The sequence below is a fragment of the Megalobrama amblycephala genome, linkage group LG22, assembly GCF_018812025.1.
Source record: "Megalobrama amblycephala isolate DHTTF-2021 linkage group LG22, ASM1881202v1, whole genome shotgun sequence".
NCBI classification, from domain to species: Eukaryota; Metazoa; Chordata; class Actinopteri; order Cypriniformes; family Xenocyprididae; genus Megalobrama; species Megalobrama amblycephala.
The window spans coordinates 9,366,247-9,431,014 of NC_063065.1; the positions used below are offsets into that span (position 1 = coordinate 9,366,247).

At 36.6% G+C, this 64,768-nt stretch overlaps 2 protein-coding genes and 1 pseudogene across 2 annotated transcripts; all 3 read left to right on the forward strand.

Annotated features, from left to right (window-relative positions):
• The first annotated feature begins 1,350 nt into the window (after window positions 1–1,350).
• LOC125258625 lies at window positions 1,351–5,461 on the forward strand (annotated as a pseudogene).
• Window positions 5,462–9,658: 4,197 nt separating this feature from the next.
• Window positions 9,659–26,906, forward strand: LOC125258178 (putative ferric-chelate reductase 1). Its single transcript, XM_048175065.1, has 16 exons — window positions 9,659–9,786; window positions 9,908–10,085; window positions 12,647–12,780; window positions 12,897–12,991; window positions 13,091–13,175; window positions 13,277–13,468; window positions 13,878–13,979; window positions 14,075–14,216; window positions 14,739–14,849; window positions 14,939–15,054; window positions 23,401–23,487; window positions 23,667–23,758; window positions 23,847–23,905; window positions 23,988–24,128; window positions 26,413–26,438; window positions 26,538–26,906. Exons 2-16 carry the CDS (start codon window positions 9,908–9,910, stop codon window positions 26,625–26,627), a joined length of 1,650 nt encoding a protein of 549 aa, XP_048031022.1. The 5' UTR covers window positions 9,659–9,786; the 3' UTR covers window positions 26,628–26,906.
• Window positions 26,907–27,631: 725 nt separating this feature from the next.
• Window positions 27,632–38,987, forward strand: LOC125258626. The gene is made up of 6 exons (XM_048175572.1): window positions 27,632–27,636; window positions 27,991–28,122; window positions 31,562–31,651; window positions 32,595–32,684; window positions 37,033–37,174; window positions 37,878–38,987. Exons 1-6 carry the CDS (start codon window positions 27,632–27,634, stop codon window positions 38,235–38,237), a joined length of 819 nt encoding a protein of 272 aa, XP_048031529.1. The 3' UTR covers window positions 38,238–38,987.
• The last annotated feature ends 25,781 nt before the right edge of the window (window positions 38,988–64,768 follow it).

The window sequence follows — 64,768 nt, forward strand, 5'->3', positions numbered from 1 at the left end:
TTTTGTGCACTTTATATTATTTTTAAAGAATCTTTATATAAATACTTTGCCATGAAAAAAGTAAAAAAGTTTAACCACAAACAAACCAACAAAAATATAATGTCATTATAATGTAATCATGGTGCCTATGGGTTTCATAAAAGGACAAATGACCTCGGACATCCGTTCTGTGACAATCTCAGGCAAGGTGATTGGATGATCAATTACGTGAGCACTCGCCTGATGAATAAAGGCGGAGCTCTGCGGGAGGTAGGAAAGGACTATTTTTTCTTAAAGGGTTAGTTCACCCGTCATTAATTACTCACCCTCATGTCGTTCCAAACCCGTAAGACCTTCGTTCATCTTCAGAACACAAAGCTTTCTTAAAGTTACTCTTTAAGTAATAAAGTTTGGTGTGCAATTTGGAACAGATTAACAAAAATGTAAAAAAAATTGCACTTGTGTCTAAATTAATACTTCTGATTTTTCACAGGTCAGAAAGTGGTTCAGCGCTGTATGTACATACCTCATGCATATTTCACGTTACATAGTGCCATGTTATTTTGCCATTATTGTTGCCACTACTGTAAATGTGATTTATTATACTATTTATATTTATTCCATGCTTTAAATTTCCTTAAACATGGCCTTTTTTAGGCCAAGAAACTCCCATTACATATTGTCTATATGCCACCAAGAATATGTGACTTTTTTTTTTGTATGTGTGATTTCAGTTGTTCAGTTGTACACTTTAATATGAAGTTATTAGCGAATCATTATCTGTTCCTGAAAACTTTCACATTCAAATTTCACACACAAATTTGTGTGTATGCACAGTTGTCTGATATGGTTTCAAAACCATTTGCATCAAATGAAATGGAATGAAAAGAATGTTTTGGGTTTTTTTGTCCTGGGGATGTATTATGAAAATGCGGCCAATCATTGTTGTCAGGAAACATGACGAGTATGACAGGTTACCTGATTTTTTTAGTGAATACAGCAGACGAAAGTACACAGCCCCGAGGAACACCATTGCTAAGAATGGTGTCTGAGAAGTAGCCTCAGTTCCTGATTAAGCAAAAATCATGGATCCAGAGAGCAGAGCAGCGTTAGCTTAGCCATAGGTCCACCAATTAAACAAACAAATCTCAAACTAAATTTTTGTGGGAAAAAAAAGTCAAATAAATACAACAGTTAGCTTCAACCTAAGTTAACGCTTTTTTTAAAAAAAAAACGTTTTTATAAAAAAAAGTTAAATTGTATCTGTACATCAGTAATAATTATTTTAATTGATTTGAAATGTAAACATCATACAGTGTATAAATACATTATTATGTCACTATATACATGTTATTTTTGGCCAGGTTTAAAATGCAAGTCAGTTATATCACAGAGGTCCCTACTCTCTATAAACTTTCCTCTGTGCAGATCCCTAATCTGCTGGGTCAGGGTGTCGCAGCCCATTATAACTGCCGTGATGCAGTATGGTGGTGGCTTCAGTGTATCCAGGACTACTGTAACATCGTGCCCAATGGCACAGATATTCTAACATGCCCTGTGTCACATATGTATCCCACTGATGATTCTGAGGCGCAGCCCCTGGGGACAGTGGTAAGAAGAAAGGAAACAATCTCTGATTGCTTATGATACTTGATATAGTACAATAGATCTTAAGTCAGGGATAGTGCCATATTTAATTTTTTGACAGGAATAGTCTGTGAGGGATAGAATTACAGTGTGTAACTTTTAACTGTTTAACAACATACTGATTGTTCATCTGATGAAACATCTTTCAAAGAAAATGCAGTAAAACTCCATAAATCAGATTTAAAAGTTGAGTTACATCTATGAACCTTTATACAATGCGTGCCATTGTAAGGACATGTAGGTTTATCCCTCCCAGTCTCGTTTTCATCCCCATTAAATTCAATATGGCAACTAAATATGCCCTATATGCTTTAGTAGATTGTTGATTAATCTACTAAAATTCCATATAACATCCAAAATATTAGCCACTGAAATAAAAAATAAAAAAACATTTAATTTTTATGATTTTGTTTCACAATTACCTATTACATTAGCATTGGTTAACATTTTAAGGCCTTTTTTAATGAACATTTTTATGAAAATGTGTCATTTTGCTCATATTCTAATCTAAGTGTAAGTTTCAGACTCTTAAAGGGATAGTTCAGCCAAAAATGAAAATTCTGTGATCATTTACTCCCCCTCAAGTTGTTCCAAACCTGTATAAATAATGACAACATTTTAATTTTTGGATGAACTATCCCTTTAAGATTTTAGATATTGTTTCTTAAATTATATTGCTGGTATTTGTCTTTAATATTACCTAATCTACTTAACTTCCATATAACATCCAAAATATTTGACTTTGGAATTTAATAAACATTGCATTTTTATGATACCATACTATTATGGTGCTTTTTTATAATTTTGTAGCTTAACAGCCCCAGTTTCAGAATGACATTTTTGAAAAGTGTAACCAGAATATTCTTTAAAAATGTAAAGAATATTAAAACATTATATTTTTTTTGCCATTGTTTCAGTTTGACTGAACACTGTTCTTTTTTTTGTTCATGACTTGAATCAGGATCACGACCAGCCATTATATGTGGTCATTCAAGAGGCTATGCAGCGTCATATGCAGGGAATGATCAGATCGACCGCAACATGCGAGATGAAGGTGAGTCATTTTCTATGAATGAATAGGACTCTATTTTTCCATGTCTGTCTCTACTCTAACCATACCTTGCTTTCGCTATTGCTTTGCCACATAGGCTTTAACGTGGAGGCCAAGACAGGCTTTGTTTACAGTGGAAATCACTTCAACTGTGGGACGTGGATGGATAAAATGGGAGAGAGCGACAAAGCCCATAATAGAGGTGTTCCAGCCGATACCCAAGTACCAATTACCTACAAACATACCTGTCATGCTAAACCTCTATAATAATGCTGCACTATATTTAGAACAAAAAAATGCTTTCAATGTGAAACACTGAGACTAAGTGGCTTCGAGTCTGGATAAACCAGTCTTCCATATGTCATGTGTTGATAGTGTTGTGTTTATCTTCAGGGATAGCTCTGTGGTGGAGATTGTAAGTAAGTAAGTCAGCGGTGAATGAGAGTGGAAATTTTCCATACTCCTCTGTCACAATACACAAAGATGGTACGTCCCCTATAACATTTATTTCAAAGGAGCCAGTAACTGTCACACTTAGAAAGCTCTAAAGATGAAGAAGAGTCAAAAGTTCCAGGAACAAAGTAATTTAATTATGTAATTCACACAGAATAATAAATCATGCGCACCAATGTGCCCAACACAAACAACAACAGACAATGAACTGAGAAACTAAAGGAAACTAGGTAGTGGTACAGACAAGAATAATTAATGATAAATAGCTAAACTAAAAGAACTAATCATATCAGTAACCATGGCAACTAAAGAGTGGTGGGAAAATCAAACAAAGCAACACATGTGGCTTATGACATGCTAGAAGTCCAGGATAATAAAACAGACAGAACATAAACATAATCACTCAGGATAATCACTTTTCATATATTTTAATGATCGATTATGACCATTAAAATGCGGTATGTCCAGGAGCAGAACAGTCAGTGACATATAAGGAGTGGAATCAACTGATCCAAGAGAATTTTGAAAGGTTATTCTATGTGTCAGATGACCCTGCGGACCTAAATGAGCAACATCCTGACTTGGTCCACAAAAAATGCATTTACAAAGACAGTTATGGGGCCTCTAGCCCCTGGTGTGACTACCAGCTCAGGCCTAATTTCACCATCGCCATGGTGGTGGTGAGTCTTAGCGCTTGTTAAAAAACCCCATATATATATATATATATATATATATATATATATATATATATATATATATATTTGGAGGCTGCTATATTATACACTACTTTGCTTCACCAGGCACCAGAGTTGTTTACAATGCACAGAGCCTGGAAGGCTTCAGAGATTGTTGAAAAGAAGCTGCTCGGTCCTCTGGGAATGAAAACACTGGACCCAGAGTGAGTAGAAAACAACACCTGCCGTCTTCCTATTGCCTAAGCAGCCACTTGTGTTAAGAGTGTGCTCTTCTGGCTGGCTGACTGGCCTGATAAGTGTTGCATCGGTGAAGTCATTTGCATGTACGCTCTAAAAAAAGATGGGTTAAAAACAAGCCAAGTTGTGTTGAAAATGGACAAATGCAGTGATTGGATTTGTTTTAACCCAGCGGTTGGGTTAAATGCTTGCCCACGGTGCTGGGAAGTTTTATTTAACCCAACTTTTGGTTAAAATTACTATACGGCTGGCTTAAAATGAACCCAAAATAGGTTGGAAATTATGTGCCTGATTTTAAATTATTAGAGGCAACAATAATAATCAAAAAGTAAACATTTATGAAACATATTAATGAATGTTCATTTCCAACATATTTTGGGTTCATCTTAAGTCTGTATTTGTCTAACAGTGATCTGGTGTATTGCGGCATTTATGACAATGCTTTGGATAATGACAACTACAACTGTGCGAAAGGATTCAATTATCACCAAGGACCTGTAAGTATAAATTGTCTCTGATTTGAGAGATTTCTTTTGTTTTGTTTTTTAAACTATGCACATTTCATAATTCGTTTTCAGGAATGGCTGTGGCCAGTTGGATACTTCTTACGAGCCAAACTTTATTTCGCTAAGAAAATGGGCCAAGAGAAGTACAACGAAAGCGTGTACCTGGTGAAGAATGTCCTGTCTCGACTTTATACCCATTTAGAAAGGTATTACAGATCTCGCACAAAAACAAAAATTGTACTTCTTGTATTGAATATTTGAGTCATTTGCACAGTATACAGCAGCTCATATGTTGTCTTTGCTTTAGATCACCTTGGAAGGGTTTACCTGAGCTGACCAATGAAAACGGACAGTACTGTCCATTCAGTTGTGAAACACAGGCCTGGTCTATCGCTACTGTTCTGGAGGCCCTCTATGATCTATGATTATGTCAAGGACCTTGCAGATTTCATATACTTCTTGCCACCTAACTGAGAAGTTCAGAGGACATTACCAACTCACTTTAGAGAGCTTTTTGTCATGTTTACACTCCTGTTATAACTACCAACATATTCAGGTTAGGTTTGTCTGTTAAGAAACTGATATATGGTCATTTGTGATTATTAAAATATATCCGATGCTTCCTCAAGACAAAGAATAGATTCCTTCCCTTGAAATAGAACTGGTCCTTTATTTAATTCACTATATTCATATAAACAAAATCTTAGACCTATAAAAAGCTTGTTGTTCTGCTTTCATGACACAACAAACTTCATCATAAGATGACGCACATATTTTAGACTCACTCATCCCTTGCAGAGCAGTCGCACCACAATTTTATGAGTTATTTTTAATCTCATCTTTGAACTAATATGAGCTTAAAAAAACAATCCATGCAACATTTCTCAAGATTATGTTTAGTGTCATTTTAACTCTCTATGGTACAATGTCTTTGGCACCTTGATTTTTCTTCTCTTTTCTTTCTTCCCTTTGCTATTCAGAAAAATATATAACATATTGTATGGTTAGAATTGCAAAGGCAGGCAACATTTCTGCTTCCTGGGTCGCCTTTGCAAGGAAATTATGCTGATTTAGGGTACGTTTACACAACAACGATGTACTAAAAACGGAAACGTTTTTTCTTTCTACAGATGACAACATTATAAAAACTATCCCCGTTCACACGTATCCGCGAAATGACTTAAAAAACCATGCTGTATTACGAATGCCAGACCAGAGCCGCTGAAAAAACATATTTAACGGCTCTGTGCCAGACACCCAGCCAACACAGCATGGTGGGGCCCAGATGGGTGTCACCTGGGGTGTCTAACTGGGGCCCAGACATTTTTGTCCACGGTTTCCATGGAGGCCCCACCTGGGTTAGCCCAGATGAACTGAACACTGCTCAGTGTGCACACTACAGGCTGTTAAATGTAACACAGAAACATGCTGGAGTTAATGAGATAATTAGGTGATAACGAGCAGAATCACCGAAGGACAGAGAAACAACAAGAACTACGACTTCAGCCACAGCCTTCGATGAAATCAACTGAAGATAAAAGACATTAAATCACTAAAGATCTGATTAAACATCTCCACAAACAGCATTACCAGCTTCACTTATTACTAACCAGACTGACTTTATTTCTGTTACACGCCTACAGAAGCTCTTATTGAGAATTACCAGAGGTTTAGATGTTGATAATTTGTTGAAAATAAGTTTGGTTTGATGTCACCGTGATCGAGGTCAGTGCTTACTTCAGTTAGGCAGTTTGACTCTTGACTGATTTAGTGTCAGTATTTCTCTGACTGCTGTTTGTTATGGCAAGAAAGGCAAAAGGAAATGTAGTCAGCTGTTATCAGCTGTTTGATGCTAAGAATATAATTGTCATCATGTAGTGGCTTTATTCACTGATCTAATGATTGAACTTTATATGAAATAATGTGATTAACTTTGAGCTGATCTTTCTAGAATAATAAAAGTGAAAAAAAAAAATCGGATCAAAATAATAAAACTGAAAAATGCAATGTACACTAAATACTTCAAAAATCCTGCAAGATTTCACACAGACATCAAGAACATGCTTCATGCCGCAATGCATTCTGGGTGCCTCATACAAAATTCATCCATGACTCCCAGAATGCATTGCAGCATGAAGCATGTGACCATTGTTGAGATTCATACGCTGATTCTTGATGTCTCTGTGTGTGAATGAATCTTGCAGCAGGTTTGAAGTGTTTAGTGAACAGTGTGTTTTTTTTTTTTTTTTCAAATTTTCTGATTTGAAACATTTTTATTGTTGTAATCCATGAAAATATTATTCTTAATATTATATATTCTTATCATCTAGCAGCTGACCATATTGTCTCTTGTTTTTATTGCCATAACAAACAGCAAGAGCAACCAGAAAAACACTAATACAGTCAAGAGTCAAACTGCCTAACTGAAGTAAGCGCTGACCTCGACCACGGTGACATCAAACCAAACTTATTTTCAACAAATCATCAACATCTAAACCTCTGGTAATTCTCAATAAGAGTGTATGTCAGAGATAAAGCCAGTCTGGTTAGTAATAAGTGAAGCTGGTAATGCTGTTTGTGGAGATGTTAAATCAGATCTTCAGAGATTTAATGTCTTATATCTTCAGTTGATTTCATCGAAGGCTGTGGCTGAAGTCGTAGTTCTTGTTGTTTCTCTGTCCTTTGGTGATTCTGCTCGTTATCACCTAATTATCTCATTAACTCCAGCATGTTTCTGTGTTACATTTAACAGCCTGTAGTGTGCACACTGAGCAGTGTTCAGTTCAGTTCAGTTCATCAATCACCATGCTGTGTTGGCTGGGCAAGTACAGTAGTTGACGATATCACTTTGGCTGCGTCCGAAAACTGGAAAATGCTGCCTTCTGAGGACACATTTCAAGGTAGTAAGGCATCAAGACACGTCCGAATCCAATGTTAGCTTCACTTCCTGTCTCATGAGATACCTTCCTCAGATCGATTTTTGAAGAAAGCATAGATGTATCCTTAGCTGCCTTTGATATCCCACAATCCTGTGCTTTCCATTCTGTGACAATTGAGCTAGAAAAATAAAGATGGCGTCCGAAAGTTGCGTTTGCTGCTCATTTTGTGTATAAATATACAATTTTGACCAACATATTTTAAATTTGATATCATTTCTATCGAGAAATTACTACTGTAATAATTAAATATTTGTTTAGTTCTCACCAAAGTTCGTGCTATATTGCTGTAGATCATTAAACTGTTACGCTGCCTCAGAAGTCTGTCTGAAATCAATTTCGTGAGGTATCTTCATGCACAAACGCTGCCGTGCAAGTTATAGAGTGCCTCAGGGATGACGCATTTTTGTAGGCAAAACCCGGAAGCAAGTTAGCATTTTAGGACTTCCGGTTCCAACACCGTAAAGTGTTTTTTTTTAAAATGGGTTTTTGCTAAATCGCCTGAAATAAGGTCTGTGGTTAACGAAGCCTCTAAATACTTTCACGTTTTGATCTATGACAAAACACACCAGTTATAACCCACTTGTGATTTTTTAAACTTTTACTGTGTCTTAAAATCGGCGGTTGCTAACAAATTGCTAAAAGGGACTACTTCCTTTGGCGGGGACTTTAGACGTCATCGTTAAAAACGGGAAATTTGGACAGCATTTCTCATGAAAAAGTGGATAAGTATTAATAACAACACAGATCATAATCAGCGAACATGTTTTTAAATAAAGTTGTTTTCTATACAGTTTGAGGAAGCTTGGTGGTGACGACGTTGATCCGCGACTATGGTGTACTGTAGTCCGTTTATAGCCTACTGTTAGCCTTTTATATCTGATGACTTTATAGGCTTCAAAATCTATAAATGTTGTGTTAACTTGTAAAGATTATCTTGATAGACAAAACGTGTAAGTGTCATAACCCTTTGTTAAACACAGAGCTTATTTTCTGCGATTTTCCAAAAGTCTATGGGAAAAATGCATAGGCTTTCAACCGAGGGAACCCGTGCGCCGCTAACTTCCGGGTTGGCCTACCTAGGTTTTCGGACGCAGCCTCTGTAATGAAAGATTACGCGCATGCGCAGACGTATTCTTATACAGAGCACTCGCGTCAAACGCTCATGCTTATCCACCTTATTTTTATAGTTTAGGCTACTGCACTTTAATATTCTTCTCGTTATTTCCCTATAGCGGCTAATAAAGCAGAAGTCTTGCACCTCCACAGAAATACCTCAATTCCGCGTTGACAAATAAGGTGGACTAAACCATGTAATATGCGTGTGCATGACGTCACAGTTTTCACAGATTCGCGATTTCTGTTATCCATCTGTTTCTCCCATACTTTAAAAGATCAGTTTTGTCAAATGGGCTGTTTACACAACACAGTTTTCAACTAAAAACATAAAACTTTTTGTTTTATGCGTTTTCGCAGTTCATTTACATGACAACGTGTAAACGTACCCTTAGTCTTAGGTTTTACAGAAAATTTGGAAAACGCGAACATTGCTACTACTGTATACATTATTTACACTACATTTGAATTACAGTAATGTAGTTTGTCACTGGCAATTTGTATCGATTACACTAGCATCTAGCGGTTAAACTGATGCTATTAGGACAAAAAGAGTGCATCATTCACTCCAACAGTGAGGAATAAATAATGATTCATTCAGTTTGACAATCACAGGGTAAAGTTCAAAGGTAGTTACAAAATTTCTTACAGTTAGCCTATTTAAAATAAAATATTTTTTAAATAGTTTAATAATAATGCTTTCTTTTTCTCTCTAAAGAAGGTTCATATCTCATATGCATTTGTATTGTGTAGCTTTAGGCCAGGAAATCAATCAATTGCCAGGAAATATAAAAACATTTTTATAGACAAATTTTGTTTTTGTTTACCATGTATTCTTTAAAAAGTTAGAGGTTAGGCTGCTTAGGCAGATTCTGCCTCTGGAGAACACGTTACTTGCGTATTTTGATTTCTTAAAAAAAATCTTAAGATTAATCTTTACGTATGATTAATGTCATGTGAGTTCATGAGAAACTCAGAATCTTATGATCGTCCACTGTTGGTTTACAGCATCATTACCTAATCAGGTAAATCAGCCAGGTAAAGCCCTGCCCACAATGACTACGCTATTTGTTTTGAAGAACTGTCTGGATCTCTGAGCGCGCGCATACAGGGTGTCAGCCGAAACCAAGAGGGAACAACATCCTCGCCCAACGAATTATCCAAAGGTGTTGTTTTTATCCATTTTTTTTATTTTATTTTATTTCTCTCTTTTCTTCTCTTCGCTGTCGTTGTGTATTGATATTGCGGTGATTTTATTACTTACAGTTAGTTTATAAATCTCCTCAGATGTTCCTGTATGTTCTCCTGTCATGTGTTGGGATCGTGCAGTGTTTTCCTAATGGACAGGTCAGCCAAGTATGTGGATCTTTGGTACCTAGTCACGGGTCGAGCGCTCAGTCCATCTCTTCTCCGTACACCGTTACTGCTGACAAGACCACATTTAAAGACGGAGATGAAATCACAGGTGAGGCTGTTCTTCTGCACAGGTGCTGTGAGTTTTGTAGGACATACTTAGCATTTACAAGCTTGTACAGCTGTTTAGTTTATTATGTTGAGTGTTAATGGTTTATGTTGTATACCGTGAATATGTGTTATAATTAGTATGAAATTAAGGAAGGATTATAGCATGCACGTTTAAAAAAAAAAAAAAAAAAAAAACTGAATTGGTTCCATTTGTGTTAAGCCATAGTTTTGAATGATTTTATTATTATTCCAAAACGTGTAAATGGTCATAATAAAAATTGAGAAGGTGTGTCCAAACTTTGTGGTAGTGTGTACATAATCTTTATAAAATATAAAACAATACATAGTCTACTGGTATTTATCCTAACATTTTGTAGTTATTAAACCCGAATTTCAGAGCCTTAATAAATAAATAACATACAACATTTGCAACGCTTACAATAACATTTAAATTTGTTAAATTTAGTTAACTAAATTACTTAAGATGAACTAACAATGAACCATACTTCTGCATTAAAGCTGCTGTAGGTAACCTTTGTAAAAAAATTTTTTTTTACATATTTGTTAAACCTGACATTATGTCCTGACAAGTAGAATATGAGACAGATAATCTGTGAAAAAATCAAGCTCCTCTAGCTCCTCCCAGTGGTCCTATTGCCATTTGCAGAAATACACCGCTCCCGGTAAGAAACAACCAATCAGAGCCAGGAGGAGTGTCTTAGCAGTGTCAATCAATCAAGCTCGCGTGCGCGCTGATCTCACTCCTGTCATGCACAGTGTACAGGCGTCAAATTCAAGAATACCGGTGTGCCGCAGCTTTGCTTATGGCGAAATAAAACGATGTTATATGCAAAGGACCACCCTGAAATCTACAAGAAACCATGCCATACATAATTTGTCAGTCCTGTTTTGAAATTATCTTAGTTGTGTAGTTCTTAAAAAATTAAACAAATCAAGCAGGGATACTTGTCAAGCAGAAATGTGGCTGACTCTGCATCGGTTTTTAATCCGTTCAGGACACGTAGCTCCCTCCACCTCGGAAAAGCCGCTCCGATATTTACCCTCGTTTTATTTCGGGCTCTATCTAATTCTTTCTTTTTGGCTTTTTTATCATCGTCATCTGTCTTTTTCCGTTTACCCGTCTTTATTTTATGAGCAGGTGCCACTCGAGGAATTGGCAGTTTGGATTGTTTTTCCGCCATAAGCAAAGCTGCGGCACACCGGTAATCTTGAAGCCTGTATGCGCTGGCGCTGTGTATGGGAGGGGTGAGATCAGCGCGCACGCGAGCTTGATTGATTGACACTGCTAAGACACTCCTCCTGGCTCTGATTGGTTGTTTCTTACCGGGAGCGGTGCATTTCTGCAAATGGCAATAGGACCACTGGGAGGAGCCAGAGGAGCTTGATTTTTTCACAGATTATCTGTCTCATATTCTACTGTCAGGACATAATGTCAGGTTTAACAAATATGTAAAAAAATTTTTTTTACAAAGGTTACCTACAGCAGCTTTAACAAATGAGACCATATTGTAAAGTGTTACCTATAGCCTACTACTATATTTAAAGGGATAGTTCACACAAAAATGAAAATTCTGTCATCATTTACTCACCCTCATGTCGTTCCAATCCCGTAAGACTTTCGTTCATCTTCGAAACACAAACGAAGATATTTTTATTGAAATATAAGATTTCTGTCCCTCATTGATAGCTATGCAAACTACCACTTTGATGCTTTAAACAGTTCATAAAGCGTTTGTAAAATAAATCCATATGAATTGAGCAGTTTAGTCCAAATATTCTGAAGAGACTTGATCTCTTTATATGACGAACAGATTTAATCTAAGCTTTTATTCATGTTTAAACCTTCATCAACACGCACATCGGTTATGGTAAACAGAAGCTCAAGCATGTTCACATGACATGCAAGAACCAATAAGGGTTCATTCTCGCGTGTTACGCAGCACGTTTGAGCTTCCGCAAGAACCAGTGAGGTTTGTTCTCGTGCGTTAAAGCAAGTACAGTTGAGCCTATGTTTGCTGATCAGTGTTTATATGTGAATGAAAGCCTACATTCAATCTGTCATATAAATTTGGGCTAAATCTCTCAATGCATGTATTAGTTTTATTATCTCTTTATAACCCTTTTTGAAGCATTAATGTGTCAGTTGTGTGGACTGTCAATGGAGGGACAGAAATCTTGCACATTTCATCAAAAAGATCTTCATTTGTATTCCAAAGATGGAAAAAAAGTATTAAGGAGTGTAGACTATATATTATAGATACTTATACTATACCAATAGATAATATAAATACTATACCATACCATGTTATATTGCCTAATGCATTCACAATGCATGCTATAATAATACTATACTATAGGCCTACACAATACTGTTCTATTCATTAATTAATAGTTGCCTATCAGGTTTTTACATGGATTATGTTGAATCACTATTGTCATAATCAGAAAAAAAAAATTATCATATCATAGTCATACATGCATCAGTTTTATCTATGTTAGTTCAGGGTCTTAAGCTCCACTGAACTGTTTCTTCTTTTTCAGTATCTTTAAGCTCAAAATCAGATTATTTTGAAGGATTTATGTTACAAGCAAATGAAGTTGGATCTACTGTTCCCATTGGCACTTTCAGTGTGCTGAACAGTAGTGCACAGGCCATCTACTGCAATACTGATGCTGTGAGTTGTTATACATTATGTTTTTTTTTTATTATATTACTTGCTTCCATTACTAATAATCATAAACTAGTATGGGATGACATTGATGTATTGATTATATTATACTATATATTCAGAATAGAGCAGTTTCTCATACATCAAATGCTAAAAAGTATACAATTCAAGCTAAATGGACGGCCCCGTCTGCAAAACTCGGCAACATAGAATTCAGGTATACATTTACCAATTTTCCTGTGTTCTTAATTGTATTGTTTTATCACTTGTATGATGGTATTACATAGTATGATTTTTAATGGACTTTTTTTTTCAGAGCAACATTTGTTAAAAGTTTAAAAACCTTTTGGGTTGATGTTAGGAGCTCTGCTCTTACTTATACAGGAACAACTTCTGCTACTGTAAGTTTTACTTTTTCTACACCTACATGAAATCTAAGAATATATCGATCTGTTCTCGTATGTTGTTTTATATTCAGCAGAAATTGCTCTGTTCATTTCAGGTTCCATCAAACCCTGATTGTGGGAAAACCAAAGTCTGCTTCAGTCAGCCCAGCAACTGTGACCCAACTACCAGCACAGGCTGTTACTTCATGGCAGTTCAGGCATCATCTAACCTATCAGAATTGATGATTGAAATGTCTGGGAAGGCTGATGGATATGTCGCCATTGGGTTTTCAGATGACCAGCAAATGGTACACACTCTGTCCCGCTCATGAGATTTCAGCAGGCCCAAATGGAATCTGAAGATCTTTTCTTCTTTATTTGTCTAAAAATATTTAACAAACATTCATGTAATGTGGAATGTGTAGAACTGTGATAGTGATGGGCGTTCCAAATTCTGTGCACAGATTCCGTATGGGCCTGAATGTCAGTAATTTACACTGTAAACATCCAAGTGGGTGTCTGATCTATTATATTTTTCCTGAAACATGAGATCCATCTACACCTGCTGAATCTTGGAAAACTACCTCTGTCAGCACTGACTCATTATTCTGCATTTCTCCACAAACTTCAGCAAAACCATATGTGATTTTGTTCTCCAGGAACAATGAGACAACATTGTTCATATGGTTTTAAGAAGTGTTTTGTTTGTATTTCCAGGGCAATGACGACATCTACATCTGTGGTAAGGACAGCAACGGCTTACTCCAAGTGCAACACGCATTTTCCACAGGAAGAAGTCGTCCAAATATTCTCTCACTGGTACAGATTGCTTCCAATCCCCTAGTGTGCCACCACTTCTTACTGTTGTTTGATAAAATATCATCACTCACTCACATATTCTACTTGATTTACAGGGGAATGTGACTAATATCAAGACAGTGTTGACGAATGGAAATATCAATTGTTCTTTTACTTCTCGTAATGCCATTAGCACATCAAGAGCAACGTCCACTAGCCAGTACTACCTCATGATTGCTTCTGGACCCTCCAGTGGAGGTTTGTGGTTTATTGAGCCTGATATAAATTTCTATGTTGTATAAAATCAAAGTCTTGAACAAAAACTGTCAATTGTAATGCAGTGTTATTTTAGTATAATTCTTTACTATTATAGTTTTTTTATTTGAATTCACTTTTATTTTTATATTTTCATTATTTATTTATATTATTTTTTTAATATATTTCTCTTTGGCTTGTCATTCTATACTTGCCCTCATGTTGTTTTAAACTCTTAAGGACTTTTGTTCTTCCATGAAATGCAAATCAAGATGTTTATCAGAATTCTCAGAAAGTTTCAATTAATGCAAGGTAAGATTTTTTTTTAGTGAACAACAAAAATTCATCACAGAAGGCTATCGAATGGCTTCAGAAGTCGATTTATGCTTTTATTGTTTGCACAAGAGTGGCACAAACATCTTCTTTTGTGGAAGAAAACGAGTCACTGGTTTGGATCAGCATGAGGGTCAGTAAATGATGAAAGCATCTTTGGTCCTTAAACTGAAGAATGATCTTCATTTGTAGGTAACATCGGTCAGCACACACAAGAATATGTCAGTAGCGCCAAGGCTGATTTACTGAATCCATCCCTGGTCCTCACAAGCAAAGTATTCCCAGCAATCCTTAAAGCCCACGGTGAGTACATCAAAACAAACTGCTACTGAATCCACATTAGAGCCTCACATCAGCATTACTTTGGTCCTAATGCTGCTGATCTGGTTCAGGTGCCCTGATGTTAATCGCCTGGATGACCACGGGCAGTATCGGGATGATCATAGCACGCTATTTAAAGGGAGTTGCCAAGGACCACGGTCTTGGTGGTAAAGATTTCTGGTTTATAGTAAGTCTTTGTCTGTTTTTACACTCCTCACACTGCATATAAATCTTTCGGACTGACTGTGCGCAGTCATTCTGCAAATGATCCATTTATTCAGATACTGTAGTCTGGTTTTTCTACATTGGTTGCCTTTTTAATCACCTACACAATCATCAACAATGGCAAGAGGCATAAAAGAGAGTGCAGCTATTAGTGTGTGAGAGAGGATGAAAAACTGGTATTTTTGCTTCTCGTTCACATTTTATCTATATTTCAAATCGCATGTGGATTTACATGTATGCATTTTACTTTTAAATTTTAAGTTCATGCATTCATGAAACTGATACTTCCACTTGTCATTGTGTAGTGTGTGGTGTGATCGAGTGGACGTGTGGACTAATTTGCATACACATATCCACATGCACTAAACAAAGCAAGGGTGTAGAGTCACATTCAAGCAATTTTAAGATATGAAGACATTATTTTTTACAGGGGAAAATGTATAAATATATTATTTTGATGATCAAAGATGAGTTTTAAGGGATAAAACTACTGACTGCTGTGGCACTTTGAAGGGGACCTATTATACGCCTCTTTACAAAGTCTTTATTTTGATTTTAGGGTCTACTAGAATAGGTTATAAAAAAATAATTCCTGTCTCTATGAAGCCCCTCCTTCCGAAAATGCTCTGATTGGTCAACTGCTTGCTAGCGAGTTTCGGAAATGTCACGTCCCTTACAATAACTGAGTTTCAATACACTATAACGCAACTCAACCAGGCCTCAACCTTTATATTTATTTATTTTTTGCTGTTTATAGACTATAAACAACTAAACAGGTTTAAGTCAGATATGCCACACACACACACAAAAGAAAAACTACATTAAATTAGTTGTGTAGTGCGCTGTCTAAACAAAGCCAGAGTTCTGCCCATGTGGGCCCTTTTATCTACCTCATCAGCTCATTTGTAAAGTAAATTGCGTCATGTTGACAGGAGGAGCCTTTTCATAGTTCCTAGAACTATTGGCTTAAGTACCCAGAATTTGCTGTGTTCACAACGCAGGAACTAGGAATGATTTTAGTTCTAGGAACTCCTTTTGGTGGAACTAAATTAGCTCCTGCTTCAGAGTAGGGTCTAAACCAGCATAGGATAGGATAGGAACCCAGATAGAAATCAATGATCGAAATAATGTTAAATCAATGTGTTTCCTTTAGTTGGTCAGTTTGACTCTGACTGGCTTTTTTGTGAGTTTGTGGTCTTTGTAACAGTGTTTACCAAAACACATCATTCATTGCAAAGAAAACCAGAAACAAAATAATCAGGTGTCATAGTTTTCTGCCTCACAAAACAGAGTAGTTTACTAATCTTGTTCCTGACCAAAAGTGGTATTTGTTATTAAAATATTATATTCACCAATGATACTTTCTTGCCACAGATCATATCACAGATCACCACAAGAGAAAAAGTGATCAGCTGCTTTATGATAAGAATATAATTGTCATGTAGTGGCTTAGTTCACTGATCTAATGACTGAGCTTTATATGAATAAAATGTTAAGTTTGTGTTGGCTCTCTTCTAGAAATACAATGATAAAACAGTTTTAATCAGAAAAGCTGAATGAGTTTTAAAACACATTGTACACTTTAAAACTCCTGCAAAGCTTCCTCTCACAGAGACATCTAGAATCAGCCTATGAATCTCAACAATGGTGACGTGCTTCATGCCACAATGCATTCTGGGTGTGTCATGCAAAAAAGAATGCGTTGCTGCATTAAGGATGTCACCATTCTTGAGATTCATAGGCTGATTCTTGTGAGTAAATCTCACCGTAGTTGAAGGTGTTTAGTGTACAATCTGTTTTAAAACTGTGTTTGATTTTTACATGAGTCACAATAAAACAAAGTTTGTAAGATATTGCTCATATTAAATTCATAAGGTCAGTGAATTAAGCCACTTATCATGAAGCAGCCACATCATCTGATTGTGTTTTCTCTTGCTATAACAAACTCAGTTACAAAAAGCAGAAAAACTCTAACATTACAGAGGCAAGTCAAACTACTAGGGCTGTGAATCTTTGGGTAGACAGCGATTCGATTCACGATTCATGGGTGTTCGATTCGATTCAAGAACGATTTTTGCAAATTCAGAATGATTCGATATGAGACGATTCACATTAAAATTCGATGCGTTTCGATGCTGCATTTTAATATGCATTCATAGGGTTATTGAAATGCTTCCCTCAATGTGTCTTAGTCAGGGGGAGACTAATTACACAGCGGCCTTCAGGAGGTCAGAGAGTAAGGCCGTGTGTCCACCTAAGCGTTTTTTCCAGCTGCTAGCGTACTTTTTCAATTGTTTTCAATGGGAACACCACGTTTTTTAAGCGCCAGGAGCGTAACGAGGCGCTGAGCGTCTTTTTAACGCTCAAGCACTGCGAGCTCGGCGTTTTTTACTGGTCGCCTCGAGTTGAAGAATGCTCAACATTGAGTAAAAAGCTGCGCTCATCACTGTCACTTTTTAGCCAGCCATCCAATCAGAGTGAAGGAGGGGCGGGACAAATACAACTCCGTCCAACTGTCACATTCTTGCTGTACAGCAACATCAATAAACAGAAACAAAATGGATGAGAAATTAATATTGCTGCTCTCCAAAAATACATAGCAAAGTAATTTCATATTGTGTCAACATTTTAAGTCTGAAACAAATTACCTGCAAAATCAGTTTTAAGTAACAGTGCCGCGGATATTCCGTATCATAGCAACAAAGCGTCTCAACGGAAAAAAAACGCTGCGCTGCAGAAGCGCTCTCAAGCGCTCACAGACAGGCGTTTTAAGCAGAGCGCCTAGCGTTTTCAGCTGGCTAAAAACGCTCTGGTGGACACACGGCCTAAGGGCAAAAAACAACCTTTTGTCCATTGTTAATGTTAGTTCATGTTAGTTCTTAATGTAAGGTGACCAGATTTCTGAAATGGAAACCGGGGACATTTCCTATGTGAGTGGTCAAAATACCACCAAAATCTCATTTGTTATTATCTATTAATTAAAAAACGGGGACAGTACATTTTTTTTTTTTTTTGTGGGTTTCACATTTTACATTAATAAATATTATGATTTAATTTTATTATTAGGATTTTTGGTATGGTTTTAATACAATTCACCTTTTTACAATTACAACTTTTGTCCAATGACATTTTCATTTTATGTTAACAGCTTTAGTGACATGAAAGGAGCTTTGTTGTAGTATTCTTGAGTAAAGTTCATAAAATGTAGGCTACATTATTATTTCCCACTGGAATTTGTAAAACGTTCTGTATACTTTGTCTAGGGGGGTCCGGGGGCATGCCCCCCCGGAATAAAATTTTGTACATTTTAAGGTTAAATGCATAAATCTGGTGCACTCTGGAAGCTCAAAATTAAGAGCTTCAACCCATGTACAGTGTGCACATTGAACAAAGAAACAGCATTGACTTGTAGGCCTACCTGGACATTAAAAAGGGTTCAAACATCTTTTTTTCTTTTTTTCTTTTTGTTAGGCTACTTTACACAACGTATTGGGAAATTAAAATACTAGTTTGTAGCCAATTTCTAAGATAAATCCTTGAGCTTTAATTTTGATCTCCAAATCTCCAGCTGATCACGTGAGCAAAGTGCGCACTTCTCTTTAAAACACGCAGCACAGACTGTATAGCCTACTTAATCACTGTATTTTGCTGTTTTATAAAGGCACAAAGCCATATCACGGTTTCGATTTTAGTTCGTTGGCAAAATACAACGTATAGAGACCATTTATGTTTTAATAAATTTATGTTTAATAAACGGTTCATTATGAAATGATGGCGGCGCACAGGGTCATTAATAAGAAACAATGAATGAATGTTTAGCTGACAAATGTGCTAAAGTTGTCATATCAGTTGTTATATCAAAACAACAACCGGACCGAACGAGAGTCTCGAGGCCTGCCGCTGCTCTGAGTGAGTGACAGGAGGCGTGTCTGTGTTCAACTGCAGTGTGCGTGAACGCGCTGCCGGTGTATATGGATACTGTAGAAAAGCGGTATTGAACTGTTTAACATATTTTAATAGAGAGATATGTTTAGAAATATATATATTTTAACAGCACTATTAAGAAACCTCTATGCTGTATGCTGGCCAGACTTTTTTGCAATGTATTTGCGGATTATTTTGAACGAGATATAAAACGGGGACATTTCCGGGGACAGCTCCAGTCGGGGACGGAGCACCAAAAACCGGGACTGTCCCCGGAAAACGGGGACGTCTGGTCACCCTATCTTAATGATGCTACATAACTTTATTTTAATAGCCTATAAAAATTGGCATTTGTGGAAATTTACATAAGCCAAAACTTTAGAAGGGTTTTAAAAGTATTGTTAGGCTTAGTTCATATATAGTTAACTAGTGGAGGATAGTGTTAAAGACTACACAACCTTATTAAAGTGTTCCAGGTACATTAAAGGTGCTCTAAGTGATCCTGAGCGGAGTAACTTCCTGTTGACGTTCAAAGTGTTGTCAAACAAAACAGAGGCTAGCTAGACCCTCCCTCCTCCTCCTCCTCCCCCTCCCCTCCGTGCTTCCTAAAACAGTCATGAACGCGCATTTAAAATCATTCTTGTCGGTTATTGGCTGGAGCATGTTTATTATGTTTTGTGGTCCAGGCTGCACCAGTTTGTTTTTATTGCCGTTTTCGGAGCTTGTGGTGACTACAGAGACCGTGTTTTTTTACAGTGTGTTCAGAGGACAGACACCTAGCGGATAGTGAGGAGATGTTTGCTGTATGTGACAAAAAATGTTTTGGCCTAAAAACACGTGACATCACTTAGCACCTTTAAACATAGGCTACTAATGCTTACATGGAGAGACTACCCTAGAATATCATGTACTTTCCCAACTAATCCTAATCCTAAAAAATCCGTCTTTGTTTTCTTTATACAGAGCATTTTCCTTACGATGATTCTGAAAGAAAATGCGCTGGATTTCTACAGCTGCTATAGTAACGAACGCAACTTTAACGTGCATCTGATCTATAAACCGCACGCTCTTATTTCAGTGTTGTTAATGTTGTAGTTATTTCAGCAGTTTCCTCGACTCGATTCAGTTTAACGACATTAAGTTCATAATTTCATTTATCATTTATTGGAACTGTGCGTATGAGACACTTACAATATGTGTTTGCTCCGTCCATGCAATATAAATGCGCGCCTTGAAACTGCTCAGTAATGTCAATGACCCATTTCCTTAAAACTTCAGTATTTTATCTTATAGAAAATAACGGTGACGTTTCCGCACAATGAAAGCATTTTATTTCAACAGTAGTGATCAGGCAATGACTTCAGCTTTATCAGTGGCTTGAGCGGTCTGACTCAGGACTATTGCTATTATAATAGAGAGCTGTCATCTGCTCATGTGAATAGTCAAGTCACCTTTATTTATATAACGCTTTTTACAATACAGATTGTGTCAAAGCAGCTTTACATTGATAACTGGTACATAATTTTTGCTGCACAGCAGCTCTTAATGATGTTTTATTAACAAAATTCGGGAGGAGCAAGTTCAGATAATTAACCTAATTAGCACAGGTTGAGAGCATTCAGTTAATCAACTCAACCAATGTCAAAAGGTATAAATTGAGCAGACTGACTTCTGTTCATCTGAGAGTTTATCAGCATCCCTCCTCCACCCCATCTCCTCACTTATAGTTCTATCTACTTTTACCACACCGGGGGGAGTACTCTGGGTTCGGGCCAAAATTCCGAGCTCGGAGCCCTCTCCCCGGACAGCACGCCAAATACGCAAAACTTTACTCCATTTAATTATATGGATATGTGAACTCGTGAATAGAATAGTGTCAATGCAGGCAGATCAAAGCACTGTTGAATAAATGTCAAGAATACTGTTGAACAGGGGCGCAGGAGACATTTTCAAAGTGAGGGGGACCGAACTGCGTTCTGGGGGGGACATATATAAGTATACCCGGGCCTTAACCGCTCTAAAAAGGCACTTTCACGATCAAGTGCACGCCACTGATAGCCTAAGCATTGTAAATGCAGTATTACAGTATACATATACCAATGAAACGCACAGATCTCCTCTCGTGCGTCCTCCACTGGATGAGGCAATATCACTTTCGTTTCTATTTCAGATATCTCTTTTATAGATGCCATCAATGCTTTTGCCTTTCAAGATGCAATTACCAAAATCAAAACAGTCCATAAACTATAAATCCTCACGAAAACTTCAGTCAAGCCAGCTCGCGCGTCAACCTGAGAGATCAGCCTCCTTACCTTAAAGTGTCAAATTTCTCAGTTTCTGAATGGACGGTTTGGATTGATTGACAAACGTTAACGTTCGGGCATGATTTATATACCATCAACCTGTCCTAAAACGTTAGCACGCTTTGATCGATGGTTTGGAGATCGTGTGTTTCTCCATTCAATAGCGCATTTCCTGTTCACATCCGTGACAAAACAGCTGATTATTTACGAACGGAAGCTCACAGAAACGTGAAAATGGTCTCATTTGAAAGAAAATATCCTAAGCTAAAAGATGATATAATGTGACTAATTGAAGCAGCCCTTATCAAAAGTGCGGGGTCGACTTCTATCTTTTCAAAACTGCGGGGGTCCTGACCCCCCTGTCCCCCATGCCAACGGCGCCCCTGCTGTTGAATATCAAATGTCAAGTCAAATGTCAAGTGTGCCCAAATAAGCAAGCCAAAGGCGACAGCGGCAAGGAACCCAGTCTCCAACAGGTGACATCAGGTGGCAAACAAGTGGCAAATAGGTGTTAAAATGGAGAAAAAAAAACCCTTGGGAGAAACCAGGCTTAGTCGGGGGGCCAGTTCTCCTCTCTGCTGATACTTCAGGGCTGCATTGTGGTCATGCCCAATTGAGGATCGTATTCATCACGCCGGTATGGACGGTTTGTTGAGGAACTGTGGCACTGGCTGTGTGCCGTCCTCAAACGTGGGCTAGGGACAGAGCGCGAGCGCAATCCAGTGAAAGGCGGTAAAGAGTGCACCTGCGCGTTTATGTGAAGGAGAGCTGTGAGGGCGCAAAAGACGGCGCACAACATCTCCATCAATTCGTGAGTGTAGTAATTTAATGTTTATATTTTAAAGCACTGAATATTGAATCGCGATTAATCTTAGCATTTTACAATTATCAGCCTAAATTAACGATTCACGATTCAAAAAACATGTTTCAGTATCAATGCATATGCATTGTCAGGATTTGTAATCGATGCATCAAGAAAACAAATGAATTGTTACACCCCTACAAACTACCCAACTAAAGTAAACACTGATCACCATGATGGTAACAAAAACCCAAACAAATTTCAATAAAAATCAACAACAAAAAAAGCCCCTCTCTCTCTTAATTCTCAATAAGAGCTTCTGAATATGGAGTTGTTTAATCCTCCTCTGCTGAGATCTTGAGAGATTTAATGTCTTCTTTTATCTAAGGCTGAAGTCAGATTCTAGTGTTTCGTTTTTTTCTGTTCTTGTTGTTTCTCTTTCCTTTGTTCATTCTGCTTGTTAACAGCAGCTATCTTCAATAATGCTCAATCATCACTTAATTAATTACTTAATTATCTCATTAACTCCAACACTGATTCAGTGTTACGTTGAACAGCCTGTAGTGTGCACCCTGAACAATGTTCATTTCATCTGGGCTAAACCATGTGGGGCCTACATGGGTGTGCTGGCTGGGAGGCGTCCCGCTAATGGGATCGTGACAGTTAAAGGATTAGTCCACTTTTCAATACACTTTTCCTGATAAATTTACTCACCCCCATGTCATCCAAGATGTTCATGTCTTTCTTTCGTCAGTCGAAAGAAATGAAGGTTTTTGAGGAAAACATTCCAGGATTATTCTCCTTACAGTGGATTTCAATGGCTACCAACAGATTGAAGGTCAAAATTACAGTTTCAGTGCAGCTTCAAGGGCTTTAAACGATACCAGATGAGTAATAAGGGTCTTATCTAGCGAATCGATCGGTCATTTTCGGAAAAAATACAACCGTTTATGCTTTATAAACAAAATATCGCATTGAACGAACTTTCCGCTTCCGCATTCTTCATAACGCTTACGCTGAATGTTCTACGCCTTCCCTATTCTACTTACGGAACGAACGCGGCGGCAGTTTCGTTTTTTTCCGTAACTTGAATGGGGTTGACGTAGAACATTCAGCGTAAGCGTTATGAAGAATGATTAATCATCCGATTAATCTATATTAATTTTCATTTTGAGCGTGCAGAGACTGGTTTTATGCGTTATGCAGTGTTGTTAAAGACATAAGTAAGTATAACCAAATGATTAAAATAACTAAATATGTTTTTTTTTTTATTCCACAGGCCCACGTGTCTCTGATGGCCCTGTCAGTCACTGCTACAGCCATCGCATTTATACTGGTGTTTTCTTATGCTCAGGATTGGAGTGGGGTAAACTAATTTGATGATACATATGTCTGTGTGTATGTGTATATATGAATAATTTGGCAGTAGATACGTGCAGTGACAAGACATTGAGTTTTAAATTGAAATGCTAATTATTTCAGATGTTTGAAGTGAAGTGTTTTGTGCAGACATACTGTAATTCAGTGTTGTATCGGTGTGTGTAGGGAGCTCATCCTGTCCTGGGCTGTTTGGTGATGATCCTCAGTCTTATTCAGCCCATAGTCGCTGCTTTCCGCTGTGAGCCGCAGCATGAGCGGTGAGAGAAACTTCACTTCTCTTATGCAGATAGGACATGGAAAGGCAAGGGGGAAGCATCATTATTAATCTGATGATTTTCTTTGCAGGAGGTTTGTTTTCAACTGGGCCCATTCCGTCATTGCTTTAGCTATCAAAGCCCTCGCAGGTATGACAACAACTTCATTATCTTCATTGACGTCTTCCATTTCCTCAGATAAAAAATATATCTCTTTTATTCTGTGACACAGTTGCTGCGATTTTCACTGGTTTGGCACTGTTTGAACAATATAAGGAGGATGGATGGATGTTGAAAGTTATGGGAGGTTTTATTACCTGGGAGGCGCTGATGTACATTCTTCAAGATCTTAACTTTCGCGCCAGGAAAAAAGGTAACGCTGCATTCGCTGGTAAAGTTGTTTGAAAATACCAATGATGTAAATTTGAAAAGCATAACAGCCTTTTTATTTATTTACTATTTTTAATTTATTTATTTGTATACAAACCTGATTCCAAAAAAGTTGGGACACTGTACAAATTGTGAATAAAAAAGGAACGCAATAATTTACAAATCTCATAAAATTATATTTTATTCACAATGGAATATAGATAACATATCAAATGTTGAAAGTGAGACATTTTGAAATGTCATGCCAAATATTGGCTCATTTTGGATTTCATGAGAGCTACACATTCCAAAAAAGTTGGGACAGGTAGCAATAAGAGGCCGGAAAAGTTAAATGTACATATAAGGAACAGCTGGAGGACCAATTTGCAACTTATCAGGTCATTTGGCAACATGATTGGGTATAAAAAGAGCCTCTCAGAGTGGCAGTGTCTCTCAGAAGTCAAGATGGGCAGAGGATCACCAATTCCCCCAATGCTGCGGCGAAAAATAGTGGAGCAGTATCAGAAAGGAGTTTCTCAGAGAAAAATTGCAAAGAGTTTGAAGTTATCATCATCTAGAGTGCATAATATCATCCAAAGATTCAAGAATCTGGAACAATCTCTGTGCGTAAGGGTCAAGGCCGGAAAACCATACTGGATGCCCGTGATCTTCGGGCCCTTAGACGGCACTGCATCACATACAGGAATGCTACTGTAATGGAAATCACAACATGGGCTCAGGAATACTTCCAGAAAACATTGTCGGTGAACACAATCCACCGTGCCATTCGCCGTTGCCGGCTAAAACTCTATAGGTCAAAAAAAGAAGCCATATCTAAACATGATCCAGAAGCGCAGGCGTTTTCTCTGGGCCAAGGCTCATGTGGCAAAGTGGAAAACTGTTCTGTGGTCAGACGAATCAAAATTTGAAGTTCTTTTTGGAAAACTCGGACGTCATGTCATCCGGACTAAAGAGGACAAGGACAACCCAAGTTGTTATCAACGCTCAGTTCAGAAGCCTGCATCTCTGATGGTATGGGGTTGCATGAGTGCGTGTGGCATTCCAGGCACATCTGGAAAGGCGCCATCAATGCTGAAAGGTATATCCAAGTTCTAGAACAACATATGCTCCCATCCAGACGTCGTCTCTTTCAGGGAAGACCAACAACAACAATGCCCGACCACATACTACATCAATTACAACATCATGGCTGCGTAGAAGAAGAATTCGGGTACTGAAATGGCCAGTCTGCAGTCCAGATCTTTCACCCATAGAAAACATTTGGCACATCATAAAGAGGAAGATGTGACAAAGAAAACCTAAAACAGTTGAGCAACTAGAAGCCTGTATTAGACAAGAATGGGACAACATTCCTATTCCTAAACTTGAGCAACTTGTCTCCTCAGTCACCAGACATTTGCAGACTGTTATAAAAAGAAGAGGGGATGCCACACAGTGGTAAACATGGCCTTGTCCCAACTTTTTTGAGATGTGTTGATGCCATGAAATTTAAAATCAACTTATTTTTCCCTTAAAATGATAAATTTTCTCAGTTTAAACTTTTGATATGTTATCTATGTTGTATTCTGAAATATAAAATATTGAAATTTGAAACTTCCACATCATTGCATTCTGTTTTTATTCACAATTTGTACAGTGTCCCAACTTTTTTGGAATCGGGTTTGTACACTACACTATCTTTCAAAAGTTTGTGGTTGTGGATTTTTAAAATGTTTTTGAAAGAAGTCTCTTATGCTCACCAAGGCTGCATTTATTTGACCAAAATTACAGTAAAAATAGTAATATTTTGAAATATTATGACAAAAACTGTTTTCTATTTTAATATATTTTAAAATGTAATTTATTCATGCGATGGCTAAGCTGAATCTTCAGCATCATTACTCCAGTTTCTGAATTCATTCGAATATGCTGATTTGATGCGCAAGAAACGTTATTCTTATTATTATCAATGTTGGAAACGGGGAAATCATAAGTTTGATATTTGACAACTTAAATCTTTTGAAACATTATAAATGTTTTATTACTACTTCTGATCACTTCAATTTATCCTTGCTGAATAAAAGTAATTTCTTTCAAAAAATAAAATAAAAAATCGTACTGACCATGAAACTTTTGAACAGTAGTGTATATTTATATTTGTATCTCATATTATTATTCATTTTTACTTTTTCTAGGAATTACGATTTTGGAAATTATTATCTGAAAATGTATTATTTAAACAATAGAATGCATAAAAGGTTTATTTCACCCTTGTCATTTAATTTTAGATTCTGAGATTTGCAGTTGTGGATCGGTAAGTCCAACATTAAGACATATGGGCATATGGACTACATATATAAAAGGTGATCTTGTAAATTTCATGTTTTAAAGTAATACGTTTTATTTTTGTTAGATGAAGCCTGAAACAGTCCTGCTTATCCTGTTTTTGATGGGAAACCTGGCCTTCTTGATATCACTTCTTGTTGGAATAGGCAGATCTTAAGTACAACCAATATGCATCAGCCTTCCTCACTGGTTGGGGCCATTTTTTGACTGTTTTGTTGTATGAGTATGTATATGTATATGTTTTTTTTTTTTTTTTTAAATAATGAGTGCTAATTTTGAGTTCCATGTTATTCCAGAAGTATCTCTCTACACATTATTTTGTTATTTATTTAATTAACATAATACAGGCCCAGTTTCACAGACAGAGCTTAGCCTAAGCCAGGATATTAGGCCTTAGTTCAATCAGGACATTCAAGTAGCTTTTATAAACGTTCACTAGAAAAAAACTGGTGTGCGTCTTGAGACAAAACAATAGCAGTGACGTATTTTAAGATATGTCAGTACAAGTTGATTTTATTTAAAACCGCTCAAACATGCATTTTAGTCTAGGACTAGCTTAAGCCTGGTCTGTGAAACCGGGGGATAGTATTAATAATATAGTATAAATGCTATCCTCAATTTATAATACCATTAGAGATTCATTACTGTGCCTTTATTTAAGAAACATAAGTGTTATATATGTATATAGTACTATTTTATAGTTGTTCGTGCAATTACTGTACTGTAAGTTGCTCATTTTTAAGATGGAAGAACAATAGTGAAATCATCTTGGTGTTTAATTACAGAGGACGAAAAAAAAGTTCACCAATTGTATTTTATTTTAAAACTTAAAAAACGTTAATTAAAGGATTTAAGGAGAATATTTTAACTTTTATAAGTATTTTATATCATTGACTGTATGTGTATATATAGACATTACATTGTAATTGTAACTTAAGTGTGCAGCAGAAGTTAACAGCACTCAACCACTAGATGGCAGTGTCATAACAGGTATTTTAAAACAACTATGTGACATTTTGTTGTACATTTTTTAGACCTTTCAAGGAATGAATAAGAACTCTCTAACTGACATTTATTCAGACATTTTATAGATTAATAAATGGACCATTGTTTACTTTTTGTGTTAATTGCTGTATTGGACATGCCTAGATGTACGAATGAATGATGTTTGTTTAACTGAATGACTCAAGTATGATGGAAATCAGAGAAAGACGTTTTTGTAAGGTGTGACGGGCCTTTTTATTTTTTTTCCTGTGTCCTAAAGAGCACTATAAATGCTATGTGGTTTAAGTCAACATGTAACATTGTTCACATCCATTTTGTTTCTATAATGTGACCTATTTCTGAGTAAAACAGGATATTATTTCAGTCAATAAAGTTATTACATTTTGATGAAAAAAACAAAAAACAAATGGGTTGATGTTCACACTATAGGTTTCGGGAACACCCCTCACGCTGGACCCCTGAGAAACACAGAGCTCTTATGGTGCTCTGGTGTTGATTTAGCAGCTTGTGTGAAGTCGGCTGTTTGGCTTTCATCTTTTACAGTGTTGTGCCTCGTGGTTCTTGCTGTTTCAGCACAGGCCTCCTGGTGTTCTGCTGGTAAACGTGGAGGGCAGTCGTGGCAGCACTGAGGAAACAGACAGGAAAAGGTGGGCAATACTAACACTCTGCTGTGTGCCCGATTCACAAGCCGACTGTCGGGATCAGGGGTCATCCTTTCAACTTGCTTTGAATCAGTGTCGCCGCTTTCAAATTCACCACAACAATAATAGGCTATTTCATATTGGTCACCTTCTCTGTGTTGTAAAAAAAAAGACTATTTTATGAGTCAAATCAAGAAGTGATATTTGCTTATAAATATATTGGCTTCTGAATTGTCATTTTCAAGTGGGCTGCACACCACTGTTAATTTAGTGTTATTTATAGGCCTGTACTATGTTATTCATATTTTATCATTTATTTTTGTTATAATTTTAATTTGTTTAATGTTTAGTATTACTTTTTTTTTTTTTTTTTTTAAATAATACTAGTTAGGTTTAAAGGTGCTAAATAGGATGTTTTGTTTTATACATTTTTGCAATATTACTTGAAACTGTCTTTACTAACTGATAAAAGACTATTTATTAGGTGCACTGAAAGTAATAATATTAATATACATCATCTGTGCACGAGGTAGGGCCTTAAAAACATCAGCCAATCGCGTAAACGATTGTCCCTCTGGCTTGTCAATCACTCCCGTGACGTTCCTTGTGAGAGACGTGCGCGGCTGCGCGCTCCAGTAACTTTCCACACTCCACAGGCGCCGCATGCAATGTTTTTGTCAGGAGACAGGAGTAACAACTGCAGATTATGAGTTACCTGCGGTGAGTCCGACATAATGAATCCACTAACACGACACAGCGAATGCTGGTGGTAAACACTCGTGTTCCAATACTCGTGCACGAGTTTTGGGAGGCGTTCCTTTGAAATGAGCTGTGAAGGAGGGGGGTTGTTCTTATGCATGCGATCATTTCAAAAACTCAGTAACAGTCTTTGGATTCTCAGTCGACGAAAAAATCCTCTATCACCTTTAATTTATTTTCATTTTTAGTTATTTTTTTTCCAGTTAATAATTTCAGTGCTTCAACTTAAACTTATTTCACTTAGTTGCCATTTCTATTTTTTGCTTAGTTTAAAGGTCCCGTTTTTCGTGTTTTTTTGAAGCTTTGATTGTGTTTATAGTGTGCAATAGCCTATAACATGTGTTCATGTTTCGCGTGTTAAAAAACACAGCATTTTTCACATAATTTACTTATCTGCATACCGCTGTTTCCACTGTCATAAAAACGGGCTGATGACTTCCTTGTTCTATGAAGTCCCTCCTTCAGAAATACGTAACGAGTTCTGATTGTGCCAGCGGCTCCTGTGTTGTGATTCGACAGCAGCTTAGCGCATCTTGCCCGGAAAGGTCACGCCTCTTACCATAACGTGGAGATGCATGCGCTCAGTGTTATTGTAAACATGTCTTTAATTTTACCCTATCAATTTGAGCCGGAATCAGACCCGGTGATTGGACTGCGGGATGAAAATAACAGCGTTTCGACGACATGGTGACAAACACACTCTACAAACGCAACTCTTGTGTATTCCTGTGGGTGGAGGTTAGTCAAAAAACTGTTTTAGTGACGTCATTAAAGAAGGAAGTAGAGGGATGTAGTCCAAACTGGCCGTTCGATGTAGGCGACTTCTGTTAAATAAAATATCTCGCTTGGCATTGAACATTGAGCTTTAAAATTTTACAGATTTTATTTATACTCTAACAACAACATTACACACTAACTAAAGTTTGAAACATGGGATCACGAAGAACGGGACCTTTAAGTTTTTTCTCATCTAATTGTAATTTATTTCAGCTTTATTACAATAGCTAAAGCTATGTAACTTTTGACCTCTGACGGTAAAAAAATATAACCGCATGCGTCTTTCAGAAAAACATTGGTTGTGCTGCATCTTCTATGCCTAGCTGTGCTGTGCTCCAATGTAGTTCTAGGCACTACTGGCACGCAAGACTTGAAAGTTAGTAGAGATCTCACGATAAACATTTCTGCCATTTTCTATTACAACCACTGTCAAAAGAGCAAGCAACAGCAAACGTTAAAGCAAATTCTTTCCTGCTTTTGGTCTTGTCTGTGTTTTTCATTTTGACATGTCTTCATTATTTATGCGTTATTTGTTATCATGTGTAGGAACCGTGACATTTTATCGGGTAACGGTGCAGACTCAGAGTAGTGTTTCCTTGTGCCCTTAAACTCTCTAATTATCTAAATACAAAGAATTAAACATGAAACCTGTTCAACCTATTATTAGTTGTTATGAAAGCCACATATATTTTTTAATCTTTAGATCATTATTATATGAAAATATGAGTTTCGGATTTGGCAAGGCAAGTTTATTTTGTTTAGCACATTTCAACAACAAGGCAATTAAAAGTGCTTTACATAAAACATAACAGCAACATAGGCCAATATAAAAAGACAATATAAGAAGACATTTGAAAATGCTTTAAAAGAGCTAAATAGAAAATAAAAAACAAGATAAAACAGGAGAGTAAAAGTTACAGTGCAGTGTAATAAATTAATAATTATTCCAATTAATAAAAGGCAGTGGCAAACAGTAAAGTCTTTAGCCTTGATTTAAAAGAATTAACAGTTGCAAGCAATTGGAATCAGTGTGTTGACGTCAAATTGATGTCAAAAAATTGATGTCAAAAAATTGGACAAATTGACGTCAAAAAATTATGAGAAAGAGAGTTATGAGAAAAATTATGAGAAAAATGTATCTGTGTTTGTCATTGAATTTTACTGTTTTTTTTCTCATGCCTTTTATCTTTAAGGCTGTGGCTGAAATCAGTTGTAGCTTTTGTGTTTCTGTTTGTCTCTTTTTTTCTTTCAGTGATTTTGCTTGTTAATGCTAAGATGATTCTATAAATAATATGTAAAGATTTTGTGGCTCAGATAAGGTCCAGTTCTGGTTTATTTCTTTGCTCTTGGCTGACATGTGGCATTGCTATGGCCTGTTTGTGGCTCAGATTTGGTTAACAGGAGCGGTCTGGCCAAGTTCCATCATTCCATGCCGCGTGTAGCCCAGGTCATCATACCACTCGCGGCAGATGTGGGCTGGATTTGGGCCGGCACAAAGTTGCTTTCTGCAAACTCTTTAAATAACTCACTTAAAGAGTTATTTTTATTCAAAATATGTTGATAATGATTAAATACTTCAGTGCCCTACAAAGGAACCATTTTAGGTAGCCTATATAAAGGGATGGATTGTGTCTGTGTGAGAGAGAGAGTCTGGTGGTCACTCCAATACTACAATGATATTAATAATTTAATAATAATGCCTATTTTACTACTCTTTAAACCAATAAATAATTCCCCTCGCCAATGACACAATTCAACCTCTGAATAGGCCTATATTGTGTGGTATTGTATATTGTGGGGTTAAATCCAAACTGGCTCAGTCATCTGACTGAACCCTTAGATGAGACTTTAAAATTAGTAAATCATCCTGTTCTGGCATGTGCTTTGTGTATTCATTAAATGGTGGCAGGACCAGGATTTGGATTTGGAAGCACTGGCTGGGCAGGAGTCAGACAAAGTGGGCATTTGGAATATTTGGGACATCAACCTCTAGCCTGAGGTAAAGTTAATAGAAATTGATGTCAAATTGTCAAACGTCAAAAAATTGATGTCAAATTGACGTAAAAAATTGGTCAAATTGACGTAAAAAATTGGTCAAATTGACGTCAAAGAATTTGTCAAATTGACGTAAAAAATTGATGTAAAATTGATGTAAAAAATTGGTCAAATTGATGTAAAAAAATTTGTCAAATTGACGTCAAAAATTGGTCAAATTGACGTAAAAAAATTTATGTCAATTTGATGCTTTTTTTTTACATCAATTTGACATCAGTGTGTTGACGTCAATTTGACGTCAAAAAATTGATGTCAAATTCACGTCAAAAATTGGTCAAATTCGCGTCAAAAAAATTGTCAAATTGACGTAAAAAATTGATGTCAAATTGACGTAAAAAATTTATGTCAAATTGACATAAAAAATTGGTCAAATTGACGTCAAAAAATTTGTCAAATTGACGTAAAAAAATTGTCAATTTGATGTTTTTTTAAAATTGATATCAAATTGACGTCAAAAATTGATATCAAATTGACGTCAAAAATTGATGTCAAATTGACGTAAAAAATTGGTCAAATTGACGTAAAAAATTGATGTCAAATTGACGTAAAAAATTGGTCAAATTGACGTCAAAAAAATTGTCAAATTGACATCAAAAATTGATGTCAATTTGATGCTTTTTTTCTACATCAATTTGACATCAGTGTGTTGACGTCAATTTGATGTCAAAAAATTGATGTCAAATTGACGTAAAAAATTGATGTCAAATTGAAGTAAAAAAAATGTCAATTTGACGTCAAAAAATTGATGTCAAATTGACGTAAAAAAAATTGATGTCAAATTGATGTCAAAAAATTATGTCTATTTGATGAGTTTTTTTCAACATCAGTTTGACATCATTCTTTAATTTCAACTATTTGCTTTTTTTTTTTGCTGTGGTTTTTGGCAGGACCAGGATTTGGATTTGGAAGCGCTGGCTGGCCAGGAGTCAGACAAAGTGGGTGTTTGGAATATTTGGGACATCAACCTCTAGCCTGAGGTAAAGTTAACAGACCTGACATCAATAGAAAAACCAGAGTGAAAATTTGGCCCTGCTGCATATGTAAACAGGACATCAAAATATCACAAATACTACAGGTGAATTATTTATCATTACACAATGGATTGTGGGACTTCCTCAATTCTCATTTGAATCCTTTACTGCTTTGAACTTGACTTGATGATGCAGTGAACTGCAGTGTGAATCATGGGAGCCTGCCTGACTGATGTTCATTAGCATGAAGGGTCAGTGATCCGGAGATGCCCCCAGGAAAACTGCTTCAGGCCCCTGGACTTCAATAGAGGCAGGACTGGCGATGCCTGGAGCATGTTTCTGAAATGCTCACTATACCAGTTGACTTTTTAGATGTATTTCCCTAAGCAGGGGAAGTTCTTAAGTTGTTTTGGAGGATTACATCCTACTGGTTTTCATTCAACCAAATGCCACTTGCTGAAAACCATATTAGATTTAGTGTATATTTCATCTTTATTCCAAACATATGAATCTGATATGAAATAGGCCTACACTTCTGTTCTGATATATTTTTCTTGCTCTTAGTGTAAATCATTTTCTGGGCTACATCCATTAAACCAGTATCTGAAGTTTATCTATAAAAATGTCTTATTAGAGAGAGCGAAAGTCAACGCGAAAAAGGCATGTTTCTCTACATCTATGCTTTAAAAACATCTTAATGATTCAAATATTCAAACAATAGCTATGAATTTTAAACCAAATAGATACTTTTTAGGGTCAGTGTTTCAAAGGAATAGTTCACCCCTAAAAATGTAAATTCATACTGTTTCAAAGTTGTATAATTGTTTGGGGTTTTTTTTCTTCATACAATAACACCGAATGATGAGGTTTAAATAGCGCATTCATCGTGAGGTATTTTTTACGACACTTTTACAATGGTTTTTGATACCATTGATTTTCATTAGTCATGTTTTCACTGTCGGGCCAAAAGCGAGCGTGCTTGTGCGTGCCAGGGCCAGCCGCTTTTCCACTGTCACTCCCGAGGCTTGATCGGGCCTCATCTGGGCCTCCTCAGGGCCAACGCCCAGGGGTTTTATATACCTTGGTCCAAATGCTGGCCAACTGAGGCTTGAGGAGTGGTCATGAACAAAGGCAGAGTTTGCCTTTTGAGTCAGGAGAGGGTCAACACTGCTGCTTATTTCCCGTGCTATCATTCCAGGCTACCAGCTAACCTCAACATTTAAGGTATTTTAAACAATTTTCAGCTCAAAACTCACTTTCTGGTCACCGTATGAGGCAGAACACTGTTTGCGATAATAAATGCATGGAAAATTCCAGAGAATGCTTGAAGAACTTGGACAAATATGATTATAATAGTGTATTTATTTGGATTCATGGTTCATCTGTCTCTTCCCCGTGCCTTTGTTGAGATCAAACTAATGCATCTGCATAACTGTATGCAAAACAGCTGTGTGAACATACTGTCTAATGTCTGTTTTTGTGTTTGACAGAAGAAGGAAAATCATACATGTTTGGCATAAAAATGATAACAGAAATTTCATTTTGGGGTGAAATATCCTTTAAAGCTCAGTACTTGGTGCCTTTTTTACTGAATCATTTACTGAAAACCAGTAAATGTTTTAGGCTCACTACAGCATACCTACAGTATAAGTCTCTCTGTGCATCTGTGGTTTTGTGAGAGCCGTTCGTTCTGATGTAATGTCTGTAGCATTAGGTGTGTCTTCCCATTACTGCTGATATATGTAGACATGAGCAGCACAACTTTCTCCCACTCTGAGATTTCAAAGATTCGGTTTCATACTTACTAAAAGAGACAATCACAGTTCCTGATACTATTTATAAAGTATCTACATTCAAACTGGTGATCAATTTACACTGTAAAGCAGACCCTATTTTACTTTTTTTTTTTAATCAAACTGTAAATTATTACATGGTTGTTTTTTTGCTGTGGCAACTACAGTATGTACCCAAATGAGATGAATGTTGAAACTTCCTCTTGCATAAAATAAGTTTCTGTTCCTTTAACATGATGTTATCTCTCCATATCCTCTCGCTTGGGTGAAGTTATTTAAATTCACATCACTAAACTCGCAGCCCATTCAAAGGAAACACATGAGTGACCATTTCCAAAATAGTAAAACGTGTGGCTTTACAGTGGAACAAAATAATTTCATCTTTAAGTGTTTCATTTTCCTTGTCTTATTTTTTAATAAATGCTCACATGCCACACATATCTGCTGAAAACATTTAACAAATCAAGTTCCATCCCACATACTTTAAAACACATCTCCCATCATCATAGCTGAAGTTTTAAATACTTGAACATAAAACAAGAGCACCAGTGCAATATTCAGCACTCAAGCCATTAAATTTGCTACACAGAAAGTCAATTTGGCCAGAACTTGCTGAGGCTTTACATATACAATTAAGCAGTCTGCTGTTTCACAATGTTCTTGCCAACTTGAGCAATAAGGGGTATCCAAACGTTCTGCTCCTCCAAGACTTCCAGATCTAAATCTATAGTTTTTGGTATAATATACATTGCCCGGCCAAAAAAAGATTGATGTTTAGATTTAAATAGGCAAATGCTTAAGAGATTGGATCTTTATTGCAGTGATTATTATGTTTCTAGCATGTTATATGTTTGGCAGCACTTCATCTAACCTTCACCCTAACAGATGGAGTGTGTAGCTTTCCATTTCTTAAACAACCATATAGGAAGACGCATCATGGCCATATTCAAGGATGACAAAGCCCAGATTCATCAGGCTCAAATTGTGCAAGAATGGTTGGGAGGGAGCATGAAGAATCACACATGAATTGGCACCTCTGAGTCCAGACTTAAATTCATTGAAGTCTTTGGGATGTGCTGGAGAAGACTTTACAGAGTGCTCACCTCTTGCATTGTCAATACAAGATCTTGACCAAAAATTGATGCACCTCTTGATGGAAATAAATGTTGAGATGTTATTTCCATCATGAGGTATATCATGTTTTTGGCCTGGCGGTGTACATGTTGCACATTACATTGGACATTTAAACTGAATTTGAAATAAGGGAGGTACATTATAATAATCTAATAATCCTGATCCAATCTAGAATATTTACAACTGACAAAATATTTAATTTACACAATTTTGAAAGACTTTCTCAGACTAGACATAATTCGTTAAGTATACTTCTAGAGTTTAGTCTCAACCTCAGATATCACACCCATGGACCATTGGCAGAACATCTGATGCATGAGGCACAAAAAATGGGAACCACTTCGGGGAATTTCAAAGTCGTCATTCCGATTGTGGCATTGCTATGGCCTGTTTGTGGCTCAGATTTGGTAAATAGGAGCGGTCTGGCCAAGTTCCATCATTCCATCATTGCCATGTGTAGCCCAGGTCATCATACCACTCGTGGCAGATGTGGGCTGGATTTGGGCCGGCACAAAGTTGCTTTCTGCAAAGTGTCATTTGGAACTCATTTAAAGAGTTATTTTTATTCAAAATATGTTGATAATGATTAAACACTTCAGTGCCCTACAAAGGAACCATTTTAGGTAGCCTATATAAAGGGATGGATTGTGTGTGTGTGTGTGTGAGAGAGAGAGACTGTTGGTCACTCCAATACTACAATGATATTAATAATTTAATAATAATGCCTGTTTTACTACTCTTTAAACCAATAAATAATCCCCCTCGCCAATGACCACACCACCCCCTTTATTTATTTATTCATTTATTTATTTTTTTACACAATTCAACCTCTGAATAGGCCTATATTGTGTGGTATTGTATATTGTGGGATTAAATCCAAACTGGCTCAGTCATCTGACTGAACCCTTAGATGAGACTTTAAAATGAGTAAATCATCCTTGGTTGAATTCTTCCGGATTTCTTGGAAACGTATGTGTCCCATTCTCTAGAAGTCTGCCTGGAATCAAAGCTTTTGAGACGCCAAACCCACTCATGACAGAAGAAAGCCATCACGTTCACAACTATGACAATGAGTGCTTAACAGGATCAACTAAACGCTGAATTTTTAAAGGCATGTGAAGTTCAACATCCAAAAGTTTTGCTTGAGGCACTTTTAGTGGATTGGTTGCACGCCGGTCTGTATAGGAACATCGAGATTTTCATGCCCCTAAACATGATGCTGAACAAAACGAACTGTGATTGGTCTGTCAGGTGGCTTCTGAGCAGTCTTTAGCCAATGAAAGCTGCTATAGAGTCAAAACCTTTTTCCTGAAGGTCTGGCTATGCAAGTAGAACCCTCTGTTATTTTGGCCTCTGCACCCAAAACCCTTCATTTCATCTCAGGTTTAACACATAAACAAGTGTCATTGTGTTTCTCTTTTCTTCAGAGCAGTTAACAGAGGATTACAGGTGAGGGATCCTCCCAAGAGCCGAGCTGGCTGCAATGACAGGGAAGCAGGTGGACCAGGACACTTCTGGTGGTGGGGATTTGACACTGTGGCCCACCTCATGTGTTTGAGGACACAGCAGGTATCTACTCCTGGAGTGTCTTCTTGGCTAATTTTTTCTTTTACTGGTTCAGATGCCCTAGAAAATGAGTATGAAGGAACAAAGGACACTGGTTTTGAGTCTCTGAGGTATTTTTCTCTTAAACAAACAATGGTAACATATGTCAGACAAGCTGTTACACATTTCAGCACATCTGCTTGTTTGATTTCACACATAATTTAACACATCAGTGATATATTTTCACTTAAAAGTAAGATTCCAAAAGGGTTTTTATTTTTTTATTTTTTTTGGAATGATGCCATAAAAGAACCATTTTGGGTTCTCCCCAAAAAACCTTGAAATGGATTCATAAAAGAACCATGTTTTGAGTGTGAAGAACATTTTTATAATCTAAAGAACTTTTTTCTACTATAAAAACCAAATGACTCTTTTCTACTACACAAACCTTTTTTGGAATGGGAAGGTTAATGTAAAAGGTTCTTCATGGAACTATAGTTGCCAATAAAGCCCCTTTATTTTAAGAGGACATTGTGCATGGGACATTTACCAATCATAGCTCAGTCCAAATTTCTGTTGGGGCCAATATGTTGCTTTAACACATTACAGAGCATTGGCATCAATACTGCTTTAAATGAAGTGCTTTAAGACCCTTAAGAAAATGAGTTTCAATGCAGTTTGCATTTGATACCAAAAAAAGGTTTACTGTTTATACTTTGCATTTTAGTTAATGATTTCCTGTTGGTGCAAGATGAGCAGACATCTGAATGTTTCTGAGGGTAACTGGCTTACAGTAAGCCATAGGCATTGCTGCCTCCAATCTCTCCAGTATCTCCTGCCTTCCTGTGCATGGCACGACTACTGTACCACGGCCAGTTTAGTGACAACCTACATCATATCCTGTAGAAGGTATACATTTGAACACATAATTAGGCTTACATTAATTTGGCTTATGGTACACAAACAAAGGCCAAAAAATGATTGTCATTCTAGATTCCATGTTCCTTCAATTTTCAGACTTCCATTTATTTATGGCCTTTTAATTGGGAGTGTGATCTTCAGGCCCTCTGATGTTCCATTTCAATAAACAGAAACTCAAAACCAAAGGGACTGTAAGTATTTTTAATGAGTAATAGAACTAAATTGATCAAGGAAGACAAAATTTGAATAATGTGGAAAGAGAGATGCAATATGCCACTGTCAAATTTGGTACAGTTCATTCAATAATGAAACTTAAATTAAAAGAGGAAAATATGTTAATTTAGTATGAAAAAGTGAAACAATGGTAAAAGAGAGCAAAAATTGGTAATGATATATGTGTGTGTGTCACGTTATGCTGCAGGGAAGCTCATGACACAGGAGATTCTGTGAAATAAAATTAATTTAATAATACAACAACAGAGAATACTGAGTAGAACACAACCATAAAACATTGACGAGACCGGACGAAGGAAAACTCAAGGTATATAAAACAGGAAGATAATGAGTAAAACAAAAATAGGTGTAGGAACTAATTAACAGTCAGGGAAAGTAACTAGGGAACACAGAAAAACAGGAAATGATCAAACAGAGTGAAAACGAAACTACAACAGCACATAAATAGCCATTACAGTGTGTGATATATACAGCTTTTTGAGATGTACAAAACTTCATCCAAGATAAATCATGTCAGATATTTTATGCAATATTTAAACTAACAAAATTCAACCAACAAACAAATTAGAAACCTTTAAGGAAAAACAGAAAAATAAAAAGAAACTTTAACTAATACTTGGTTGAAACTCCTTTTACCTTTAATAAAGAAGCCAGTCTTTTTGAATAAGATTTTTTTTTTTAAAGGTGCCGTAGAACGTCTTTTCAAAAAATGTAATATAAGTCAAAGGTGTCCCCTGAATGTGTCTGTGAAGTTTCAGCTCAAAATACCCCATAGATGTTTTTTAATTAATTTTTTTAACTGCCTATTTTGGGGCATCATTAACTATGCACCGATTCATGCTGCGGCCCCTTTAAATCACGCTCTCCCTCCCCCTGAGCTCTTTACTATAAGTGTGTTTAAAAATGAAAATAGCGACGGCTCTCTTGTCTCCGTGAATACAGTAAGAAACGATGGTAACTTTAACCACATTTAACAGTACATTAGCAACATGCTAATGAAACATTTAGAAAGACAATTTACAAATATCACTAAAAATATCATGTAATCATGGATCATGTCAGTTATTATCGCTCCATCTGCCATTTTTTGCTATTGTCTTTGCTTGCTTACCTAGTCTGATGATTCAGCTGTGCAGCTCCAGACGTTAATACTGGCTTGTCTAATGCTTTGAACATGGGCTGGCATATGCAAATATTGGGGGCGTACATATTAATGATCCTGACTGTTACGTAACAGTCGGTGTTATGTTGAGATTCGCCTGTTTTCCGGAGGTCTTTAAACAAATGAGATTTATATAAGGAGGAAGCAATGGAGTTTGAAACTCAATGTATGTCTTTTCCAGGTACTGAACTCTTGTTATTCAACTATGCCGAGGTAAATTCAATTTTTGATTCTAGGGCACCTTTAAAGAATTTTTCACCCAGTCGTGCCATTGATGGCACCAGTTAGCCCGTCCTCCAGGGTGCAGGCCATCTGCGACAGCAAGAGCAAAAACAGACTCTCATAACCTGATTCATCTGCTTTCAGAACACACATACTGTATGATTCATGAGCACAAATTTAAAAAATTGTCTTACTGTATTTGATTGCATATTAAAATTGTACCTCGCTGCAGTCTCTCACATTGTGTCACCCCGTTTCACTCTCTCTTTTTAACTGTTTCACTTGCTGTCCTGTAATACTGTTATTAAACATGCTGTCATGTCACGTTATTACACCCCCTTAAAAAAGTTCACACCCACACAAAGACCCAGTGGTATATAATATAGCATGATTTGCATTTATTGTAATGCTATTTCTGGTATCAACCATAGTTTACTTGCTGCAGAGACTATATCTTCTAGTGGAAGGACAGGACAAAAGTTATAATGGATGTGTAGTTACAATTATGTTCAATATAGCATAACATTGTACCTTGTTTATGTATATGATTTTAGACAAGGGTAAGCCAAGTCAAATAGTAGATCCAGTCCATGTGAAGGGATATTACTCAGCCAATAGAGGGAGCACATCTAAGTTTTTTTGACCTGACACCCAAAACACCCAACAATTATGGACAGCCTTTTTTAAATTTTCACCAATTATAAGAATACAATAATTCATTAAAAAAATGTTTACAGCATAACCGTTTTCAACATTGATTATTTCATGAGCAGCAAATCAGCCAATTAGAATATTTCTGAAGGATCATGTGACTCTAAAGAAATTCAGCTTTGTCATCACAGGACTAAATGACATTTTAAAATAGAATACAATCATTTTAAATTATAATAGTATTTTGCAATATTACTGTTTTATTGTATTTTTGATCAAATATATGCAGCCTTAGTGAGCATGAGAGAGTCTTTCCAAAAAATTAAAACATCCCCAACTTTGGAATGATATTGCATGTGTGTTCAGGGCAGCTGTTTTATTTAGTTAGCTGCCTTGTGGCTCACGATTACAGACCTGTGACCCTTGTGACTTTAGCTGTCGCTATCATATGCTCCTCTTTGTTGATCATCTGGTGCTTTGCCCCTGTCCTTGCACAGCTCTATGCCCGAGAAACCCTATCAGATGTCTGGCTCTGTTCCTCCTGGGGTCTCTGGGTTATTGATTTCTGCAGTCGACTCTGTGCACATGGATCAATACTTCTACAAATGGTTTTAACTAAAATTATTCCATCTAGATATTAGTAAAGGGCCATTACCTTTTCTCTCAGACTACGATTTGCTGTTAAATTGTGTGTATAATTGAAATATATATATATATATATATATATATATATATATATATATATATACATACAGACACACATACATATGAAGGTCATTCACTTGTAAGTGGCTCAACATACTCTTGATTTTGTCAGGAAAATAAAGAGAGTTCATACAAGTGAATGACCCTCATGTCATTCCAAACTTCCATTGACTTCCATTGTATAGACAATAAACTGGGCTGGGTAGGTTACTTTTAAAATGTATTTCACTACAGATTACAAAATGCATGCTTTAAAAAGTAATTTGTAACGTATTTTGTTTGATTACCTGAATTTTGTAACTTAATCTAAATACATTAGAATACTAATAAGCAGTGTTGGGGAAAGTTACTTTTAAAAGCAATGCATTACAATATTGCGTTACTCCCTAAAAAAGTAACTAATTGCGTTACTTCGTTACTTTTTATGAAAAGTAATGCGTTACATTACTTTTGCGTTACTTTTTCTCACTGGGGCTGGGCTTGTTTGTTTTTTAATAACAACAAAAAAGTTATATTTTTGTCAAAAAGGCCCTTTCACACCAAAAGTGAAATGAATAAGCCTCAAGCTGAAGGAAAAGCATATTTACACCTGTACAGTAGAGGGCGCAGCTCAAACAAACCTTTCTAATCTAAAGTATTTTTTGCTTATTAGTATGGTTGAATTAGGTATATTGAAGATCAGCAGCAAAGACATTGGTTAATAATTGAGATTAAATACATAAAGTATATTTGTGTAATTTAATATAGTTAATTATTACAGGTTTGCAAAAATTCTGAGATTGCATTCCACTGTTTTTATTCATTTTGAGGAATACTGAATGTTTTCGTGCAAGTGAGATAAGTAAATGCATGTTCACATTTAGTCTAAAACTACAATAACCCTCATGTTCACACAGCGCACACAACACCCTCTGCACTTTATTTCTCTCAACATGGGGACAGGAGAGCTGTCAGTCAATAAATGTGAAAAAGTAACTTGCGTTACTTATTTGAAAAAGTAACTCAGATATTTTGTTGTAAATTGAAAAAGTAATGCGTTACTTTACTAGTTACTTGAAAAAGTAATCTGATTACGTAACTCAAGTTACTTGTAATGCGTTACCCCCAACACTGCTAATAAGTATGTAGGCTAACACAAAAACAAGGTAATTGAGTTTTTATCTGACAATTCTGACTTTTTTTCAGAATTGGTGATATAAAGTTACAATTGTGAGTTATAAAGTCAGAATTGTGAGATATAAAGTCTCAATTTTCCAGAAAAAAAGTCAGAATTGCGAGAAATATGTCAGAATTGTGAGATATAAACTCGTAATTGCGAGAAAAAAAGTCTGAATTTCAAGTTGTCATGCAATTCTGACTTTATAACTTGCAATTGTGAGTTTACAGTACATCTCCCAATTCTGTCTTTATAAAACGCAATTGTGAAATTAAGTGAATTAAAGGGTTAGTTCACCCAAAAATGAAAATTCTGTCATTTATTACTCACCCTCATGTCGTTCTACACCCGTAAGACCTTCGTTGATCTTTGGAACACAAATTAAGATATTTTAGTTCAAATCCGATGGCTCTGTGAGGCCTTCATAGGGAGTAATGACATTTCCTCTCTCAAGATCCATAAAGGTACTAAAAACATATTTAAATCAGTTAACGTGAGTACAGTGGTTCAATATTAATATTATAAAGCGACGAGAATATTTTTGGTGCGCCAAAAAAACAAAATAACGACTTATTTAGTGATGGCAGATATGGAGGCCTCACGGAGCCATCGGATTTCAACTAAAATATCTTAATTTGTGTTCCAAAGATCAACGAAGGTCTTACGGGTGTAGAACGGCATGAGGGTAAGTAATAAATGACAGAATTTTCATTTTTGGGTGAACTAACCCTTTAAGTGAAATTAAGCCTGTCACAGTTTATATTAATGATTTAATGAAATAAATGGTATTAAAATTCAAAGTAATCACTTTGGTAATCTAAAATACTTTTCGGATGTAACTGTAATTTGATTACCACCCATTTAAAATGTAACTGTAATGAAATACAGTTACTCAAATTGTGTATTTTAAAAACGTAACTAAGTTACATGTATTTTGTTACTCCCCAACCCTGACAATAAATACAATGGAAGTCGATGTGAACCGAAACTCTTTGGTTATCAACATTCTTCAAAATATCTTCTTTTATGTTCAGAAGAAAGAAATGCATACAGGTTTTGAACAAAATGATGACAGAATTTTCATTTTTGGGTGAGCTATCGCTTTAACCTATACTGAACCCAGAATATACTTTGAACAATAGTTGTTTTAAAGCAACAATGACAATCTAATCTTAGTTCGTATTAAATTTCGAACACAACCTTGATCTTTGCTTGTGAAATAGAATCATGATGCTTGTGCAGAGAGCCCAGTAGAGCCATCAGGTATTGTCACCAGATGCAGTGTCATTAGCACGCCGCGTCTAGCTATAAATTACCGACACAATGCAGGTCACGACGAGTATGGCAGTTATTGGAATGGCAGCAATGTGGCAACGCGCTAGTCTCTGTGAGCATTTGGCAAGCGTGTGACGCTTTGATCATCTGTCAGCTCAGAGGGGGCTATCTGTCGTGTGCCAAGTCTCTAAAATTGTGGAGGGAAACAGAGATAGACTTTGGCTCCAAACATCCTGCATTCTCCACTTCCTTCCTGCCCTGGCCCACATTGTCAAGCTTCCTCTTTCTCTTCCCCAGCCAATCACAAAGCATTGCTTTACAGATAAACCCCTCCCACCATGTAGAAACGGTCACATTAAGGCTGATTCGCGCTAATACTCTGTCTGATAGTCTCTCTAGGGATTGATATGTGATTGATGGAGATGTCCAGCCCTTCCAAACTGGTGTTAAATGGGATAGAAACACAACCTGGGTGATGAGTGAAGCAACGTGGGTTCAGGAAATCTGGTATGCTGTAGCATCCTGCACCACACCAGCCGAGCTCGCCTCAGTCAACCCTAAAACAGAAGGAAAATAAATAAAGAATTCCACACAGAGCTTATTAGGCTCCTAACATACCTTGGTTATGACAGACAGATGGTTTAATTTACTGTCACGGCACGCTCAAGACCCCCTGGTCCACACCGTCTCGCTCACTGCGGCCTTCTAAAACATGTAAACATCTTAGCAAGTGCCTGCTAGACATGAAAGGACACAGTGCTGAGGAGAAAATACATAACTTTTCAAATCAAGTCAATTCAAATGCATTAAAGTTGGCATGAAATGGAAGTTACAATAGTCTTTTCTTCTCTATTATGACGTATATCCAAGTGAAACGGCTTCTCGAATAAGGAAAAATGTAGGGCGGGACTTGATTTTGTCTATTGGGAATTGATTGGATGGTTGTGGTTCGCTATTGGTTGATCTCATGAGATTGACAGGTCGTCCCGCCTTTGCACCAGTAATCACGTCATAAGAGAAGAGATGTTGCTGAAGGGGAAGTTTTTTGATTAAAGATTATGAAGGCACATGAATTAAAAAGAATGATGATGTGCATGGATAAATCATTTATAATAACGCAGTATTCCATAAAAACACAAGAATTGTTGATTTTGATTTCATGGTGACTTTAACATAGCATTCAGTGATTGCTGGAAATGTTATTTCGACAAGCTCAAAAACCAAGATTACAAATTTATTGTACTGTAGATTTGATTCTATACACACAGTTGCCTTGAGTGCCAAAGCGTGACCATGCATTTTCATTTCATGATTTTCCGAAGCTGAAGTGAAAATGCGCAGTCTTAGCTGGCAGTGCTGATATAGACATCCTCGAGTTCATCATGACAGGAGCAGAGACAGAAACAGGATATTCATGACAATGCATCATCCTGTTTCACTACTTCTTATCTGGAGAAAGCTCTCTTCAGCCAACTCTAATTCTATCTTGCTCTCTTTCTTTACTATATGTAAGAAAACTTATACAAACTGCAGATGAGGTGAACAAATATGCCTCTAATTTCAGCTCAAATTATTTCTGAATCTCCAGCCATGTATTTGAGAATATGAAACAAGTTTGAAGAGGTTAGACTGTGGATATGGACTGATTTAATCATCATACAGGGTCCCCAAAATGTATTTAGACCCATAATTATGCTTAAAGTGTTAGTTCACTTAAAATGAAAATTCTGTCATTAATTACTCACCCTTATGTTGTTCCAATCCCATAAGACCTTCGTTCATCTTTGAAACATTAATGAAGATATTTTTAATGAAATCTGAGAGCTTTCTGTCCCTTCATTGAGTCTACGCAACTACCACTTTCAGCCCCAGAAAGGTAGTAAGACATCATTAAAGACATCATCCATGTGACCTGAGTGGTTTAATCTTAATTTTATGAAGTGACACGAGTGCTTTGTTTGCGCAAAATACATAATTTACTACTTTATTTTCGAAATATTAATCTCCAACATGCGTTCACGTAACAACGTCTGCTCTCGTCGTTGTTCTTCTTCTTTTTTTTTTTTTTACAAGAACAAAGCACTCGCGTCACTTCATAAAACTGAGGTTAAACCACTGGAGTCACATGGATGGTCCCACTTTGTATTAAGTGGCCTTAACTACTATGTACTTACATCAAAAAATAAGTACAATGTACTTATTGGGTTCATATTGAATTGCAAAACACTTTTGCTGCTTTTGAGGTGGGATACGGGTAAGGTTAGGGAAAGCTTTGGTGGTATGGGTAGATTTAAGGGTAGGGGTAAGGTGTAAGGGATGGGTCAACAGTGTAATTATAAATGTAAATACAGAAATTAATTACAGATGTAATTACATGCAGGTGTTTTTAAAATATAAGTACAATGTAAAAACATGTATGTACACAATAAGTGCATTGTATCAAATGATTAATTTAAATGTAAGTACATAGTAGTTAAGGCCACTTAATATAAAGTGGGACCACATGGATTACTTTGATGTCTTACTACCTTTCTGGGGCTTGAAAGTGGTAGTTGCATATAATGTCAACGGAGGGACAGAAAGCTCTCAGATTTCATCAAAAAGACCTTCATTTGTGTTTCAAAGATGAACGAAAGTCTTACGAGTTTAGAGGAAGTGTGCTACATGAGTCCTGAAAAGTGAAGCCAAAGCATCTTGATCGCCCCCAGGTGGCTGGAAGCAGTATATGTTATAAACCCCGCCCTCTCCATGAAATGTAATGGGACGCGAGCAAGCGGCAACCTCCCCCTTTCTCTCGTGAAGCCAATACGGAAGTAACTTAAACTGCGATTCGTCGACTGGCCGCTAGGGACAGGCTCCAAAAGAGAGCAGAATCTCATAGAGTCCCATGTTAAATTGGCCAAGTTTATAGCAGAAAAAAACATGTTCACAAGTTGGTTCAAATTGTGGTTTTGGTCTATACTGCTATTTTTGCCCTTCATGACAACTCTGAGGGGGGTGAATTTTTTTATAACTTATCCGTTTAAATTATATTAAGCCTTAAAGTTCTGCATAATTAAGGGCGTGGTCACTTGAGTGACAGGTAGATTGCGCTGCTGTCTGTGAGCCGTCATGTTACCTCAGCTGCCGCTGAATTTGGCATCTCTGCCGTATTTGTGCTTTTTTTCTCGATTATTTTATACAATTATAAAATATGGCTTGCTGCATAATATTCGAGACAGATGTGCATGCATGCGGAAGAAAGAGAACACACGTTTTTGGATCGTGGCATTGGCTGAAAGTTTTGGTTGTGAGATTTACTACAATGACAATGGCGAGAGGATATCAAAATCCGACAGCACTGCTTGGATATTATAACTAAAACTGCTGCACTATTTTGAAAAAATATATACTTTGGACACAGGCTCATTTTGTTAGATACGATCGTATACAGTTTTACAACATAAAGGCTGCTCAGATTGCATCCTTTCTTGAAGAACGATGACAGAGAGCAGATCATTCAGAAGAAATGTGACATGTTTTTTTGTTTTGCAATGGACACTCATATTTTACCCAAGTGCCACAGATTGGATTCATCTCGCGATCTCTATTTCATTATAAAGGTATGAAGTCCCATTTGATTTTCCATGTTGTTATTTGCACACCCAACACTATGGTGTTGGAGGATTTATATCTTAAAAAACACCGTAGATTGACAGTAAACCTTTAGAACGTTCTGATGATAAAACTTATCTTCATTAATATTTTAGATCGTATCTAAGATAGATAGATAGCTCCTTTGCTGCTAACATGGTCACGCCGAGCTAGGCGGGCGTGGTTTCAGCAACCAGTCACATCAGCTCAAACCACCTCCCTGCCTCTTTGCCCATTTTCAGTTATCCGGGAGTGACGTGCGGTGACGCGCAGGTAAGATGGCCGCGGCCTCATTTACGCGTCAAAACTGCTGTTCAGAACTCTATGGGTGACGTCACGGACGCTACGTCCATATTTTTTTACAGTCTATGGACGCGAGACAAAATAAACATTAAAATTACACTTTAAACATTTTTTTTCCAAAGATGGTTTCTGTCACTTTAGGCAATTTTTATCACGCTGGTGTTAGTTCAAGTGTTAGTTCTTTAATTAAGTTTGGTTTTAGTTAATTGATGCTATAAAAATGGTGGTGAGACATCATGATTGACAGCTGAAATTAACAGCTTCTCTGAGTGAAGTAGTCACTGAGGCGCCAATGGACTTTTTTTCTGGATCTTCGCCAAGAGATTAGATCTTTAACTTTAATTTTTACATTTCTAAAACTGTTAATTTCACACCGTCATAATGAGTTGTTTTGAGTGTGGACAGGACCTTGTTCGCAAGTTCGCTATGCGCAGACTCGAGACTCAAGATGTCAGCGCCATATTGGCACACTGGCTTCAATTACTACAATCAAATTCCCTTTAAAGCAGAACTAAGTAACTTTTTTTTCCCTTCATAAAAAGTTTTGTAAGTCCTTATGATGGTTAATTGACTTGTAGTGGTGTGTTTGAGGCGTGCACTAACCCCCTCTGGCACGTCTACGCCAGAATACAGCACTTGCAAGTTGAGCTGCATCGACCCGACACAATCTCGCCTCATGTTCACGTTCACGCGAGAGTGACAAAATGCTTTACGGTAATTCAAAAACAATGTATATATTATGACTTTATAAGACAATTTCGAAAATTACCCAGCTCCATCGAGTGTACTGTATTTGCAAATTACCCACCTCCTCTTTCTTGTACTGTATTTGCAAAACTACTGCGCTGGTGAGCGTTGTAGTCCAGAGCTGCGCTTGGAGTATTTACAACAGTGTGATTCACTGAAGGAAACTGTAGGGGGAGCTTCACTAATCTGAGTTCCGCTCATTTCACTCGGCGGCCATCTTTGAAACGGCTCTCGGGCATTCAAGTTCAGCTCATATCTCTTTGAAAGGGGAAACATCAAATTCTCCAAAGCTGTTTGCCAAGCTTTCGATTAAATTTCATATTTGTAATCACCAATGAAATCTGACAACAACTGTCTCATATTTTTTTTCCTAAACGCTCAAATCATGACAAAAAATAAAATAAAATAAAAATGTATTTTTTAGGCTGGATCAGACTTATTCAAAGTGACACGTCTTTGCTACAATGGAAAAAAAGTTGCGTCGTCCATCTTTTTATTTGTTTATTTATGTTTTTTTACAGTCAGTGGTTTGGAACAACATAAGGGTAAGTAATTGATGACAGAATTTTCATTTTTACCCTGTAAAATGTATGAATGTCCTTGAATAAAATATAAAGCCAAGTGAAATCAACAAACAGCTATTTTTTAGACCTTTTATAGAAATAATACTTTACATAATGTAATAACAATTAACACTTTACATTAATATAAGTTTTTTCATTGTTAGTTCATGCTCACCAGTCTTATTGTAAAGCGTTTTATTTTTGAATTCCCCTTTAAATTAATAAAAGTTCATCGTTTATAGACTGGAAAATGTTTAAAACATAAAATGCTTGGGATATGTAAATACGAAAGTGATATGGTATAAATAATGACAGGACTTGTCTTGTGTGTTGTAGCTAACTTACTAATTAACGGAAAGCGCTCGAGCAGCCGTTGCTATGGTTACTTCGTCAGGCGAACACAACGTAGTTGGCGAACTCTTGACAAAATCTATTTTTGTGGTCAGTGAAATAGTTTCAAAAAGATATTGAAATACATTTACTTATTTGTAAAAGAATAGCCTACGTAGTTGAGAACCCCTCTACTTTTTTGTTTTGATATTTCCCCTCATAACTCGCACCCTGACGTATTAGTGTCGAATGTGAAAATACATTTTGCGGCTACTGTATATTACGTCCTCCGGGTGTTCCGGGTGTCAAGTCAGCAGCGCAATATACGGAACATCTAAAGCAGGAAGACACAGAAAGAGAGAGAGCGAGATAGAGAGAGGGAGGGCGCGGGGAGGGGAGATCGAAAAGAAGAGGTGAAAGAGCGAACGAGGAGAGCAGCAGCACACGGATCAGTCACTCTCCGCTGGTGCTCCAACCCTGGAAACGCTGTCCATTCATTATATCGCCCGTAAATTCTGCTATGCGCATCGGATGAGGAGACGCCACTTGCGCTTTGGTTTTGGATTAGTGTTAAATCTTGTACTGTGCATCGCTGGACAGGATGGAGCATTGGAGACAGTGTGCGTTATGGCTGATCAATTGTAAGGTGCTGCCACCCAACCATCGGGTGACATGGGAGTCCGCTCAGGTGTTCGACCTGGCGCAGACCCTGCGGGATGGGGTGCTCCTGTGCCAGCTCCTCAACAACCTGAGACCCCAGTCCATCAACCTGAGGGAGATCAACCTGAGACCACAGATGTCACAGGTAAGGGATGCACGAAGGCAAGAAGTTGTGTGTTTACAGTAAGAATAGACGTTAAGCTCAATAATAACAGAGTTAAACGCTTTTTTAAAGAAACATTAGGTGTGAAAAAGGTGGTGTTACTGCTGTATAGCTACTTACACATAAAATATTTTGTAACAGAAAGTTGATTTTTTGACATTGCTGTACCGTTATTTATGTGCTGAACTCTGCCCCCTATCGGTAAATGTGAGCAATGCAGAAACACTGTGAAGAGAGATGCTGATCTGAGGTGCACTCAGTCATTTTTCTTAATTTAAAACGCTTTATTTATGAAACAATATTTTTAAAATATGATTAAAATTTCTAAAAAAATAAATTAAAAAATGTTAAATTCTGGTCGGCTTCTCATGGGCGCCACCATGTTGAGGTCACATGACTAGCTGGGTCATGCAATTGATTTGCTACTATTAATGACAATAATAGTAATATGTTTAATTCATGTAGTACTTTCAGCCAGTGCTCAAGATAAAACATAACAATACAAACAAAAGAATTCTGAACTTCATTTGTAGTCCATATAGACGTTTATCAAAGAAAATTGATGTGAAATGAATCCAGCACTGAGCATGAAGAAGGTAATTAACCTAATAGGACAAAGTGCTTTTTGATGCATCATTTGACCAAAACCATGAATCTACACCTCTCTGTTTGTGGTCAGGATCAGATGAAAGTTGTTTTAGTCTGGTCTCCTTCACTGTACCCTGTCAAGTGAGAGCAGAACTGGTTTCAGTGTTTGTGGCTGCTTTATTGAAAACAGCGGTCTTTGATATATGTCTCTTGTTCTGTGTTGTCAAACACCATATGCTACTTGATTTCATGTCCTCCTCACATTAGGTGAAAGCTGCCATCAACCCAGTGACATTTGAACTGACAAATACAGTCATCTCTAACAAACCTTATTTCCAATCATGCGGATGCACAGTAACTAGTGTCTAGACAGGCGCATATGCACTTTGCATTACATTTGTCAATGTGGCACGGTCACATTGAGTGTATTCCAAGAAACACTTACAAAAAGTCAATAGAATTAGCTTTTAGTTTTCAAAACACAGGCCTTGTTCAGTTCACTGGTTTACTGACAATTAGAAGAAATTATTATATCTAAATATTGTATGGAAGTTTGACATATTTGATTAAAATGACTGAATGCGTCATTCTGGCTTTTGAGGTCTGATTACATCAGATATGCTGCTTTGTTTTCATTCAGTTCGTTATATCATAGTTTCTTTTTGAGTTCATGATTTTCATCTGCACTGACGTAGATGTGACTCCATTCACTAACGCATACGTTAGTTCTCTACGGAAGAACTCCGTAGAGAACTAACGTATGCAAAAAAGGGACAGAAAATGAGCAAATGGTCTGTGTAAACCATTGTTTTGAGCGTGGAGGTGAAATTTCCATCTCTAAGGGCAACATCTGAATCCTTGCATGAATTATTCATGACGTTTTTGGCAGCTATTTTATCAAAGACTCATTACAGCACATGGGACACAGACGCAGCCGTCCCGGGGGAACAGCTCAGACAAAAGCAGTGAAGAGACCAAACTAAAAGCTGGAGTCCCCACCTCATCAGAGCAGCTCCAGGGGCCCAATGGGCACTTTGGGTTTCCCTTCACCCCACGATACCCGTGTAATTAAAATATAATGGCAAATTCATCCCTGAAATTTCTGCATTAATGTTGATATTCCGGGCAGGCAAAGGGGTGGTTTTGTGTGTGAAGGAGGGGTTACACTATTTTACAGTTACATATAGACTGACAATTTTGAGGAAGATACCTTGAAATTTTAATGTATGTATACACACACACACACACACACACACATTTACATTTAGTCATTTAGCAGACAGTTTACTCCAAAGTGACTTACAAATGAGAACAATAGAAGCAATCAAATCAACATGAGTGCAACTGTATGCAAGTGCCGTGTCATATATATAAATATACACATATATATATATGACACGGCAATTGCACCTGCCAATTGCCGGTGGCTAAAGAAAATTTACCAGCCCTAAATATTTTTTACCATTATATGTAAAATATAATATATTTTACCATTTTCAAAAACAGACTGTTATGACACCAAAATTTTAGATACCAGTGAAAATTTGCAATTCTCTATTCTTCACTGTAGAAATTAAACATTGATTAATCCTTATTATAAGTTTCAAAAGTTGTTCAGTCAAGAGCAGTGAGTGATTTTTTTTCTTCTTCGTCCTTTTTTGTTTGATTAACATTAAAAACACAGACAGCAGAATAAATATTTGGCTACTGTCACTTTAAGTCACTCATGCGTTGTCTTTCTCGACTGTTTATATTCACCTAAGCCATATCAAAATCCCTTTAAAGGGATAGTTCACCCCAAAATAAAAATTCTGTCATCATTTACTCACCCTCAGGTTGTTCCAAACCTGTATAAATTTCTTTGTTCTGTTGAACACAAAGGAAGATATTTTGAAGAATGTAAGAAACTGAACAGTTCTGGGGCACCATTGACTTCCATAGTATTTCTACTATGGAAGTCAATGGTGCCCTAAAGCAGCCTGGTTACAAATTTTCTTCAAAATATCTTCCTTTGTGTTCAACAGAACAAAGAAATTTATACAGGTTTGAAACAACTTGAGGGTGAGTAAATGATGACAGAATTTTCATTTTTGGGTGAACTCGGCGGCCATCTTCGAAACTTGGCGGCCATCTTCGAAACACCTCTCGGGTATTCAAGTTCAGGTCCTATCTCTTTGAATGGGGAAACATCAAATTCTCCAAAGCTGTTTGCCAGGCTTTCGATTAAATTTCATATTTGTAATCACCAATGAAACCTGAGAACAAAAAAAAAAAAACAATATTTTTTAGGCTGGATCAAGCATGCACAGTCCCAAAAGCGTGTCTCTTGTGCCTCATTTCGGAGGCGCGTGTGTCTGACTGTTTCTATAGGAACCGGAGCTTCTAACGGCCGCTGCATAGACGTGATGACTTTACCAATCGGCGATTGGCTTTTATTTAGAAGGTGGGACTTATTCCGCCATATTGCGTGTTGCACTTTCTCCCATTCAAAATAATACGAGTGACACATCTTGTGTTATTCTAACCGATTCTGTTTATTAGGATACTCAATGTAACAGGGATGTTTTGACATAATTTTGTGCATTTCAGTATTCACACGCTGTCTGACATGCGGCTTTCTGGGTGCGCTTTGAACGCATGCTCACACAAAACATTCAACGCAGTGCACAATTAATGAATTGAGTTACCTTTTGCGTTTTCTTGCACTTGAATATTTAAATAGGCAAGGCTTAAAACTGGCCCGTCAACTCCTGAGCGTCGTTCATGTTTGTTCACGTTTATGTTCTCACAACATTGCATTGTTACAATGTTACCTGCCAACTGGCGATGCTTGGGGTCGGTAAGATTTCTTTTTAAGTAATTAAGGATACATTGATTTGATCAAAGGTGACAGTAAAGGCTTTTTACATTGTTCAAAAAACCTATTTTCAAATAAATGCTATTCTTTTGAACTTTCTATTCATCAAAGGTATATAAAACAGCACAACTGTTGTCAACATTGATAATAATAAGTAATGTTTCTTGAGCAGCAAATCAGCCTATTGGAATGATTTCCTAAGGATCATGTGACACTAAAGACTGTAATATCTGTACAGTTCAGCTTTGCCTTCATATATATATATATATGTATGTATAAAAATATATGCAGTCTTGCTGGACTTATATATATAAAACAATTATACACTGTTGTTCAAAGATTTGGGGTCAGTAAGATGTACAGTAAAAATAGTGAAAAAAAAAAAAATCTTTTAAAATAGCTGTTTTCTGTTTTTAATAATGTTATTATTTAATATAATTAATAAAAAATGTATTGTTTAATATTATATATATATATATATATATATATATAATATCCACAAAATCGGCATAGAAAATGAAATAGCAGTCTGTGGCCTACATATAGTACAGGTTTAGAACACAGAAGCTTTATGGGCAGGTTTGAAACGTGAAACGTGAAACGTGGAAGTGCAAGTTTGAGGAAGCCACAAAGGCCTTTCTCACGCACTGCGTTGATCAGACAGTGACTGGGTTATGGTTTCTTCCGTTTAACATGTGTGCATTTGAGAAGAGTGGAAGGAAATGGCAACAGGTGTTGGCAGGCTGTCAGAACTTTATTTAGATATCAACAGATGTCAGCGAGAGTAATGTTTATAAGGTTTCATCATCAAATAGTGAATTTATTTATATGCAAATACTGTACGTAAGCCCTCACTTCTGTTCCCAGCTGTGTATGTCTGGTGTGCTGCAAAATCACCGGAGAGCGGTTATTTCACACTGTCATTGTAATGCCGGATAGTCACTGTCTCTCTCTAGGTTGGAGGGGAAACACGAATGCTGACGCCCACTTGTTGGGCAGATAGTTTCCGAGCATTGACGCCCGCTGGGGAAATGAGGAAATGGGATGGAGGAAGGAAATGAAACCAAACGTACTCTAAAGACCCTTGACTGAGCCACGGTGAAACATCAGAACCTCTAGTGGCTCAGATCTGTCTCTTTTTCAGTGAAACAGCGAGCAACAAGCTCACTGTCTCCGTTTTGAATTTTCGCTGTAATACGATGTGATTTACAAAATGTACATGACAGATTCTGGGCCGTTTTTCATATATATATTCTTTAATTTTTTATGTCTAGTGTCCATGGAGAATCTGCCCTCCTTGAATAATACACAAATACTGTACTTTACATAGACAGTCAGTTAAAAGCTCCACTTGAGACCCGAAAGGGGTCAGAGACTGGTCAGAGCAGCATATGCGTGTGTTTGAACATTTGAAACAGCCATCAGTTTTAGTTATGTTACAGCTCCAGGTATTTTTTTTTGTTATAATTCTCAGTGTCAGACTATGGATTTTTACATTTCACACCGAGGCTACGTGCATTGGTTTCCAGTAAACCACTGTTTTGTAGCGTACATGAGGAATAACTAGACATTTATTTTTTCTGAAGAAAATATGATTGTGGTCGCTCATGCAAAAGTCGTCATGATTTTAGCATTGTTGTCAGGGCCTCACTATGCAGTGTTATGTTTTGTTGTCAGTAGGGCTGCACGATTGAAATAAAATCAAAAATAATATCAAAATTGTGAGACTGCAATTATCAAATGCAAAGGCTGTAATTTAATTAAATAAATATATGCACTGCATGTTTCGTAGTGAACAACAAAAAGTGAAGCAACAAAACTGCAGCGTGCACTTAGACTTAAAGGGATAGTTCACCCAAAAATGAAAATTCTGTCATGATTTACTCACCTTCATGTCGTTCCACACCCGTAAGACTTTCGTTCACCTTCATAACACGAATGAAGATCTTCTTAATGAAATCTGAGAGCTTTCTGTCCCTCCATTGACAGCTACGCAAACTAACACTTTGACGGTTCAAAAAGTTCATAAAGAGATCATAAAACTAATCCATATGAATTGAGTGGTTTAGTCCAAATTTTCTGCTTTATATGATGAACATATTGAAATTAGGCTTTTATTCACATATAAACATTGATCAGTGAACATAAACAGAAGCTCAACCAAACCTGCCTGATGTGCGAGAACAAACCTTTTGCGGAAGCTCAAACATGCTGTGTAACACACGAGAATGAACCTCATTGGTACTCGCACGCCAAGCAAACATGATGTGTGAGTTGATAATGTGAATAAAAGCCTCAATTAAATCTGTTCATCATGAAAATCTGACAATGTCTCTTCAGAAATTTTGGACTAAACTGCTCAATTCATATTAGTTTTATGAACTTTTTTTCAGAAATTGCTCAGGTTACATTAAAAATATCTTCATTTGTGTTATGAAGATTAACAAAAGGCTTATGAGTTTGGAACGACATGAGAGTGAATAAAAGGTGACAGAATTTAAATTTTTTGGTGAACTATCCCTTTAATTGTCAGCCTGTTGCTGGGTGTCAGTTCATTTGTGGTTTATAAGGTGCTCTGTGTGGTTATGTACTGGTGAGCGCATAAGCGCATTATTTGAAGCCTCATTCGTGTCAGTAGCACAAATAGTGAGGCGTTAATTAGCACAAATATTAGCACAAATAGTAATGCATAGGCTTGTTTGTTCAGATCCCTAATTCAAAGCATAAGTCACTACATCACACTACAGGAATAAAACTACGCAGAAACAGCATGTCATGCATATTAAGGGAGGCACAAATCTTTGCAAGGTCTAGTAAGTCCAGTCAGATTGCTCTCTCTCTCTCTTTCTCTCTCTCTCTCTGAAACTGACCTTTCCTTCTGTCACCAAGGTAACAGGCTCTACTGTAAATGGCCGAGGATTAGGATGAATAGAGATACTCTCTATAGACAGTGTGAATCACACATTTACAGTTCACATTTGAACTGCACAGATGGATTTTTGCACATTAATGTGCGAATTACGCTGATCGCAAAGGGATACACACATGCATTAGGATTTGTAAATGAAGGCAGGCATTTCCATTTTCAGGCAGAGCTCTTTTGTTGCAGAAAATCCATGATTATTATGTTTGGAAAACCTACCCAGCACTCTTATGAGATTTGAATTGTATTCGGAACATTGTAAAAGCATTTACCGTCTGCGCTGTTGATATTAAAGTGAACAGAGATGGTCATTAATGATGAGATTTAATTGTAGTATCCAATTGTGTATCAGTTTAAGTGGCCAATAAAAACAGCAATATCCTATTTTGTGCTCACATGGCAGAATGGCCTTTTTAATGATGACTACATGTAGAATCTGATCAGTCAGCAGTGCTCACGTAAATGCATGCACACATCCTGCTGCAGTACAGCAGCCTTTACTTTAGAGACCCTCAGCGACATCACAGCGCACAATGAAATGGGCATTATCTTGTCTCAGTCAGGTTAAATATAACCCATAAACGGGAGCTGTAAAAAATGCAGTGGCACTGGTAGAATTTCACCAGGATGCCAGAGAAGCACTAATATCAAATTTCATTTCAAAGTGCTGATGCAAGTGTAAATTGAAGCCCCTGAGATAAAATAAGAGAATTGACATTTTGAATGCAGTTGAAGTGCATTCGGACACATTCTGCCAAAACGTTTGGCATGGATTGAAATAGATGACAATTTTAAGCAAATTTTACAAATTTCCATTTGTAGTCTGGCTTCTCGAGGAAAGAAGCATGATGCTACAGTAAAGTTGGCTAATAAATACTACTACTATTACTACTAGTACCACCACCACCAATAATAATAATAATAATGAATTGGTTATCTGTAAATGTACTATGGTAAATTTTATGGGACAATACATTATGTGCATTATATATACTATTTAAATTACGTCGAAAATACTTAAACTTTTATAGTTTTATTGTTGGAATTGTAAGTAAACTTAATTTAAATGAAATATAATCATATGTGATGCATCATCATTTTCAAGGTGACATGTATTGTATTAAAACTATAGTAATATATATTTCCATTTACAGTAAAAATGGCTGTCATCATTAGAACTATAATTTACTATAAATTTAATGTAATTTCATGCATGCAATGCATGTACTTTTTTAACAAAATATTGTTGAAATAGTTTTATTTGTAAGTAAAAAATACATCACCTTGAAATTAAATAAACCATCACAATTATATTTAATTTATTCTAATTTAATTTAATTTAATTTACAATAATGTTAAACAATAACAATGAATGTGCAGTTGTTAGACCTTATTTTTTAATTAAGAGAGTGGTGTCTAATTATTATTTTAGAAATAACTATTTAAAAAAAAAAAAAAAAACATTATGGTAAAAATTGCAGTTGATATTGCTTTTGGACTATAGTACATTGTGGGAAACAGTATTCCTTGTAGTGTGTTCTGTTGTGTACAGCACATTTTTGTGCTGTTATTCTGTTTGTAGTAGCACAGGCTGTGTGATACTGACCATCAGACATCTCTCACATTGCCCTGACGGTTCACTTCTCCCAGCGTGGTGTGCAGTAACCCGTGTGCAGTGCCCTGTGAAGGGCAATTCACCACGGATCTGCCAGTGATGACAATTTAGCCACCAGCCAGTGTTTATCCTCTGCCCCTCCTGTCCGTTTTACAAAATGCGATGCCATGTGCATTCCAGAGCAAGCATCCATACTTAATAAGAACAATCAGTTGTTGCATCGGAAATATGCTAAGAAAATCAATAGAATGCATGTATCCAAGGTCAACATCGATTACTTGGGTGTTTGTTAAACACCAAACTGCTATGAGACAATGCTAACCACATCTGAAATATTTTATATAGAATCCCATAAGATGCTAACAAAAATGTACAATTAACCTTTAAGATAGCTATATTTAGAGGTCTGACATAAATGTTTAGCAGAAGCTTTTATCCAAAGTGACTTGTAAGTGGCCTCATTATAGGGACAGTTTCCCTGGCGCACTGAAGGGCATGATGGGATGGTGATAGCTCATATAGTCGATCAGCCCTTATGGAATTTGAACCTGCATCTTTTCAGCTGCTAGTTTAGATTTGTAACCATCAGGGTTGTGCAACATTTTGAACGGAAAGATTGACTCCCTTTGAAATCATAAGTGTGAATTTGAATTGAATTGGCCACACCCCATAGAAAGTTTCATTGAAATTTGAATTTGAAAGAGTATCCATCTATCTATCTATCTATCTATCTATCTATCTATCTATCTATCTATCTATCTATCTATCTATCTATCTATCTATCTATCTATCTATCTATCTATCTATCTATCTATCTATCTATCTATCTATCTATCTAGTGGTAGACTGGTTATGCACCATTCAGAATTCAACTGGGAATGCCTTTTATATTTTAATTCAATTTATATTGTAATTCGTTGTTAGCATCAATAGTGCTAAATGGAGATTTCATCATACTGTTGTTAAGCGGTTTTTAAGAGCATTTACAGACTACATTTACAATTCATAAAACCATTGCAATCCATATAACAGATGTCAGATAAATAGTGCTCACAAATGTATTGAACAAAGCATATTTTATGGAGAACATTTCAGTGCTAGCATGCCCTGCTGACTGTCAAGTTGATGCTCTGGATCACTTTCTACCCACAGAGCTCTCTTGCACGCAGTTTTAATGAAGCATCTTTGCAGACTGATGCTTCATCCAGCACGTTGTTTTGACAAGACAGCTTCTTTAGCTGTCTGCTTGGTTAAATCAAGGGTAAAAGCTGCACACGGCTCACAGCTGGTGCTCTCCGTACAGGACGTAACACTGTAAAAGTGCCTGAAGCCGCTGATTTACAACACCTTTGACTTCCTTATTCTTCTGAATGAGATTTTTTTGTGCTTTTGAAGCCATTGCTGTTAAGAGGATGTCAGGACTTTCCTAGAATTAAATTCAGTGAATCATTTTAAAGCTCCAACCTTCATCTTGAAAGCCTTACTGATGTGAATACTTCACTCTGCCCTTGGAGCCATATAATCCATGTTTTATAGCATTTTATTATAAATTCAGTTTTTTGTGCTAAAAGAGTTGCAATGTTTCATTGTCTTTTGGACACATTGTTTTTGCTTCAGTACCTTTAAGACTTCTGCATGTGAAATAGCTCTGCTTGATTTGCTAACCGCTTTGCATTTGGAAACTACCAGTATAGTTCCCACTGTCTTTCAAGTTTGGACCAAATTGCTGAAAATAAAATAGATGTTGATATGAAAACATGGTTGGTTGTATGATAAATACACTCAGGATTTCTGACCATCCTGTTTTTGCAGCTTAAAGGGATAGTTCACCCAAAAATGAAAATTCTGTCATCATTTACTCACCTTCATGTTGTCCCAAACTCGTAAGACTTTCGTTCATCTTTGGAACACAAATGAAGATCTTTTGGATGAAATCTGAGAGCTTTCTGTCCCTCCGTTGACAGCTACACAACTGAAACTTTGACAGTTCAAAAAGTTCATAAAGAGATTGTAAAACTAATCCATATTAATTGAGTGGTTTAGTCCAAATTTTCTGAAGATTGCTTTATATGATGAACATATTTAATTTAGGCTTTTATTCACATGTAAACATTGATCATCGAACATAAACAGAAGCTCAACCGAACCTGCTTCACTGCGAGAATCCGTGCGGAAGCTCAAACATGCTGCATAGCACACGAGAATGAATCTCATTGGTTCTCGCACGTCAAGCAAACATGCCTGAGCTTCCGTTTACCACAACTGATGTGTGCGTTGATGAATGTTTATATGTGAATAATAGCCTAAATTTATTCTGCTCATCATATAACGCAATCGTGTCTCTTCAGAAAAAAACACTCAATTCACATGGATTAGTTTTTTATAAACTTTTTGAAGCGTCAGAGTGGTAGTTGCGTAGCTGTCAATGGAGGGACAGAAGTCTCTCAGATTTCATCAAAAAGTATCTTCATTTGTGTTCAGAAGATGAATGAAAGTGCTTCAGGTTTGGAATAACATGAGGTTGAGTAATTAATGTCAGAATTTTCATTTTTGGATGAACTATCCCTTTAAAGCAAGTTCACAATACACAACTTTTGGATGGATTTTGCAGATGCAGGCAGATTTCCAAAGTCTGTGACAAAACCCCCGGATCGCGGCCAAAATCGGTGCTCGTTGTGGTCGCCGTTCAAGTGAGCAAGTGAGCGACTTGATCTGAGCCTGTCTCGAGCGGTCATTAGTTTTGCAGAAAACAGTATGTCATGCAATATAATTGTAAAATAAGAACCAGCTATCAGATCCCAACCATACTCTACGTAGTATATCACAGTCTTTTATTTCAAAACAAAGATAAACTAGTCCATACATTTTTATGGCATGTCCCCTTTAAACCTGAACCAGTATCTTCAAAGCCATCTAGCTTTCTGTCTCACACATGGTTTTTATTATGGATGAAATTCAGTATTAGTCTCAGTACGCCCTTCAGGAGAAGTAGGAAAAGACATCTGAGTGTCCCGCAGTAGTTGATGATGGAATAGCAGTTTTCCACCAGGATAGATTTAAAAGCCATGTTTGGTTGAGCAGGACGGGTCTGAGGCGGCTGTAATGCAGAAAACAGCACTGAAAGTGTCTACAGGCACATCACGAGTTAAATGTTTGCCTTTATTTTACTCTCACTCTCTTTTCCTCTTCCTCTCTGTTTCTATCTAGCTTCCTTCAGACCCTGCAGGGCTCCTAAAGACTCCAGGGCAACCACGAGATGTGCCTTTCTGATAATGTGTTGAAACCAAACAAGTGTAAACAGTCAAATAGATTTGCTCGCTGAACATTTGCTTGTCTTATCTGTGCATAAGTGTGGCCCTAGGCCTCTGGTGAAGTCATCTGTAGAGGGGGAATGGGAACTGAGAGGCGGTGCATGTGTCGCTTTTGATCTGCAAGCTTCTTGCAGATAAGGCTTATTAGTTTGTATGCGAGAAGAAGCTGGCCTTATGAATTTGCCAGACTGATGTTCGCATCGAATGCCAGAGGACGAGTGATTTCAGGTTGAGGGTTGAGTGTCCTTGCTCTCACGGTGGTTAAAGTTTCATATAATAATGTGAGCCCTTTCTGTTTCAAGAAATCACAGGTGCAGCTGCCGCACAAAACACAGAGTCTCTTCATATATTCACTTCCTCTTGTTGCTTAAGATAGAAACTTGGCATTGCAGCAAGATGTTAAACTCTTTTTCAAGATCTTGACAGGCGACGTAAGGCCACCGACAGATGGCGGGTGATAATATAACTGGTAGAAACGGACACATTCTTGTGAATGTTCCCAGCGAGAGGGTAAAGGTGCTGATCTGCAGACCATAACAGGACATCCATTAAGATTATAATCAGTGTTTTCAGGGTTGTTTTGAGAACACATTGCTGCACTGTTGATGAAAATTTCCTGTGTCTGTTGTCACTTAGGTATTTTGTACATGCTGGGAAAGGAAATTACAGATCATAACTTTACAAAACTGTACAACTGACTTTTTTTTGTGCAATATGCATTTCCAATCATTTAAGTGTATACTAACTACTGTACTGATTAGTGTGTTGTTGAATTAAGTCGTTCAGTTCATGTATATAATATTATTAATTATTATTAATATTATATTAACATACATCTTTTGATTTTAATAATGTATTGGTAAATGGTGAAATTAACATTAACTGATATTAATAAATGCTTTAGAAGTATTCATCATTGTTAGTTCATGTATTTAACTAATGTTAACAAATGGAACCTGATTGTAAAGTGTTACCTTAGTTTTATTACAGTTTTTTTTCAACTGCTTACACACATTTTCAAAACTTTGCCTCTTTTTTTTTTTTTTTTTTCCAGAGTTAAATCAACTCTGCCCAGAGTACCTATGGTCCCTCTCTAAATAGTGTTAAAATAACACTAAAGAAGAGTTCAAGTTAATGAGATAATTAAGCAATTAATTAAGTGATGATTGTGCATTAGTGATGAACACCTGCTGTTAACAATCACTGAAGAAAAGAGTAACACAAGAACTACAACTGACTTCAGTCACAGCCATATTAATTGCTTAATTATCTCATTAACTTTAACTCTGCTTCAGTGTTACTTTAACACTATTTAGAGAGGGACCATATGTACTCTGAGCAGAGTTGATTTAACTCTGGGGATTTTACTGTGCACACAAATCCAAGAATTGCACACACAAAATGCAAAATGCCTCACACCTCTTGCAAAATTTCTTATGTTGCAAACACCTTTGCCATAATATTCTATGTTTGGATATATCATATACACACAGTAATTCAAAACCTAAAGCTCTTCTTTCATGAGCTCCTATGTACATTTCTGTACAAGACTGAAAGTAATTGGCAGAGAGATGCTGAAAAATTCACGGTAAACACGAAAGCAAGTTTGAAACCAAACTATTTATTTTTTTTACCGTAAGCATTTGTGGTTGTAAATACAGTATTACACAGTACGAAAGAACAGAAATACATCAACCATGTGTAGTTGGACAGAAACAATGGCTGTGTTTGAAAAAGGAAATCAATACTTCCTGTTAGATTTTTGTGTTACATCGAGAATTGTGTGTTGTGTTTTGCAAAAATTGTCAAAGGCTGAGAATTAGTGTATGCTTTTGCAGATTTGGTGTGTGGTTCTGGTGTTTGAGTGTCAGGTTTCAGAAATTGTGTGACAAGTAAGGATTTTGTGTGTAAGCTGTTAAAAAAGAAAACTGTAATAATAATTAAAAAACATTAGGCTGATAAATTAATAATGGCTCATTTAAATAGCTGTAAAAAAACATTAAAATAATTATTAGTTATAAATTAATAACTTAAAAAGATTTTCACATTTTTTTGTAAGTTAGCAGGTGTGGTTAGTATCTGAGGGTCAGTATTTTATCTTTTAACAGTATGTTTTGATTTTTTTATTTTATGTAATACTGAACAATGACAGTATTGCTAACATAATGCAAAAAATAAAAATAAATAAATAATGCAGACTTGTACTCTAATACTTTCACTGATAATACTGACTTATATAACATTAAGACCACAAGGACTCAAATCTTTAGTATGATTCAGTGTATTATGGTTTTTGATAGCTTGCAGTTACTGTGGAGCCTTGTGGTCAGACGATGCGAATCTGGTTCTTGAGTTCTGATAAAGTATCTGTTTTGTAACAGAGCTGTGGTCATGAGTCAACACAGGTGTCTGCTTAATACAACAGCTTGTGTTGGGTACTCATCTCAGCTCTATAAATGAATGTGTTTGGATGTTCGCTAGTCTTTTGCTGTTTGGTAAACTCAATAGTCATGATTCAGAGCAAGTATCGCATGAAATAAGAATGGAAAATTAAATGAAAACTCAGTGCTGGCTTGTCTGTGGTTAGTCTTGTTCCACAATATGGTTTTGTAGTTATAGTTATCATGCCTTCATTTTTAATAGAATTTTGGACTGTTTGACAAAAATATTGAGTCATACTATGAAATGTGTGACTTTTCTATTTTGGTAAGGTGACTTTTAAAGTTAATTTTTTTTTTGTTGTGAGATTTAAAAACATTCTCTCGGACAAAGAATCTGGAATTTTTGCTAACTTGCCAACCCTGATTCTCACTACACAAATGATGTCACTTCCTCTTCTTCATGCTATTTAAAAAGTGGCTATTATTTTGATGTAAAGAAGTATCTAGTTTTAAATAAAACTTATGTTTTTATATAAATAATGTGTATGAATAGAATATTTGACTTTATAATACATAAAAATCAGTTTAAATATATTTTTAGGACTATTCTATGATCATATGAATGCATATTCATTAAAATATTCATATAAATTATACTATCTTTAACTAATATTTTTGTTAGATTAAGTTCATAATTAATTTTAAATAAATATATAGTTAGAATAGGCTTGTTAAAAATGTATTTAGTTCACTTCATCAGATGTTGTTGATGCAAAATGTTACTTCAAAATGAATATTAACATTAAAGGTAATTTAAATATTAAATATGCCTCTTTAATAGTCAAGTCAAGTCAAGTCAAATTTATTTATATAGCGCTTTTACAATTGGTAATTGTTTCAAAGCAGCTTTACATATTAGAAGCACAGAAAAAAGGGAAGTGGTTAAAAATAAGCTGTACAAACAAGCGTGGTAATATGTAACATATACAAGATGGTGCTACATTAAGCCAATGTCGGCTGACTCCCAGGGGTGGAAAAAACCCCCTAGGAGAAAAACCCAGCGTGCTAACACTGGGAAAAAAGTCCTAGGAGGGAAAAAACCCCTTGGAAGATATATATAATATATGTAAATGGATATGGAGATCAAAATCTGAATTATACATTTTTATTATAGAGATTAAAAATAGATTATATATAAATATATGTAAGCGGATACGG

Excerpts from the sequence above, each read along its gene's own strand:
- LOC125258178 (XM_048175065.1), top strand. The coding sequence starts at position 9,908 with ATGTTCCTGTATGTTCTCCTGTCATGTGTTGGGATCGTGCAGTGTTTT. Across the intron at positions 13,469-13,877 it reads TTTCAGATGACCAGCAAATG|GGCAATGACGACATCTACAT; the intron begins GTACACACTCTG and ends TTGTATTTCCAG. Across the intron at positions 13,980-14,074 it reads GTCCAAATATTCTCTCACTG|GGGAATGTGACTAATATCAA; the intron begins GTACAGATTGCT and ends CTTGATTTACAG.
- LOC125258626 (XM_048175572.1), top strand. Across the intron at positions 31,652-32,594 it reads ACATCAACCTCTAGCCTGAG|GACCAGGATTTGGATTTGGA; the intron begins GTAAAGTTAATA and ends GGTTTTTGGCAG. Across the intron at positions 32,685-37,032 it reads ACATCAACCTCTAGCCTGAG|AGCAGTTAACAGAGGATTAC; the intron begins GTAAAGTTAACA and ends TCTTTTCTTCAG.